General features: G+C 48.6%; 1 protein-coding gene across 16 annotated transcripts in view; it reads left to right on the top strand.

Annotated features, from left to right (window-relative positions):
- The first annotated feature begins 70,627 nt into the window (after positions 1-70,627).
- The window catches only part of numb (NUMB endocytic adaptor protein), a 250,389-nt gene continuing 248,927 nt past the window's right edge, over positions 70,628-72,089 (top strand). For 8 of the 16 annotated variants that reach the window (XM_078233656.1, XM_078233648.1, XM_078233655.1 and 5 more), the window contains exon 1: positions 70,631-70,818. The gene's annotated coding sequence lies outside the window, so the exon portion shown is untranslated. Of the gene's footprint in view, positions 70,819-72,089 lie in introns of all 16 variants that reach the window. The other 8 variants (XM_078233643.1, XM_078233642.1, XM_078233640.1 and 5 more) reach the window with 4 other exon arrangements.

Genomic DNA, 72,089 nt, shown 5'->3' with positions numbered 1-72,089 from the left:
ACCCCCAACATACACACACACACACGCACAGCCCCATTATATACACACACACAGACCCCAACATACACACACACAGCCCCCAATATACACACACACACACAGCCCCCAATATATACACACACACAGCCCCCAATATACACACAGACACAGCCCCCAAGAGACACACAGACACAGCCCCCAATATACTCACACACAGCCCCCAATATACACACACACACGCACAGCCCCAAAATATACACACGCACACAGCCCCCAATATATACACGCACACAGCCCCCAATACACGCACACAGCCCCCAATACACGCACACAGCCCCCAAGACACACACACAAACAGCCCCCAATATACACACACATGCACGCAGCCCCATTACACACACACGCACGCAGCCCCCAATACACACACACGCACGCAGCCCCCAATACACGCACGCAGCCCCCAATACACGCACGCAGCCCCCAATACACGCACGCAGCCCCCAATACACGCACACAGCCCCCATTACACGCACACAGCCCCCATTACACGCACACAGCCCCCAATACACGCACACAGCCCCCAATACACGCACACAGCCCCCAATACACGCACACAGCCCCCAATACACGCACACAGCCCCCAATACACGCACACAGCCCCCAATACACGCACACAGCCCCCAATACACGCACACAGCCCCCAATACACGCACACAGCCCCCAATACACGCACACAGCCCCCAGTACACGCACACAGCCCCCAGTACACGCACACAGCCCCCAGTACACGCACACAGCCCCCAGTACACGCACACAGCCCCCAGTACACGCACACAGCCCCCAGTACACGCACACAGCCCCCAGTACACGCACACAGCCCCCAGTACACGCACACAGCCCCCAGTACACGCACACAGCCCCCAGTACAGGCACACAGCCCCCAGTACAGGCACACAGCCCCCAGTACAGGCACACAGCCCCCAGTACACGCACACAGCCCCCAGTACACGCACACAGCCCCCAGTACACGCACTCAGCCCCCAGTACACGCACACAGCCCCCAGTACACGCACACAGCCCCCAGTACACGCACACAGCCCCCAGTACACGCACACAGCCCCCAGTACACGCACACAGCCCCCAGTACACGCACACAGCCCCCAGTACACGCACACAGCCCCCAGTACACGCACACAGCCCCCAGTACACGCACACAGCCCCCAGTACACGCACACAGCCCCCAGTACACGCACACAGCCCCCAGTACACGCACACAGCCCCCAGTACACGCACACAGCCCCCAGTACACGCACACAGCCCCCAGTACACGCACACAGCCCCCAGTACACGCACACAGCCCCCAGTACACGCACACAGCCCCCAGTACACGCACACAGCCCCCAGTACACGCACACAGCCCCCAGTACACGCACACAGCCCCCAGTACACGCACACAGCCCCCAGTACACGCGCACAGCCCCCAGTACACGCGCACAGCCCCCAGTACACGCGCACAGCCCCCAGTACACGCGCACAGCCCCCAGTACATGCGCACAGCCCCCAGTACACGCGCACAGCCCCCAGTACACGCGCACAGCCCCCAGTACACGCGCACAGCCCCCAATACACGCGCACAGCCCCCAATACACGCGCACAGCCCCCAATACACGCGCACAGCCCCCAATACACGCGCACAGCCGCCAATACACGCGCACAGCCCCCAATACACGCGCACAGCCCCCAATACACGCGCACAGCCCCCAATACACGCGCACAGCCCCCAATACACGCGCACAGCCCCCAATACACGCGCACAGCCCCCAATACACGCGCACAGCCCCCAATACACGCGCACAGCCCCCAATACACGCGCACAGCCCCCAATACACGCGCACAGCCCCCAATACACGCGCACAGACCCCAATACACGCGCACAGACCCCAATACACGCGCACAGCCCCCAATACACGCGCACAGACCCCAATACACGCACACAGACCCCAATATACACACACACATCCCCATATATACACACACACAGCCCCCAATATACACACACACAGCCCCCAATATACACACACACAGCCCCCAATATACACACACACAGCCCCCAATATACACACACACAGCCCCCAATATACACACACACAGCCCCCAATATACACACACACAGCCCCCAATATACACACACACAGCCCCCAATATGCACACACACACTCAGCCCCAATATACACACACACACACACACACAGCGCCCCCAATATACACACACACACACAGCGCCCCCAATATATACACACACACACACACAGCACCCTGGATATACACACACACAGCGCCCCCAATATACACACACACACACACAGCGCCCTCAATACACACACACACGCAGCGGCCCAATATACACACACACAGACAGCCCCCAATATACACACACACAAACACACACACACACAGCCCCCAGCATACACACACAGCCCCCAATATACACACACAGCCCCCAATATACACACACAGCCCCCAATATACACACACAGCCCCCAATATACACACACAGCCCCCAATATACACACACAGCCCCCAATATACACACACAGCCCCCAATATACACACACAGCCCCTAGCATACACACACAGCCCCCAGCATACACACACAGCCCGCAGCATACACACACAGCCCCCAATATACAGACACAGCCCCCAATATACACACACAGCCCCCAGTATACACGCACAGCCCCCAGTATACACGCACAGCCCCCAGTATACACGCACAGCCCCCAGTATACACACACAGCCCCCAGTATACACACACAGCCCCCAGTATACACACACAGCCCCCAGTATACACACACAGCCCCCAGTATACACACACAGCCCCCAGTATACACACACAGCCCCCAGTATACACACACAGCCCCCAGTATACACACACAGCCCCCAGTAAACACACACAGCCCCCAGTAAACACACACAGCCCCCAGTAAACACACACAGCCCCCAATATACACACACAGCCCCCAATATACACACACACACACACAGCCCCCAATATATACACACACACACACAGCCCACAATATAGACACGCACACAGCCCCATTACACACACACGCACACAGCCCCCAATACACACACACGCACACAGCCCCCAATACACACACACGCACACAGCCCCCAATACACACACACGCACACAGCCCCCAATACACACACACGCACACAGCCCCCAATACACACACACGCACACAGCCCCCAATACACACACACGCACACAGCCCCTACACACACACGCACACAGCCATTATACACACACGCACACAGCCCCCAATACACGCACACAGCCCCCAATACACGCACACAGCCCCCAATACACGCACACAGCCCCCAATACACGCACACAGCCCCCAATACACGCACACAGCCCCCAATACACGCACACAGCCCCCAATACACGCACACAGCCCCCAATACACGCACACAGCCCCCAATAAACGCACACAGCCCCCAATACACGCACACAGCCCCCAATTCACGCACACAGCCCCCAATACACGCACACAGCCCCCACTACACGCACACAGCCCCCAATATACACACACACACAGCCCACAATATACACACAGTCACAGCTCCCAATAGACACACACACAGCCCCCAATATACACACACACACACTGCCCCCACTATACACACACAAACACAGCCCCCAATATACACACACACATACAGCCCCCAATATATACACACACCCAGCCCCCAATATCCACACACACAGCCCCGATATACACACACACAGCCCCAATATACACACACTTGCAGCCCCCAATACACACACACACACCCAATATACAGACACACACAGGCCCCAATATTCACACACACACATCCCCCAATATATACACACACACAGCCCCCAATATACGCACACACGCAGCCCCCAATATACACATACACGCAGCCCCCAATACACACACACACACTAAATATACACACACACACAGCCCCCAACATACACACAGCCCCCAATATACACACACGCACAGCCCCCAATATACACACACGCACAGCCCCGAATACATACCCGCACAGCCCCCAATATACACACACACAGCCCCCAATATATACACACACACCGCCCCAATATACACACACACACACAGCCCCCAAAATACACACACACACAGTTCCCAATATATAGACACAGACACACTAAGCCTCCAATATCCACACACACACACACAGCCCCCAATATACACACACACACACACAGCCCCCAATATACACACACACACACAGCCCCCGATGTACACACACACAGCCCCGATATACACACACACACAGCCCCGATATACACACACACACAGCCACCAATACACACACACACACCCAATATCCAGACACACACAGCCCCCAATATACACACACACACACGCACAGCCCCCAATATATACACACACACAGCCCCCAACATACACACACACCGCCCCCAATATACACACACACACACTCAGCCACAATATATACACACACGCAGCCCCCAATACACACACACTCACCCAATATACAGACACACACAGCCCCCAATATACACACACAGCCCCCGATATACACACACAACCCCCAATTTACACACACACACAGCCCCCGATATACACACACACACAGCCCCCGATATACACACACACACAGCCCCCGATATACACACACACACAGCCCCCGATATACACACACAACCCCCGATGTACACACACACACAGCCCCCGATATACACACACACACAGCCCCCGATATACACACACACACAGCCCCCGATATACACACACACAGCCCCCGATATACACACACACAGCCCCCGATATACACACACACAGCCCCCGATATACACACACACAGCCCCCGATATACACACACACAGCCCCCGATATACACACACACAGCCCCCGATATACACACACACAGCCCCCGATATACACACACACAGCCCCCGATATACACACACACAGCCCCCGATATACACACACACAGCCCCCGATATACACACACACAGCCCCCGATATACACACACACAGCCCCAATATACACACACACGCACACCCAATATGCAGACACACACAACCCCCAACATACACACACACACACGCACAGCCCCAATATATACACACACACAGACCCCAACATACACACACACAGCCCCCAATATACACACACACACAGCCCCCAATATACACACACACACAGCCCCCAATACACACACACACAGCCCCCAATATACTCACACACAGCCCCCAATATACACACACACACAGCCCCAATATATACACGCACACAGCCCCCAACATACACACGCACACAGCCCCCAACATACACACGCACACAGCCCCCAATATATACACGCACACAGCCCCCAATACACGCACACAGCCCCCAAGACACACACACAAACAGCCCCCAATATACACACGCACACAGCCCGCAATATACACACGCACACAGCCCCCAATACACGCACACGCACGCAGCCCCCAATACACGCACACGCACGCAGCCCCCAATACACGCACACACACACAGCCCCCAATACACGCACACACACACAGCCCCCAATACACGCACACACACACAGCCCCCAATACACGCACACAGCCCCCAAGACACGCACACAGCCCCCAATACACGCACACAGCCCCCAATACACGCACACAGCCCCCAATACACGCACACAGCCCCCAATACACGCACACAGCCCCCAATACACGCACACAGCCCCCAATACACGCACACAGCCCCCAATACACGCCCACAGCCCCCAATACACGCCCACAGCCCCCAATACACGCACACAGCCCCCAATACACGCACACAGCCCCCACGACACACACACGAACAGCCCCCAATATACACACACACACACAGCCCCCAATATACACACACACACACAGCCCCCAATATACACACACACACACAGCCCCCAATATACACACACACAGCCCCCAATATACACACACACACACAGCCCCCAATACACACACACACACACACACACACACACACACAGCCCGCAATATAGACACGCACACAGCCCCCAATACACACACACGCACACAGCCCCCAATACACACACACGCACACAGCCCCCAATACACACACACGCACACAGCCCCCAATACACACACACGCACACAGCCCCCAATACACACACACGCACACAGCCCCCAATACACACACACGCACACAGCCCCCAATACACACACACGCACACAGCCCCCAATACACACACACGCACACAGCCATTATACACACACGCACACAGCCCCCAATACACGTACACAGCCCCCAATACACGCACACAGCCCCCAATACACGCACACAGCCCCCAATACACGCACACAGCCCCCAATACACGCACACAGCCCCCAATACACGCACACAGCCCCCAATACACGCACACAGCCCCCAATACACGCACACAGCCCCCAATACACGCACACAGCCCCCAATACACGCACACAGCCCCCAATACACGCACACAGCCCCCAATACACGCACACAGCACCCAATACACGCACACAGCACCCAATACACGCACACAGCACCCAATACACGCACACAGCCCCCAATACACGCACACAGCCCCCAATACACGCACACAGCCCCCAATACACGCACACAGCCCCCAATACACGCACACAGCCCCCAATACACGCACACAGCCCCCAATACACGCACACAGCCCCCAATACACGCACACAGCCCCCAATACACGCACACAGCCCCCAATACACGCACACAGCCCCCAATACACGCACACAGCCCCCAATACACGCACACAGCCCCAATACACGCACACAGCCCCCAATACACGCACACAGCCCCCAATACACGCACACAGCCCCCAATATACACACACACACAGCCCACAATATACACACAGTCACAGCTCCCAATAGACACACACACAGCCCCCAATATACACACACACACAGCCCCCAATATACACACACACACACTGCCCCCACTATACACACACAAACACAGCCCCCAATATACACACACACATACAGCCCCCAATATATACACACACCCAGCCCCCAATATACACACACACAGCCCCGATATACACACACAGCCCCGATATACACACACACAGCCCCAATATACACACACTTGCAGCCCCCAATACACACACACACACCCAATATACAGACACACACAGCCCCCAATATTCACACACACACACGCACAGCCCCCAATATATACACACACACAGCCCCCAATATACGCACACACGCAGCCCCCAATATACACATACACGCAGCCCCCAATACACACACACACTAAATATACACACACACACAGCCCCCAACATACACACACGCACAGCCCCCAAGATACACACACGCACAGCCCCCAATATACACACACGCACAGCCCCCAATATATACACACACAGCCCCCAATATACACACACACAGCCCCCAATACACACACACAGCCCCCAATATATACACACACACCGCACCAATATACACACACACACCGCCCCAACATACACACACACACACAGCCCCCAAAATACACACACACACAGTTCCCAATATATAGACACAGACACACTAAGCCTCCAATATCCACACACACACACACACACACAGCCCCCAATATACACACACAGCCCCCAATATACACACACACACACAGCCCCCAATATACACACACACACACAGCCCCCAATATACACACACACAGCCCCCGATGTACACACACACAGCCCCGATATACACACACACACAGCCCCAATATACACACACTCGCAGCCACCAATACACACACACACACCCAATATCCAGACACACACAGCCCCCAATATACACACACACACAGCCCCCAATATATACACACACACAGCCCCCAACATACACACACACCACCCCCAATACACACACACACACTCAGCCACAATATAGACACACACACACAGCGCCCCCAATATATACACACACAGCCACCAATACATATACACACACACAGCCCTTAATATACACACACACGCAGCCCCAATACACACACACTCACCCAATATACAGACACACACAGCCCCCAATATACACACACAGCCCCCGATATACACACACACAACCCCCAATTTACACACACACACAGCCCCCAATATACACACACACACAGCCCCCGATATACACACACACACAGCCCCCGATATACACACACACAGCCCCCGATATACACACACACAGCCCCCGATATACACACACACAGCCCCCAATATACACACACAGCCCCCGATATACACACACACAACCCCCAATTTACACACACACACAGCCCCCAATATACACACACACACAGCCCCCGATATACACACACACACACAGCCCCCGATATACACACACACAGCCCCCGATATACACACACACAGCCCCCGATATACACACACACAGCCCCCGATATACACACACACAGCCCCAATATACACACACACGCACACCCAATATCCAGACACACACAGCCCCCAACATACACACACACATGCACAGCCCCAATATATACACACACAGACCCCAACATACACACACACAGCCCCCAATATACACACACACACAGCCCCCAATATATACACGCACACAGCCCCCAATATACACACGCACACAGCCCCCAATATACACACGCACACAGCCCCCAATATATACACGCACACAGCCCCCAAGACACACACACAAACAGCCCCCAATATACACACACACACGCAGCCCGCAATATACACACACACACAGCCCCCAATATATATACACACACACACAGCCCCCAATATACACACACACACAGCCCCCAATATACTCACACACAGCCCCCAATATACTCACACACACACGCACAGCCCCAATATATACACACACACAGGCCCCAACATACTCACACACAGCCCCCAATAGACACACGCACACAGCCCCCAATATATACACGCACACAGCCCCCAAGACACACACGCACACAGCCCCATTACACACACACGCACGCAGCCCCCAGTACGCACACACGCACGCAGCCCCCAGTACGCACACACGCACGCAGCCCCCAATACATGCACAGCCCCCAATACACGCACACAGCCCCCAATACACGCACACAGCCCCCAATACACGCACACAGCCCCCAATACACGCACAGCCCCCAATACACGCACAGCCCCCAATACACGCACACAGCCCCCAATACACGCACACAGCCCCCAATACACGCACACAGCCCCCAATACACGCACACAGCCCCCAATACACGCACACAGCCCCCAATACACGCACACAGCCCCCAATACACGCACACAGCCCCCAATACACGCACACAGCCCCCAATACACGCACACAGCCCCCAATACACGCACACAGCCCCCAATACACGCACACAGCCCCCAATACACGCACACAGCCCCCAATACACGCACACAGCCCCCAATACACGCACACAGCCCCCAATACACGCACACAGCCCCCAATACACGCACACAGCCCCCAATACACGCACACAGCCCCCAATACACGCGCACAGCCCCCAATACACGCGCACAGCCCCCAATACACGCGCACAGCCCCCAATACACGCGCACAGCCCCCAATACACGCGCACAGCCCCCAATACACGCGCACAGCCCCCAATACACGCGCACAGCCCCCAATACACGCACACAGCCCCCAATACACGCACACAGCCCCCAATACACGCACATAGTCCCCAATACACACACACACACAGCCCCCAATCCACACACACACACAGCCCCAATCCACACACACACACAGCCCCCAAAACACGCACACACAGCCCCCAATACATGCACACAGCCCCCAATACACACAGACACACAGCCCCCAATATACATACACACACAGCCCCCAATATACACACACACACAGCCCCCAATATACACACACACACAGCCTCCAATACAGACACACACCCCTAATGTACAGACACACACAGCCCCCAATATATACACACACACAGCCCCCAATATTTACACACACACACAGACTCCAATATACAAACACACACAGCCCCCAATAGACACACACACACAGCCCCCAATTTACAAACACACACAGCCCCCAATATACACACGCACGCACACAGCCCCCAATATACAAACACACGCACACAGCCCCCAATACACACACACGCACACAGCCCCCAATACACACACACGCACACAGCCCCCAATACACACACACGCACACAGCCCCCAATACACACACACGCACACAGCCCCAATACACACACACGTACACAGCTCCCAATACACACACACGTACACAGCCCCCAATACACACACATGCACGCAGCCATTATACACACACGCACACCGCCATTATACACACACACACACAGCCATTATACACACACGCAAACAGCCCCCAATGCACGCACACAACCCCAATGCACGCACACAGCCCCCAATGCACGCACACAGCCCCCAATGCATGCACACAGCCCCCAATGTACGCACACAGCCTCCAATGCACGCACACAGCCCCCAATACACGCACACAGACCCCAATACACGCACACAGACCCCAATACACGCGCACAGACCCCAATACACGCGCACAGACCCCAATACACACACACAGCCCCCAATATACACACACACAGCCCCCAATATACACACACACAGCCCCCAATATACACACACACAGCCCCCAATATACACACACACAGCCCCCAATATACACACACACAGCCCCCAATATACACACACACACTCAGCCCCAATATATACACACACACACAGCGCCCCCAATATACACACACACACACAGCACTCCGGATATACACACACACAGCGCCCCCAATATACACACACACACACAGCGCCCTCAATATACACACACACGCAGCGGCCCAATATACACACACACAGACAGCCCCCAATATGCACACACACACAAACACACACACACACACACACACACAGCCCCCAGAATACACACACAGCCCCCAATATACACACACAGCCCCCAATATACACACACAACCCCCAATATACACACACAACCCCCAATATACACACACAGCCCCCAATATACACACACAGCCCCCAATATACTCACACAGCCCCCAATATACTCACACAGCCCCCAATATACTCACACAGCCCCCAATATACACACACAGCCCCAGTATACACACACAGCCCCCAGTATACACACACAGCCCCCAGTATACACACACAGCCCCCAATATACACACACACACACAGCCCACAATATACACACAGTCACAGCTCCCAATCGACACACACACAGCCCCCAATATACACACACACACAGCCCCCAATATACACACACGCACAAAGCCCCCAATATACACACACACAGCCCCCAAAATACACACACACACAGCCCCCAAGACACACACACACACACCCCAATATACACACACACACACTGCCCCCACTATACACACAAACACAGCCCCCAGTATACACACACACATACAGCCCCCAATATATACACACACCCAGCCCCCAATATACACACACACAGCCCCGATATACAGACACACAGAGCCCCCAATATTCACACACACACACGCACAGCCCCCAATATATACACACACACAGCCCCCAATATACACACACACATACAGCCCCCAATATATACACACACCCAGCCCCCAATATACACACACACAGCCCCGATATACACACACACACAGCCCCAATATACACACACTTGCAGCCCCCAATACACACACACACCCAATATACAGACACACAGCCCCCAATATTCACACACACGCACACCCAGCCCCCAATATACACACACACACACAGTGCCCCCAATATAAACACGCACACAGCCCCCAATACACGCACACAGCCCCCCAATATACACACACAGCCCCCAATATGCACACACACACAGCCCCCAATATCCACACACAGCCCCCAATATACACTCCCAGCCCCCAACATACACTCACAGCCCCCAATATACAAACACAGCACCCAATACAAACACAGCACCCAATACAAACACAGCCCCCAATACAAACACAGCCCCCAATACAAACACACACACACAGCCCCCAGTATACACCCACGCAGCCCACAGTACACCCACGCAGCCCACAGTACACCCACGCAGCCCACAGTACACCCACGCAGCCCACAGTACACCCACGCAGCCCACAGTACACCCACGCAGCCCACAGTACACCCACGCAGCCCACAGTACACCCACGCAGCCCACAGTACACCCACGCAGCCCACAGTACACCCACGCAGCCCACAGTACACCCACGCAGCCCACAGTACACCCACGCAGCCCACAGTACACCCACGCAGCCCACAGTACACCCACGCAGCCCACAGTACACCCACGCAGCCCACAGTACACACACGCAGCCCACAGTACACACACGCAGCCCACAGTACACACACGCCGCCCACAGTACACACACGCCGCCCACAGTACACACACGCCGCCCACAGTACACACACGCCGCCCACAGTACACACACGCCGCCCACAGTACACACACGCCGCCCACAGTACACACACGCCGCCCACAGTACACACACGCCGCCCACAGTACACACACGCAGCCCACAGTACACACACGCAGCCCACAGTACACACACGCAGCCCACAGTACACACACGCAGCCCACAGTACACACACGCAGCCCACAGTACACACACGCAGCCCACAGTACACACACGCAGCCCACAGTACACACACGCAGCCCACAGTACACACACGCAGCCCACAGTACACACACGCAGCCCACAGTACACACACGCAGCCCACAGTACACACACGCAGCCCACAGTACACACACGCAGCCCACAGTACACACACGCAGCCCACAGTACACACACGCAGCCCACAGTACACACACGCAGCCCACAGTACACACACGCAGCCCACAGTACACACACGCAGCCCACAGTACACACACGCAGCCCACAGTACACACACGCAGCCCACAGTACACACACGCAGCCCACAGTACACACACGCAGCCCACAGTACACACACGCAGCCCACAGTACACACACGCAGCCCACAGTACACACACGCAGCCCACAGTACACACACGCAGCCCACAGTACACACACGCAGCCCACAGTACACACACGCAGCCCACAGTACACACACGCAGCCCACAGTACACACACGCAGCCCACAGTACACACACGCAGCCCACAGTACACACACGCAGCCCACAGTACACACACGCAGCCCACAGTACACACACGCAGCCCACAGTACACACACGCAGCCCACAGTACACACACGCAGCCCACAGTACACACACGCAGCCCACAGTACACACACGCAGCCCACAGTACACACACGCAGCCCACAGTACACACACGCAGCCCACAGTACACACACGCAGCCCACAGTACACACACGCAGCCCACAGTACACACACGCAGCCCACAGTACACACACGCAGCCCACAGTACACACACGCAGCCCACAGTACACACACGCAGCCCACAGTACACACACGCAGCCCACAGTACACACACGCAGCCCACAGTACACACACGCAGCCCACAGTACACACACGCAGCCCACAGTACACACACGCAGCCCACAGTACACACACGCAGCCCACAGTACACACACGCAGCCCACAGTACACACACGCAGCCCACAGTACACACACGCAGCCCACAGTACACACACGCAGCCCACAGTACACACACGCAGCCCACAGTACACACACGCAGCCCACAGTACACACACGCAGCCCACAGTACACACACGCAGCCCACAGTACACACACGCAGCCCACAGTACACACACGCAGCCCACAGTACACACACGCAGCCCACAGTACACACACGCAGCCCACAGTACACACACGCAGCCCACAGTACACACACGCAGCCCACAGTACACACACGCAGCCCACAGTACACACACGCAGCCCACAGTACACACACGCAGCCCACAGTACACACACGCAGCCCACAGTACACACACGCAGCCCACAGTACACACACGCAGCCCACAGTACACACACGCAGCCCACAGTACACACACGCAGCCCACAGTACACACACGCAGCCCACAGTACACACACGCAGCCCACAGTACACACACGCAGCCCACAGTACACACACGCAGCCCACAGTACACACACGCAGCCCACAGTACACACACGCAGCCCACAGTACACACACGCAGCCCACAGTACACACACGCAGCCCACAGTACACACACGCAGCCCACAGTACACACACGCAGCCCACAGTACACACACGCAGCCCACAGTACACACACGCAGCCCACAGTACACACACGCAGCCCACAGTACACACACGCAGCCCACAGTACACACACGCAGCCCACAGTACACACACGCAGCCCACAGTACACACACGCAGCCCACAGTACACACACGCAGCCCACAGTACACACACGCAGCCCACAGTACACACACGCAGCCCACAGTACACACACGCAGCCCACAGTACACACACGCAGCCCACAGTACACACACGCAGCCCACAGTACACACACGCAGCCCACAGTACACACACGCAGCCCACAGTACACACACGCAGCCCACAGTACACACACGCAGCCCACAGTACACACACGCAGCCCACAGTACACACACGCAGCCCACAGTACACACACGCAGCCCACAGTACACACACGCAGCCCACAGTACACACACGCAGCCCACAGTACACACACGCAGCCCACAGTACACACACGCAGCCCACAGTACACACACGCAGCCCACAGTACACACACGCAGCCCACAGTACACACACGCAGCCCACAGTACACACACGCAGCCCACAGTACACACACGCAGCCCACAGTACACACACGCAGCCCACAGTACACACACGCAGCCCACAGTACACACACGCAGCCCACAGTACACACACGCAGCCCGCAGTACACACACGCAGCCCGCAGTACACACACGCAGCCCGCAGTACACACACGCAGCCCACAGTACACACACGCAGCCCGCAGTACACACACGCAGCCCGCAGTACACACACGCAGCCCGCAGTACACTCACGCAGCCCACAGTACACACACGCAGCCCACAGTACACACACGCAGCCCACAGTACACACACGCAGCCCACAGTACACACACGCAGCCCACAATACACACGCAGCCCACAATACACACACGCAGCCCACAATACACACACGCAGCCCACAATACACACACACAAAGCCCCCAATACACACACACGCAGCCCCCAATACACACACGCAGCCCACAATACACACACGCAGCCCACAATACACACACGCAGCCCACAATACACACACGCAGCCCACAATACACACACGCAGCCCACAATACACACACGCAGCCCACAATACACACACGCAGCCCACAATACACACACGCAGCCCACAATACACACACGCAGCCCACAATACACACACGCAGCCCACAATACACACACGCAGCCCACAATACACACACGCAGCCCACAATACACACACGCAGCCCACAATACACACACGCAGCCCACAATACACACACGCAGCCCACAATACACACACGCAGCCCTCAATACACACACGCAGCCCACAATACACACACGCAGCCCACAATACACACACGCAGCCCACAATACACACACGCAGCCCACAATACACACACGCAGCCCACAATACACACACGCAGCCCACAATACACACACGCAGCCCACAATACACACACGCAGCCCACAATACACACACGCAGCCCACAATACACACACGCAGCCCACAATACACACACGCAGCCCACAATACACACACGCAGCCCACAATACACACACGCAGCCCACAATACACACACGCAGCCCACAATACACACACGCAGCCCACAATACACACACGCAGCCCACAATACACACACGCAGCCCACAATACACACACGCAGCCCACAATACACACACGCAGCCCACAATACACACACGCAGCCCACAATACACACACGCTGCCCACAATACACACACGCAGCCCACAATACACACGCAGCCCACAATACACGCACGCAGCCCACAATACACGCACGCAGCCCACAATACACGCACGCAGCCCACAATACACGCACGCAGCCCACAATACACACACGCAGCCCAGGATACACACACGCAGCCCACAATACACACACGCAGCCCACAATACACACACGCAGCCCACAATACACACACGCAGCCCACAATACACACATGCAGCCCACAATACACACACGCGGCCCACAATATACACACACACTCAGCCCCCATTATACACACACACACACAGCCCCGATATACACACACGCACACAGCTCCCAATATACACACACACACTCAGCCCCCAATAAACACACACACACAGCCCCCAATATACACACACACCCCCCAATACACACACACACACACACAACCCCCAATTTCCACACACACACAGCCCCCAATATACAGACGCACACAGCCCCCAGTATACACACACACACCCAATATACAGACACACACAGCCCCCAATATACACAGGCACACAGCCGCCAATATATACACACGCACACAGCCCCCAATATACACACACACACACACAGTGCTCCCAATATACAGACACACACACACACAGCCCCCAATATACACACACATACACACAGCGCCCCCAATATACACACACACACAGCACCCCCATTATACACACACACACAGCCCCGATATACACACACACACAGCCCCCAATATACACACACACACACACAGCCCCCAGTATACACACACACACACAGCCCCCAATAAACACACACACACACAGCCCCCAATATACACACACACACAGCCCCCAATACACACACACACACATCCCCAATTTCCACACACACACAGCCCCCAATATACAGACGCACACAGTCCCCAGTATACACACACTCACCCAATATACAGACACACACAGCCCCCAATATACACAGGCACACAGCCGCCAATATATACACACGCACACAGCCCCCAATATACACACACACACACACACAGCGCCCCCAATATACACACACACACACAGCCCCCAATATACACACACACACAGCGCCCCCAATATACACACACACACACACAGCCCCCAGTATACACACACACACACAGCCCCCAATAAACACACACACACAGCCCCCAATATACACACACACACAGCCCCCAATACACACACACACATAGAACATAGAACATTACAGCGCAGAACAGGCCCTTCGGCCCACGATGTTGCACCGACCAGTTAAAAAAAAAAACTGTGACCCTCCAACCTAAACCAATTTCTTTTCGTCCATGAACCTATCTACGGATCTCTTAAACGCCCCCAAACTAGGCGCATTTACTACTGATGCTGGCAGGGCATTCCAATCCCTCACCACCCTCTGGGTAAAGAACCTACCCCTGACATCGGTTCTATAACTACCCCCCCTCAATTTAAAGCCATGCCCCCTCGTGCTGGATTTCTCCATCAGAGGAAAAAGGCTATCACTATCCACCCTATCTAAACCTCTAATCATCTTATATGTTTCAATAAGATCCCCTCTTAGCCGCCGCCTTTCCAGCGAAAACAATCCCAAATCCCTCAGCCTCTCCTCATAGGATCTCCCCTCCATACCAGGCAACATCCTGGTAAACCTCCTCTGCACCCTCTCCAAAGCCTCCACATCCTTCCTGTAATGTGGGGACCAGAACTGCACACAGTACTCCAAGTGCGGCCGCACCAGAGTTGTGTACAGTTGCAACATAACGCTACGACTCCTAAATTCAATCCCCCTACCAATAAACGCCAAGACACCATATGCCTTCTTAACAACCTTATCTACTTGATTCCCAACTTTCAGGGATCTATGCACACATACACCTAGATCCCTCTGCTCCTCCACACTATTCAAAGTCCTCCCGTTAGCCCTATACTCAACACATCTGTTATTCCTACCAAAGTGAATTACCTCACACTTCTCCGCATTAAACTCCATCCGCCACCTCTCGGCCCAACTTTGCAACCTGTCTAAGTCTTCCTGCAAACTACGACACCCTTCCTCACTGTCTACCACACCACCGACTTTGGTGTCATCAGCAAATTTGCTAATCCACCCAACTATACCCTCATCCAGATCATTAATAAATATTACAAACAGCAGTGGCCCCAAAACAGATCCCTGAGGTACACCACTTGTAACCGCACTCCATGATGAATATTTACTATCAACCACCACCCTCTGTTTCCTATCCGCTAGCCAATTCCTGATCCAATTTCCTAGATCACCCCCAATCCCATACATCTGCATTTTCTGCAGAAGCCTACCATGGTGAACCTTATCAAACGCCTTACTAAAATCCATATATACCACGTCCACTGCCTTGCCCCCATCCACCTCCTTGGTCACTTTCTCAAAAAACTCAATAAGGTTAGTAAGGCACGACCTACCTGCCACAAAACCATGCTGACTATCACCTATCAATTCATTACTCTCCAAATAACTATAAATCCTATCCCTTATAATTTTTTCCAACATCTTGCCGACAACAGAAGTGAGACTCACCGGTCTATAATTCCCGGGGAAGTCTCTGTTCCCCTTCTTAAACAATGGGACAACATTCGCTAACCTCCAATCTTCTGGTACTATACCAGAGGCCAACGACGACCTGAAGATCAGAGCCAGAGGCTCTGCAATCACTTCTCTTGCCTCCCAGAGAACACATCCCCAATTTCCACACACACACAGCCCCCAATATACAGACGCACACAGCCCCCAGTATACACACACTCACCCAATATACAGACACACACAGCCCCCAATATACACAGGCACACAGCCGCCAATATATACACACGCACACAGCCCCCAATATACACACACACACACACAGCGCCCCCAATATACACACACACACACAGCCCCCAATATACACACACACACAGCGCCCCCAATATACACACACACACAGCCCCCAATATACACACACGCACAGCCCCCAATATACACACACACACACAGCCCCCAATATACACACACACAGAGCCCCCAAGACACACACACACACACACACACACACACACACACACACACACACACACACACACACACACACACACACACACACACACACACACACACACACACACACACACACACACAGACACCCCAGTATACACACACACAGCCCTTGAGATACACCCACACACAGCCCCAATACACACACACAGCCCCCAATATACACACACATACACACACAGCCTCCAATATATACGCACACACACACACAGCGCCCCCAATGTACACACACACACAGCCCCCAATATGCACGCACACAGCCCCCAATATACACGCACACAGCCCCCAATATACACGCACACAGCCCCCAATATACACGCACACAGCCCCCAATATACACGCACACAGCCCCCAATATACACGCACACAGCCCCCAATATACACGCACACAGCCCCCAATATACACGCACACAGCCCCCAATATACACGCACACAGCCCCCAATATACACACACGCGCACACAGCCCCCAATACGCGCACACAGCCGCCAATGTGCACACACAGCCCCCAATGTGCACACACAGCCGCCAATGTGCACACACAGCCCCCAATGTGCACACACAGCCCCCAATGTGCACACACAGCCCCCAATGTGCACACACAGCCCCCAATGTGCACACACAGCCCCCAATGTGCACACACAGCCCCCAATGTGCACACACAGCCCCCAATGTGCACACACAGCCCCCAATGTGCACACACAGCCCGCAATGTGCACACACAGCCACCAATACGCACACACAGCCACCAATACGCACACACAGCCACCAATACGCACACACAGCCACCAATACGCACACACAGCCACCAATACGCACACATAGCCACCAATACGCACACACAGCCACCAATACGCACACACAGCCACCAATACGCACACACAGCCACCAATACGCACACACAGCTACCAATACGCCGTTCTGGTCACCTCATTACAGGAAAGATGTTGAAGCCATTGAAAGGGTGCAGAGGAGATTTACAAGGATGTTGCCTGGATTGGGGGGCATGCCTTATGAGGATAGGTTGAGGGAGCTTGGTCTCTTCTCCCTGGAGAGACGAAGGATGAGAGGTGACCTGATAGAGGTTTACAAGATGTTGAGAGGTCTGGATAGGGTAGACTCTCAGAGGCTATTTCCAAGGGCTGAAATGGTTGCTACGAGAGGACACAGGTTTAAGGTGCTGGGGGGTAGGTACAGAGGAGATGTCAGGGGTAAGTTTTTCACTCAGAGGGTGGTGGGTGAGTGGAATCGGCTGGCGTCGGTGGTGGTGGAGGCAAACTCGTTGGGGTCTTTTAAGAGACTTCTGGATGAGTACATGGGATTTAATGGGATTGAGGGCTATAGATAGGCCTAGAGGTAGGGATATGATCAGCGCAACTTGTGGGCCGAAGGGCCTGTTTGTGCTGTGGCTTTCTATGTTCTATGTTCTAATACGCACACACAGCCCCCAATACGCACACACAGCCCCCAATACGCACACACAGCCCCCAATACGCACACACAGCCCCCAATACGCACACACAGCCCCCAATACGCACACACAGCCCCCAATACGCACACACAGCCCCCAATACGCACACAGCCCCCAATACAAACACACACACGCACACACAGCCCCCAATATACACACGCACATAGCCCCCAATATACAAACACACACACACAGCCCCAATACACGCACGCAGCCCCCAACGCACGCACGCAGCCCCCAACGCACGCATGCAGCCCCCAATGCACGCACGCAGCTCCCAACGCACGCACGCAGCCCCAACGCACGCAGCCCCCAACGCACGCACGCAGCCCCCAACACACGCACGCAGCCCCCAATACGCACACACACACAGCCCCCAATACGCACACAGACACAGCTCCCAATACACACACACATACAGCCCCCAATGCACACACACACACACACACACACAGCCCCCAATACACACACACACACACAGCCCCCAATACACACACACAGCCCCCAATACACACACACACACACACATCCCCAATACACACACACACACACAGCCCCCAATACACACACACACAACAGCCCTCAATACACACACACACACAGCCCCCAATACACGCACACAACTCTAATACACACACACACACAACCCCAGCCCCCAATACACACACACACACACACACACACACACACACACACACAGAGTCCCCAACACGCACACAACCACACAGCCCCCATTACACACACACACAGCCCCCAATACACACACACACACACAGCCCCCAATACACACACACACACACAGCCCCCAATACACACACACACACACACACACACACACACAGCCCCCAATACACACACACACACACAGCCCCCAATACGCACACGCACACAGCCCCCAATACGCACACGCACACAGCCCCCAATACGCACACGCACACAGCCCCCAATACGCACACGCACACAGCCCCCAATACGCACACGCACACAGCCCCCAATACGCACACGCACACAGCCCCCAATACGCACACGCACACAGCCCCCAATACGCACACGCACACAGCCCCCAATACGCACACAGCCCCAATACGCACACACACACAGCCCCCAATACACACACACACACAGCTCCCAATACGCACACACACACAGGCCCCAATACGCACACACACAGGCCCCAATACGCACACACACAGCCCCCAATACGCACACACACACAGCCCCCAATACGCACACACACACAGCCCCCAATACGCACACACACACAGCCCCCAATACGCACACACACACAGCCCCCAATACGCACACACACACAGCCCCCAATACGCACACACACACAGCCCCCAATACGCACACACACACAGCCCCCAATACGCACACACACACAGCCCCCAATACGCACACACACACAGCCCCCAATACGCACACACACAGCCCCCAATACGCACACACACAGAGCCCCCAATACGCACACACACCCAGTCCCCAATACGCACACACACACAGCCCCCAATACGCACACAAACACAGCCCCAATACGCACACACACACAGCCCCCAATACGCACACACATACAGCCCCCAATACACACACACAGCCCCCAATACACACACACAGCCCCCAATACACACACACAGCCCCCAATACACACACACAGCCCCCAGTACACACACACAGCCCCCAGTACACACACACAGCCCCCAGTACACACACACACACACACAGCCCCCAATACACACACACACACACAGCCCCCAATACACACACACAACAGCCCCCAATACACACACACACAACAGCCCCCAATACACACACACAGCCCCAATACACACACACACAACCCCAGCCCCCAATACACACACACACACACACACACACACACAGCCCCCAATACACACACACACAGCCCCAATATACACACACACAGCCCCCATTACACACACACACACACACAGCCCCCAATACGCACACACACACACACACAGCCCCCAATACGCACACACACACACACACACCCCCAATACGCACACACACACAGCCCCCAATACGCACACACACACAGCCCCCAATACGCACACACACACACAGCCCCCAATACGCACACACACACAGCCCCCAATACGCACACACACAGCCCCCAATACGCACACACACACAGCCCCCAATACGCACACACACACACAGCCCCCAATACGCACACACACACAGCCCCCAATACGCACACACACACAGCCCCCAATACGCACACACACAGCCCCCAATACGCACACACACACACAGCCCCCAATACGCACACACACACAGCCCCCAATACGCACACACACACAGCCCCCAATACGCACACACACACAGCCCCCAATACGCACACACACACAGCCCCCAATACGCACACACACAGCCCCCAATACGCACACACACACAGCCCCCAATACGCACACACACACAGCCCCCAATACGCACACACACACAGCCCCCAATACGCACACACATACAGCCCCCAATACACACACACACAGAGACACAGAGTCTGGCCCGGCAGCTCAGAAGGTTCGGGAAAGGGAGGATGAGCAAACTAATCACAGCATCAGAGTACAGGGAGCCATTCAAGTCGGGGGAGAAACAAGAAATGTAGTAGAAATTGGGGATAGTACACTTTTGGATGCTGTTGGCGGGGCGGGGTGGGGGTAGAATTAGCAGGGGTAAGCCATAGTGTACAGGTCACTGACTCAGCGTCTGTTCTTGTGGCTCAGAAGGGAAGCGGGGAGAGGAGTAGAGGATTAGTCATTGGGGACTCCATATTGAAGGGACGGATCGGAGATTCTGTGGGAACGAGAGAGACTTGCGGTTGGTGTGTTGCCTCCTAGGAGCCAGAGTCCATGATGTCTCGAATCGTGTTTTCAAAATCCTTAAGGGGGAGGGGGGCCAGCCCCAAGTTGTGGTTCACATAGGCACTCAAGACATAGGTAGGAAAAGGGATGGGAATGTAAGGCAGAAATTCAGGGAGTTAGGGTGGGAGCTTAGGGCTAGAACAAACAAAGTTGTTATCTCTGGTTTGTTACCCGTGCCACGTGATAGTGAGGAGAGGAATAGGGAGAGAGCAGTTGAACACGTGGTTACAGGGATGGTGCAGGAGGGAGGGATTCAGATACCTGGACAATTGGAGCTCTTTCTGGGATAGGTGGGACCTCTACAAACAGGATGGTCTGCACCTGAACCAGAGGGGTACCAATATCTTGGGGGGGAAATTTGCTAATGCTCTTCGGGAGGGTTTAAACTAATTCAGCAGGGGGGTGGGTACCTGAATTGTAGCTCCAGTGTACAGGAGGTTGAGAGTAGTGAGGTCATGGATGAGGTTTCAGGATCGCAGGAGTGTACTGGCAGGCAGGAAGGTGGTTTGAAGTGTGCATACTTCAACGCCAGGAGCATCTGGAATAAGGTGGGTGAATTTGCAGCATGGGTTGGTACCTGGGATTTCGATGTGTGGCCATCTCGGAGATATGGATAGAGCAGGGACAGGAATGGTTGTTGCAGGTTCCAGGGTTTAGATGTTTTAGTAAGTGCAGGGAAGGTGGTAAAAGAGGGGGAGGTGTGGCATTGTTAGTCAAGGACAGTATTACGGTGGCAGAAAGGACGTTTGATGAGGACTCGTCTACTGAGGTTGTATGGGTTGAGGTTAGAAACAGGAAAGGAGAGGTCACCCTGTTGGGAGTTTTTTATAGACCTCCGAAAAGTTCCAGAGATGTAGAGGAAAAGATTGCAAAGATGATCTGGATAGGGGCGAAAGTAACAGGGTAGTTGTTCTGGGGGACTTTAACTTTACAAATATTGACTGGAAAAGCTATAGTTAGAGTACTTTAGAGGGGTCAGTTTTTGTCCAATGAAATCATAGAAATCATAGAACCCCTACAGTGCAGAAGGAGGCCATTCGGCCCATCGAGTCTGCACCGACCACAATCCCACCCAGGCCCTACCCCCACATATTTACCCGCTAATCCCTCGAACCTATGCATCTCAGGGGCAATTTAAACCTGGCCAATCAACCTAACCCGCACATCTTTGGACTGTGGGAGGAAACCGGAGCACCCGGAGGAAACCCACGCAAACACGAGGAGAATGTGCAAACTCCACACAGACAGTGACCCAAGTCGGGAATCGAACTCAGGACCCTGGAGCTGTGAAGCAGCAGTGCTAACCACTGTGCTACCTGACACAGTATGTAGATAGACCAACAAGAGGCGAGGCCACATTGGATTTGGTACTGGGTAATGAACCAGGCCAGGTGTTAGATTTGGAGGTAGGTGAGCACTTTGGTGATAGTGACCCCAATTCGATTACGTTTACTTTAGCAATGGAAAGGGATAGGTATATACCAAAGGGCAAGAGTTATAGCTGGGGGAAAGGAAATTATGATGCGATTAGGCGAGATTTAGGTGGCAAAGGTTGGGGAAGGAAACTGCAGGGGATGGGCACAATTGTAATGTGGAACTTGTTCAAGGAACAGCTACTACGCGTCCTTGATAAATATGTACCTGTCAGGCAGGGAGGAAGCAGACGTGTGAGGGAACCGTGGTTTACTAAGGAGGTTGAATCTCTTGTGAAGAGGAAGAAGGAGACTTATGTTAAGATGAGACGTGAAGGCTCAGTTAGGGCACTTGAGAGTTACAAGTTAGCCAGGAAGGACCTAAAGAAAGAGTTAAGAAGAGCCAGGAGGGGACATGAGAAGTCTTTGGCGGGTAGGATCAAGGAAAACCCTAAAGCTTTCTATAGGTATGTCAAGAGTAAAAGAACGATTAGGGTAAGATTAGGGCCAGTCAAGGACAGGAGTGAGAAGTTGTGCGTGGAGTCTGAAGAGATAGGAGAGGCACTAAATGAATATTTTTTGTCGGTATTCACACTGGAGAGGGACAGTGTTGTTGAGGGGAGTACTGAGATGCAGGCTGTTCGACTGGATGGGATTGATGTTCATAAGGAGGAGGTGTTAGCAATTCTGGAAAGGGTAAAAATAGATAAGTCCCCTGGGCCGGATGGGATTTTTCCTAGGATTCTCTGGGAGGCTAAAGAGGAGATTGCAGAGCCTTTGGCTTTGATCTTTGTGTCGTCATTGTCTACTGGAACAGTGCCAGAGGACAGGAGGATAGCAAATGTTGTCCCCTTGTTCAAGAAGGGGAGTAAGGACAACCCTGGTAATTATAGACCAGTGAGCCTTACTTCTGTTGTGGGCAAAGTTTTGGAAAGGATTATTAGAGATAGGATTTATAATCACCTAGAAAGGAATAATTTGATTAGGGATAGTCAGCACGGTTTTGTGAAGGGTAGGTCGTGCCTCACAAACCTATTGAGTTCTTTGAGAAGGTGACCAAAGAGGTAAATCATAGAATCATAGAAACCCTACAGTGCAGAAGGAGGCCATTCGGCCCATCGAGTCTGCACCGACCACAATCCCACCCAGCCCCTACCTCCACATATTTACCCGCTAATCCCTCTAACCTACGCATCACAGGACTCTAAGGGGCAATTTTTAACCTGGCCAATCAACCTAACCCGCACATCTTTGGACTGTGGGAGGAAACCGGAGCATCCGGAGGAAACCCACGCAGACACGAGGAGAATGTGCAAACTCCACACAGACAGTGACCCGAGCCGGGAATCGAACCCGGGACCCTGGAGCTGTGAAGCAGCAGTGCTAACCACTGTGCTACCGTGCCGCCCGCACGGTAGCACAGTGGATGAGGGTAAAGCGGTTGATGTGGTGTATATGGATTTCAGCAAAGCGTTTGATAAGGTTCCCCATGGTAAGCTTTTGCAGAAAATACGGAGGCATGGTATCGAGGGTGATTTAGTGGTTTGGATCAGGAATTGGCTAGCTGTAAGAAAACAGAGGGTGGTGGTTGATGGGAAATATTCATCCTGGAGTTCAGTTACTAGTGGTGTACCGCAAGGATCTGTTTTGGGGTCACTGCTGTTTGTCATTTTTATTAATGACCTGGATGAGAGCGTAAAGGGATGGGTTAGTAAATTTGCGGATGACACTAAAGTCGGTGGAGTTGTGGGCAGTGCGGAAGGTTGTTGCAGGTTACAGAGGGACATAGATAAGCTGCAGAGCTGGGCTGAGAGGTGGCAAATGGAGTTTAATGTGGAAAAGTGTGAGGTGATTCACTTTGGAAGGAGTAACAGGAATACAGAGTACTGGGCTAATGGTAAGATACTTGGTAGTGTGGATGAACAGAGGGGTCTGGGTGTCCATGTGCATAGATCCCTGAAAGTTGGCACCCAAGTTGATAGGGTTGTTAAGAAGGCGTACGGTGTGTTAGCTTTTATTGGTAGAGGGATTGAGTTTCGGAGCCAGGAGGTCGTGCTGCAACTTTACAAAACTCTGGTGCGGCCGCACATGGAGTATTGCGCACAGTTCTGGTCACCGCATTATAGGAAAGATGTGAAAGCATTGGAAAGGGTGCAGAGGAGATTTACCAGGATGTTGCCTGGTATGGTGGGAAAATCGTATGAGGAAAGGCTGAGGGACTTCAGGTTGTTTTCGTTAGAGAGAAGGTGGTTAAGAGGTGACTTGAGGCATACAAGATGATCAGAGGATTAGATAGGGTGGATAGTGAGAGCCTTTTTCCTCGGATGGTGATGGCTAACACGAGGGGACATAGCTTTAAATTGAGGGGCGAGAGATATATGACAGATGTCAGAGGTAGGTTCTTTACTCAGAGAGTAGTAAGGGCGTGGAATGCCCTGCCTGCAGCAGTAGTGGACTCGTCAACATTAAGAGCATTCAAATGGTTATTGGATAAACATATGGATGATATTGGAATAGTGCAGATGAGTGGGGCTTTAGATTGGTTTCACTGGTCGGCGCAACATCGAGGGCCAAATAGCCTGCGCTGTTATGTTCTATGTTCTAACGCGCGCTCCCTCTGCCCCCCACCAGCGCGCGCTCCCTCTGCCCCCCCACCAGCGCGCGCTCCCTCTGCCCCCCACCAGCGCGCGCTCCCTCTGCCCCCCACCAGCGCGCGCTCCCTCTGCCCCCCACCAGCGCGCGCTCCCTCTGCCCCCCCCACCAGCGCGCGCTCCCTCTGCCCCCCCACCAGCGCGCGCTCCCTCTGCCCCCCCACCAGCGCGCGCTCCCTCTGCCCCCCCCCCCCCCCCCCCGCGCGTGCTCCCTCTGCCCCCCCCCCCCCCCCCCCCCGCGCGTGTGTGTGTGTGTGTGTGGGGGGGGGGGGGGGGCAGTGTGTCTGTAGTGTTTCCTTTCTTTTGCATTTAAAATGATTTAGATAGCATTTCAGATATTCTAAAAATTTCCCTGAGGCCGTTACCACTGTGATTAAAGCTCTCTCTCTGATCTCAAATCCCCATCAACACATCTGCTTTTATAATTATGAAATTCGGCTTCATGAGGATCTGATGGCTAAGTCTCATTAAAATGTAACTTGAATATTCCTAGTACTGAGATGGTTTAAAATAACTAAAGCTGAAATTTCATAATGTTCGATGAACAAATTAAGACAAAGAGCAGTGGAAAAAGAAGCAATTGGTCTCCCAAATATTTCTTATTCTGTTATATTGCAATTCATTCTACTCCCCTCCCCCAGCCCACCTCACCCGACCCCCCCCTCCAACTGTGTTTGTAGTCCAGTGGTATCATATTCATCACTAAATTATGAGACACAGGGTTGGGTCCCACTCCTGAGATGTGAGCACACAATCTAGGCTGACAGCCAGTGCAGTGCTGAAGTGTTACACTGTCACAGGTGCATTCTGTCAAATGAGATGTTAACCCAAGATTTTTTCTACCCCCTGTCAAGTCAACACAAAAGATCCAATGGCACTATAATTGGCCATTATATAACTGGCCAATTTTAATCACTCAACAAACACTAACAAAAGCAGACTATTTGGTCATTTGGTTATGTTGCACCTTTGTTCAAAAAAGGTGGGTACCTTCGAAGGGGGTATTGCAGTTGATGTGGTGTAAATGGACATCAAAAAGCTGTTTAAGTGCCACACAATTGACTTGTTAGCAAACAAGATTTGGCAGAAAAATACCACCCCCTTCAAGCATCTCTGGACAGAGATGCAGTGGTTTTTGTTGAAGATCTGCCTGAAATCCGTTGGGCTTCAAGTGCAAAGAGTTGTCCTTGACTGAGTATTGCAGGCTGACACATGCCAGGATTCAGGGTTACATGCTGGAGGATGCACTAAAACTTGGGGCAGCCACTGCAGAGGTGCAATGGGGAAAGGTAGCTGTCTAAGGTCTTTCAGGCATCATGCACCAATTGGCTGCAAAATATGTAGAACCTTGACTTATCTAGACAGCCATATGAACGGAGTGGGAATGGAGGGATACAAAAGAATGGTCTAGTTTGGACCAGGGAGCGGCGCGGGCTTGGAGGGCCGAAGGGCCGAAGGGCCTGTTCCTGTGCTGTATTGTTCTTTGTTCTTTGTAACCCCACAGGCTTTCCTACCTGGGAGCTGAGCAGAAGCAGTTGATTGGCATTTCAACTGCTGAAGGAATGGAGTGAAAACAGTCACAGGAAAACTAATAAGTTGATTGGTCAATAAATGTTTGGTGTAAGGGACTGTGTGTTCATTGCCAGTTTAGGACACATGCATTAACAACATAAGAACATAAGGTCCCTCAAGCCTGCTCTGCCATTCAATAAGATCATGGACTCAGCTCCACTTACTCGCCCGCTCACCATAACCCTTAATTCCTTTACTGTTCAAAAATGTATCTATCCTTGCCTTAAAAACATTCAATGAGGTAGCCTCAACTGCTTCACTGGGCAGGGGATTCCACAGATTCACAACCCTTTGTGTGAAGAAGTACCTCCTCAACTCAGTCCTAAATCTGATCCCCCTTATTTTGAGGCTATGCCCCCTAGTTCTAGTTTCACCCGCCAGTGGAAACAACATCCCTGCTTCTATCTTATCTATTCCCTTCATAATCTTATATGTTTCTATAAGATCTCCCCTCATTCGTCTGAATTCCAATGAGTATAGCCCTAGTTTACTCAGTCTCTCCTCATAAGCCAACCCTCTCAACTCCAGAATCAACCTAGTGAATCTCCTCTGCACCCCCTCCAGTGCCAGTATATTCTTTTCAAGGAGACCAAAACTGTACACAGTATTCCAGGTATGGCCTCACCAGCACCCTATACAACTGCAACATAACCTTGCTGTTTTTAAATTCCATCCCTTTAGCAATGAAGGACAAAATTCCATTTGCCTTCTTAATTACCTACTGCACCTGCAAACCAACTCCTAGCATAAGGATTCTTGCATAAGGACACCCAGGTCCCTCTGCACAGCAGCATGCTGCAATTTTTTACCATTTAAATAATAATCCATTTTTGCTCTTATTCCTACCAAAGTGGATGACCTCACATTTGCCAGACCCTCGCCCACTCACTTAGACTATCTATATCCCTTTGCAGACTTTCAGCGTCCTCTGCACACTTTGCTCTGCCACTCATCTTAGTGTCATCTGTGAATTGTGACACTACACTTGGTCCCCAACTCCAAATCATCTATGTAAATCATAAACAATGGCGGTCCAAACACTGATCCCTGAGGCACACCACTAGTCACTGATCGCCAACCAGAAAAACATCCATTTTCCCCACTCTTTGCTTTCTGTTAGTTAACAGAAAGTGAAGGCAAGTGTCCAGGTGAGGGCAGCAGAGCGGCGAAGGTGATTGGCATTTGCAAGTCACATTTACGTAAGTGCAGTCACTGTGACCAGAAGGTGGTTTGTAGAGGAGCTGCTGTGAAGGGACGGTTAAACCCCAAACACTACTTTAGTGTTTCCCTCCCTACCTCCTCCTCCAACCAAAAAAAAAGTCGGCAGGAGGACCAAAGTAAGGAACAGGTGAGTTGAGATTCTTTTATCCTTTTACCTGTATAAGGACAATATGGCAGCTAGGGCAGTGGCATGCTCCTCCTGCCAGATGTGGGCAATTAGGGAGCAATCTAGTCTCCCTGACAACTTTGTCTGCAGGAAATGTGTCCAGTTGCAGCTCCTCACAAACCGCATTGTTCAGTTGGAGCAGCAGGTGGATGCACTGCGGAGCATACAGGAGGCACAGAGTGTGATAGACACTAGTTACAGGGAGGTTGTCACACCACAGGTTCAGACAGGTAGATGGGTGACGCCAGGAGAGGCAGGCAGATGGTGCAGGAGTCTCCTGTGTCTATTCCCCTTTCAAACAGATATATCATTTTGGATACTGTTGAGAGGGATAGTCTGTCAGGGGGAGATACCAGCAGCAGCCAGGCCTGTGACACCACAGCTGGTTCTGCTGTGGGACAGGGTCGGGCAAAGAGCAAGCGAGCAGTAGTAATAGGGGACTCGCTAGTTAGAGGCACAGACAGGCGTTTCTGTGGCCGCAATCAAGACTTCAGGATGGTGTGTTGCCTCCCTGGTGCCAGGGTCAAGGACATCTCTGAGCGATTGCAGGACATTCTTAAGGGGGAGGGTGAGCAGCCAGAGGTCGTAGTACATATTGGTACCAACGACATAGGTAGGAAAAGGGATGAGCTCCTGAAGTGTGAATATAGAGAGTTAGGCAGAGGCTAAAGTGTAGGACCTCGAAGGTAGTAATTTCAGGACTACTACCGGTGCCACGTGCGAGTGAGAATATGAATAGGAGGATTAGGCAGATGAATGTGTGGCTTGAGAACTGATGCAGGGGGCAGGGATTTAGATTTTTGGATCATTGGATCATTTCTGGGGAAGGAGTGACCTGTTCAAGAAGGATGGGTTACATCTGAACTGGAGCAGGACTAACATCCTGGCGGGGAGATTTGCTAGAGCCACTCGGGAGAGTTTAAACTAGTTTGGCAGTGGGTTGGGATCTAAAGCAGTAGGGAGACAGAAGAGAAGTTTGAGGACAGCACAGAAGTTAAAGAGAGCACAGTAAGTAGTAAAGACAGCGTCAGTAATCCTAGTACCAGACAGATCAGACAGAAGCAAGACAAAGAGCAAGGGAAGTCCAGATTAAACTGCATTTATTTCAATACAAGAGGCCCGACAGGCAAGACAGATGAACTCAGGCCATGGATGAGTACATGGGACTGGGATATTATAGCAATTACTGAAACATGGCTAAAGGAGGGACAGGACTGGCAACTCAATGTTCCAGGGTACAGATGCTATAGGAAAGATAGAACAGGAGGTAAGAGAGGAGGGGGAGTTGCACTTTTGATTAGGGAAAGCATCACGGCCGTACTGAGAGGGGATATATCCGAGGGTTCAGCCACTGAGTCTATATGGGTAGAACTGAGAAATAAGAAGGGGGAAATCACTTTGATAGGGTTGTACTATAGACCCCCAAATAGTTGGCGGGAAATTGAAGAGCAAATATGGAAGGAGATTACAGATAGCTCCAAGAAAAATAGGGTGGTAATAGTCAGAGATTTTGACTTTCCCAACATTGACTGGGACAGTCATAGTATTAGAGGGTTGGATGGAGAGAAATATGTTGAGTGTATTCAGCAGGAATTTCGCATTCAGTATGTGGATAGCCCGACTAGAGAGGGGGCAAAACTTGACCTCCTCTTGGGAAATAAGGAAGGGCAGGTGACAGCAGTGTTAGTGAGGAATCACTTTGGGACCAGTGACCATAATTCTATTGGTTTTAAGATAGCTATGGAGAACGATAGGTCTGGCCCAAAAGTTAAAATTCTAAATTGGGCAAGGCCAATTTTGATGGTACCAGGCAGGAACATTCAAAAGTTAATTGGGAGAGTCTGTGGGAAGGCAAAGGGACATCTGGTAAGTGGCACGCTTTCAAAAGTGTGTTAACCAGGGTTCAGGGTAAACACATTACTCTGAGTGAAGGGCAAGGCTGGCAGAAGTAGGGAACCCTGGATGACTCGGGATATTGAGGCCCTGGTCAAGAAGAAGAAAGAGGCACATGACATGCATGGGCAGCTTGAATCAAGTGAATCCCTTGAAGAGTATAGGGGGTGTAGGAGTAGAGTTAAGAGAGAAATCAGGAGGGCAAAAAGGGGACACGAGATTGTTTTGGTAGATAAGGCAAAGGAGAATCCAAAGAGCTTCTACAAATACAAATGAGGATCAACAAGGTCATCTACGTGCTGATCCACAAGAGATGGGTGAGATCCTAAATGAATATTTCTCATCAGTATTTACTGTTGAAAAAAGCATGGATGTTAGGGAACTTGGGGAAATAAATAGTGATGTCTTGAGGAGTGTACATATTACAGAGGAGGTGGTGCTGGAAGTCTTAAAGCGCATCAAGGTTGATAAATCCCCGGGACCTGATGAAGTGTATCCCAGGACATTGTGGGAGGCCAGGGAGGGAATTGCGGGTCCCCGAGCCGAAATCTTTGAATCATCGATAGCCACGGGTGAGGTGTCTGAAGATTGGAGAGTGGCAAATGTTGTGCCTTTGTTTAAAAAGGCTGCAGGGAAAAGCCTGGGAACTACAGGCCAGTGAGCCTCACATCTGTGGTGGGTAAATTATTGGAAGGTATTTTGAGAGACAGGATCTACAAGCATTTAGGGACGCAAATACTGATTAGGGACAGTCAGCATGGCTTTGTGAGTGGAAAATCATGTCTCACAAATTTGATTGAGTTTTTTGAAGGGGTAACCAAGATTTTAGATGAGGGCAGTGCAGTTGATGTTGTCTACATGGACTTTAGCAAGGCCTTTGACAAGGTACCGCATGGTAGGTTGTTGCATAAGGTTAAATCTCACGGGATCCAGGGTGAGGTATCTAAATGGATACAAAATTGGCTTCTTGATTCCAGAAGCCAGAGGATGGTTGTAGAGAACTGTTTTTCAAACTGGAGGCCTGTGACCAGCAGTGTGCCTCAGGGATCAGTGCTGGGTCCACTGTTATTTGTCATTTATATTAATGATTTGGATGAGAATATAGGAGGCATGGTTAGTAAGTTTGCAGATGACACCAAGATTGGTGGCATAGTGGACAGCGAAGGTTACCTCCGATTGTAACGGGATCTTGATCAATTGGGCCAGTGGGCTGACGAATGGCAGAGGGAGTTTAATTTAGACAAATGCGAGGTGATGCATTTTGGTAGATTGAACCAGGGCAGGACTTACTCAGTTAATGGTAGGGCATTGGGGAGAGTTACAGAACAAAGAGATCTAGGGGTACATGTTCATAGCTCCTTGAAAGTGGAGTCACAGGTGGACAGTGGTGAAGTAGGCATTCGGCATGTTTGGTTTCATCGGTCAGAACATTGAATACAGGAGTTGGAATATCTTGTTGAAGTTGTACAAGACATTGGTAAGGCATTGGAATACTGTGTGCAATTCTGGTCACCCTATTATAGAAAGGATATTATTAAACTAGAAAGAGTGCAGAAAAGATTTACTAGGATGCTACCGGGACATGATGGATTGAGTTAGAAGGAGAGGCTGGATAGACTGGGACTTTTTTCTCTGGAGCATAGGAGGCTGAGGGGTGATCTTATAGAGTTCTATAAAATAATGAGGGGCACACATCAGCTAAATAGTCAATATCTTTTCCCAGAGGCAGGGGAGTCTAATACTAGAGGGCATAGGTTTAAGGTGAGAGGGGAGAGATACAAAAGTGTCCAGAGGGGCGATTTGTTCACAGAGAGGATGGTGAGTGTCTGGAACAAGCTGCCAGAGGTAGCAGTAGAGGCAGTTACAATTTTGTCTTTTAAAATTCATTTAGATAGTTACATGGATATGATGGGTATAGAGGGATATGGGCCAAATGTGGGCAATTGGGATTAGCTTAGGGGTTTAAAAAAAAAAAGGGCGGCATGGACAAGTTGGGACGAAGGGCCTGACTCTATGACTCTATCCAATCCTCTATCCATGCTAATACATTACGTGTAACACCGTGCACCTTTATCTTATGCGGCAGTCTTTGGTGCGGCACCTTGTCAAATGCCTTCTAAAAATCCAGATACACCACATCCACAGGTTCCTATTGTCCACTGTGCATGTAATGTTCTCAAAGAATTCCACCAAATTAGTCAAACATGACCTGCCCTTCATGAACCCATGCTGCGTCTTACCAATGGGACAATTTATATCCAGATGTCTCGCTATTTCTTCCTTGATGATAGATTCAAGCATTTTCCCCACTACAGAAGTTAAGCTAACCGGCCTACAGTTATTCGCCTTTTGTTTACCTCCTTTTTTAAACAGTGGCGTCATATTTGCTGCTTTCCAATCTGTGGGAACCACCCCAGAGTCCAGCGAATTTTGGTAAATTACCACGAGTGCATTTGCTATTTCCCCGGCCAGCTTTTTCAGAACCCTGGGATGCATTCCATCAGGACCAGGAGACTTGTCTACCTTTAGCCCCAGTAGCTTATAGATAGATCTATAAATAATAAGAACTGAAACTTTAAATTAAAATGAATATAAATTAAAATAAAATTGCTGTAATAAAACACCTAAAACTCATACCTGTATATTTAAGAAACATGTAAAATTTAGTTTTATTTCTGGGGATACTAGCATTTAATAAGAACAGTATATACAGGAAAAGTTCTAAATTAAGAAATTAAATTAAACAATGTAAGTAACAATCGCAGGGCAGGTGTTATGTTGCAGCTGTGAAACGTTGGGGCATTGGGTCACCAAGGCAATCTAGAAGAAACTCATCTGCAGAAAGCGTAAGCAGTGAGAGAGAAATTCCAGTTAAGGATTATTGATCTGAAAGTCAAACTGCAAACATTGCGCAACGTAAAAGGCAGGGAGAAATACCTGTAAACTTGGTTCCAGAAGACACCTCTTAGAAAACAGTCCTCTGTTTTGGCCAGCAGTTGGGGGGACCGGAGAATGTGAGGTACATAAGAACATAAGAAATAGGAGCAGGAGTAGGCCATCTAGCCCCTCGAGCCTGCCCCGCCATTCAAAAAGGTCATGGCTGATCTGACGTGGATCAGTACCACTTACCCGCCTGATCCCCATAACCCTTAATTCCCTTACCGATCAGGAATCCATCCATCTGCGCTTTAAACATATTCAGCGAGGTAGCCTCCACCACCTCAGTGGGCAGAGAATTCCAGAGATTCACCACCCTCTGGGAGAAGAAGTTCCTCCTCAACTCTGTCTTAAACCGACCCCCCTTTATTTTGAGGCTGTGTCCTCTAGTTTTAACTTCCTTACTCAGTGGAAAGAATCTCTCCGCCTCCACCCTATCCAGCCCCCGCATTATCTTATAAGTCTCCATAAGATCCCCCCTCATCCTTCTAAACTCCAACGAGTACAAACCCAATCTCCTCAGCCTCTTCTCATAATCCAAACCCCTCATCTCCGGTACCAACCTGGTGAACCTTCTCTGCACTCCCTCCAATGCCAATATAGCCTTCCTCATATAAAATAGGTAGGTAAAATATAGAACATAACAGCGCAGTACAGGCCCTTCGGCCCTCGCTGTTGCGCCGACCTATGAAACCAATCTAAAGCCCATCTAACCTACACTATTCCAATATCATCCATGTGTTTATCCAATGACCCTTTAAATGCCCTTAATGTTGGCGAGTCCACAACTGTTGCAGGCAGGACATTCCACGTCCTTACTACTCTCTGAGTAAAGAGCCTACCTCTGACATCTGTCCTATATCTATCACCCCTCAATTTAAAGCTATGTCCCCTTGTGCTAGCTATCACCATTCAAGGAAAAAGGCTCTCACTATCCACCCGATCTAATCCTCTGATCATCTTGTATGCCTCTATTAAGTCACCTCTTAACCTTCTTCTCTCTAACGAAAACAACCTCAAGTCCCTTAGCCTTTCCACATAAGACCTTCCCACCATACCAGGCAACATCCTGGTAAATCTCTTCTGCACCCTTTCCAATGCTTTCACATTCTTCCTATAATGCAGCGACCAGAACTGTATGCAATACTCCAAGTGCGGCCGCACCAGAGTTTTGTACAGCTGCAACATGACCTCCTGGCTCCGAAACTCAATCCCTCTACCAATAAAAGCTAACACTCCGTACGCCTTCTTAACAACCCTATCAACCTGGGTGCCAACTTTCAAGGATCTATGCACATGTACACCGAGATCTCTCTGCTCAACCACACTACCAAGTATCTTACCATTAGCCCAGTACTCTGTATTCCTGTTACTCCTTCCAAAGTGAATCACCTCACACTTTCCCGCATTAAACTCCATTTGCCACCTCTCAGCCCAGCTCTGCAGCTTATCTATGTCCCTCTGTAACCTGCAACAACCTTCCGCACTGTCCACAACTCCACCGACTTTAGTGTCATCCGCAAATTTACTAACCCATCCTTCTACGCCCTCATCCAGGTCATTTATGAAAATGACAAACAGCAGTGGCCCCAAAACAGATCCTTGCGGTACACCACTAGTAACTGAACTCCAGGATGAACATTTCCCATCAACCATCACCCTCTGTCTTCTTACAGCTAGCCAATTCCTGATCCAAACCGTTAAATCACCCTCAATCCCATGCCTCTGTATTTTCTGCAATAGCTTACCGTGGGGAACCTTATCAAACGCTTTACTGAAATCCATATACACCACATCAACTGCTTTACCCTCATCCACCTCTTTGGTCACCTTCTCAAAGAACTCAATAAGGTTTGTGAGGCACGACCTACCCTTCACAAAACCGACTATCCCTAATCAAATTATTCCTTTCTAGATGATTATAAATCCCATCTCTTATAATCCTTTCCAAAACTTTGCCCACAACAGAAGTAAGGCTCACTGGTCTATAATTACCAGGGTTGTCTCTACTCCCCTTCTTGAACAAGGGGGCAACATTTGCTATCCTCCAGTCTTCTGGCACTATTCCTGTTGACAATGACGACAAAGATCAAAGCCAAAGACTCTGCAATCTCCTCCTTAGCCTCCCACAGAATCCTAGGATAAATCCCATCCAGCCCAGGGGACTTATCTATTTCACACTTTCCAGAATTGCTAACACCTCCTCCTTATTAACCTCAATCCTGTCTAGTCCAATAGCCTGTATCTCAGTATTCTCCTCGATAATATTGTCTTTTTCCTGCGTGAATACTGACGAAAAATATTCATTTAGCGCCTCTCCTATCTCTTCAGACTCCACGCACAACTTCCCACTACTGTCCTTGACTGGCCCTAAGCTTACCCTAGTCATTCTTTTATTCCTGACATACCTATAGAAAGCTTTAGGGTTTTCCTTGATCCTACCTGCCAAAGACTTCTCATGTCCCCTTAACTCTCTCTTTAGGTCCTTCCTGGCTAACTTGTAACTCTCAAGTGCCCTAACTGAGCCTTCACGTCTCATCTTTACATAAGTCTCCTTCTTCCTCTTCACAAGAGATTCAAATTCTTTAGTAAACCACGGTTCCCTCGCTTGACCACTTCCTCCTGCCTGACAGGTACATACTTATCAAGGACACGCAGTATGCTGTTCCTTGAACAAGCTCCACATTTCAATTGTGCCCATCCCCTGCAGTTTCCTTCCCCAACCTATGCATCCTAAATCTCGCCTAATCGCATCATAATTTCCTTTCCCCCAGCTATAACTCTTGCCCTTTGGTATATACCTATCCCATTCCATCGCTAAAGTAAACATAACCAAATTGTGGTCACTATCACCAAAGTGCTCACGTACCTCCAAATCTAACACCTGGTCTGGTTCATTACCCAGTACCAAATCCAATGTGGCCTCGCCTCTGGTTGGCCTATCTACATACTGTGTCAGGAAACCCTCCTGCACATATTGGACAAAAACTGACCCCTCTAAAGTACTCAAACTATAGCTTTTCCAGTCAATATTTGTAAAGTTAAAGTCCCCCAGAACAACTACCCTGTTACTCCTGCTCCTATCCAGAATCATCTTTGCAATCCTTTCCTCTACATCTCTGGAACTTTTCGGAGACCTATAGAAAACTCCCAACAGGGTGACCTCTCCTTTCCTGTTTCTAACCTCAGCCCATACAACCTCAGTAGACGGGTCCTCATCAAACGTCCTTTCTGCCACCGTTATACTGTCCTTGACTAACAATGCCACACCTCCCCCTCTTTTACCACCTTCCCTGCTCTTACTGAAACATCTAAACCCCGGAACCTGCAACAAACATTCCTGTCCCTGCTCTATCCAGGGACTGAGCAGATAGAAATGGAGGACCCTCAGACTTCGCAATTATCAAACAATGCTCAAAACTTGTGTGGATGAATGTGAAGCCTGAAAGGTGGATGAGCAGGCTACCATGGCACCATTGAAACGGGGAAACAAAAGGAATGTAGTGGTCGTAGCGGACAGTACAGTGAGGGGAATTGACACTATCCACTGCAGCAAACAGTGGGAGTCTTTTGCAGCTGTGTTGCCTGCCTTGTGAGAGGAATCAGGACATCTGCTCAGGAGAGGAACTTGCAATGGGAGGAGGAAGATCCACTTGTCATGGTCCATGTAGGTACCAATGACATAGGCAGGATCAGGAATAAGGTTCTGCAGCGTCTGTATGAGAAGCTGGGCAGCAAATTAAGTAAAACCTTACATCAATTAATGAATCTAGAGACTATTACCTGAAATTAGCACAGGACAAGTAAAATCAGAGATGAATGCATGACTCAATCACTGGTTTGTGAGAAATGGGTTCCAGTTTGCATCAGAACTAGGAAAAGTGAGGGATGTAACGTTTGTGGTGTCTGCATCTGAACCAGATTCGGACCAGTGTCCTAGTGAGCCACATAACTAGTGAAGTAGAGGGGGCTTTAAACTAAACAATTGGGGCAGGGGTGGAGTTTTGGGGGGGTGGGTGCGTGAAGAGACAGGAATCATGCTGGGTAGATGTTACAAATCAGGGGTTAGAGTCAAGGCAGGAGAACAAAATCAGATAGACAGACAATGGCAGCATGAGAAAGACAGAAAAATCCCAAGAATGCACCATCTGTCAAAACTAGATGTTACGAAGATAACAAAACTAAATGCTCATGGAATTTATAACAAAGTAAAAGAATTACTAGTGCACATTGAAGTAGATAAATACAATCTGATAGCCATTACAGACACGTGTCTGCAGGAGGACAAGGATTGAGTCCTGAATATTGAGGGGTATATGACATTTAAGAAGATTAGGAAGCTAGGTAAAGGTGGAGGGGTAGCACTGTTGATCAAAGATGGCATTGGTGCAATAGTTAGAGAGCGGCATGGTGGCACAGTGGTTAGCACTGCTGCCTCACAGTGCCAGGGACTCTGGTTTGATTCCAGCCTTGGGGTGACTGTCTGTGTCTGCAAGGGTTTCCTCTGAGTGCTCTGGTTTCCTCCCACAGTCCAAAGGTGTTCAAGTTAGGTTGACTATGCTAATTGTCCCTAGTGTCCAAAGATGTGCATGTTAGGTGGATTAGCCATGGTAATTGCACAGAGTTAGAGGGATAGGGCTGGGGATGGGCATGGCTAAGATGCTCTCATGGGTAAGATGCTCTTTGGAGAATCAGTGCAGAAAGAGGCCATTCAGCCCATTGGGGAACTGTAGTTCTATGGACCTTGATTCAAGGAATCAGGGTGTAGAATTGGTTTGGGTGGAGCGGAGGAAAGAAGTCACTAGTGGGAGTGGTCTACAGGCCCTCTAACAGTAACCAGAACATAGGCCAAATGTAAGAAGAAATATTGGATATCTGTGATAAAGGGACAGCAACAATCATGGGTGAATTTACTCTATATATAAACTGGAAATATCCAACTGGCAGTAGTAGCCTGGATGAAGAGTACATAGGATGTTTGAGAGATAGTTTCTTAGAACAGCATGTTCTGGAACCAACCAGAGAGCAGACTATATTCGACTTGGTATTCTGTAACATGACAGGATTGATTAATGCACTCAGAATAAAGGTACCCCTAGGTAGCAGCAACCACAATATAATTGAATTTTATATCCAATTTGAAAAGGAGAATAGTGAGTCTCAGACTTGTATTTTAAACTTTAAAAAGGGCAACTACGTGGTCATGAAAGCTGAACTAGCTGAAGTGAACTGGGATACTCGGCTAGAGGATGGATCAATAGAAGAACAGTGGCAGACATTTAAGGGGATATTTCAGAATAAGTATATTCCCACTATAAAGAACAATTCTAAGGAGAGGACTCACCAACTAAAGAAGTTAAGGAAAACATCAAATTTATGCGCAATGACGAGTGCAGGTCAGATGATTGATCAAAGAATGACAGAGAATAATTAGAAGGTTAATCAGGAGAAAGAAATGAGAGTACAAGAGGAGGATAGCTGGACATGGAAAAACAGATAGCAAGATACAGGTATTTAAAAAAGAAAAAAGTAAAGTGAGCGTCGGTCCTCCACAGAGTGACAACGGTGAGATAATAGTTGATAATAAGGTCATGGTGGAGGAGATGAACAGATATTTTGGGGCGGCACGGTAGCACAGTGGTTAGCACTGCTGCTTCACAGCTCCAGGGACCTGGGTTCGATTCCTGGCTTGGGTCACTCATGTGTGGAATTTGCACATTCTCCTCGTGTCTGCGTGGGTTTCCTCCGGGTGTTCCGGTTTCCTCCCACAGTCCAAAGATGTGCAGGTTAGGTTGTTTGGCCAGGTTAAAATTGCCCCTTAGTGTCCTGAGATGTGTAGGTTAGAGGGATTAGTGGGTAAATATGTAGGGATAAGCGGGTAGGGCCAGGGTGGGATTGTGGTCGGTGCAGACTCGATGGGCCAAATGGCCTCTTTCTGCACTATAGGGCTTCCATGATTTTGTTTGTCTTCCTTATTAAGGATGCAAAAACCATTCCAGTAATAGTTATAAAGTACAAGATGAAAAGGAGAAAGAAACTTGGTGAAATTACAATCACTGGGGAATCCTAAATCTCAAAATAGATGGCTAATGAAGTAGATATGTTGCCATTACTTTTCCAAAATTTGCTGGATTCTGGAAAGGTTTCATCAGACTGGAAAGTAGCAAATGTGATCCCTCTATTCAAGAAGGAAGCAAGGCAGAAAATAGGAGACTCCAGCCCAGTTAGTTTGACGTCTGTCATGGGGAAGGTGTTAGAATCAATCATTACCTTGAGTTTTTACAACGTCCTTAAATCGGTAAGAGTCAGCATGGTTTTGTGAAAGGGAAATCATGTTTAACAATTTATTGGAGTCCTTTGTGTACTGTGGATAAACGGGAGCCCGTATATGTACTGTACTCGGATTTCCAAAAGACAGTTAATAAAGTGCCACATCAAAGATTATTGGGGAAAATAAAAGCTCATGGTGTAGGGGGTTGCATGACGGCAGATCGGTCGGTTGACAGAAAAAAAGAGTACGCATTAATAGGTCTTTTTCAGATTAGCAGTATGTAGGAGTGGAGTTCTGCAGGGGCCTCAACCTCACCCAAAGTCCTTCATGGGAGCATTATAAAACAAAATATGGCACCAAGCCACTTATGAAATATTAGATGAGATGATCAAAAACATTGGCTTTAAAGAGGTGTTAAAAGGAAGTAGGGAGGTAGAAATGTTTAGGGAGAGAACTCCAGAACTTGGGTCTGGGCAAGTGAAGGCACAGCCACAATGGTGGAGCAATTACAATTGTGAATGCACAAGTGGCCAGAAGTGGAGGAGAACTGATATCTCAGTTGTGGGGCTAGAAGATATCACACGAGATAGGGAGGGACAAAACTATGAAAGGATTTGAAAAGAGAGCTAAAAATTTGGAAGTCAAGGCATTGCTTGATCAACGTAGGTTAGCAAACAAGGCTGATAAGATCATAGAACATAGAAATCCTACAGTACAGAAAGAGGCCATTCGGCCCATCGAGTCTGCACCGACCACAATCCCACCCTGGCCCTACCCCCATATCCCTACATATTTACCCACTAATCCCTCTAACCTACACATCTCAGGACACTAAGGGGCAATTTTTAGCATGGCCAATCAACCTAACCCGCACATCTTTGGACTGTGGGAGGAAACCGGAGCACCCGGAGGAAATCCACACAGACACGACAAGAATGTGCAAACTCCACACAGACAGTGACCCAAGCCGGGAATCGAACCCAGGTCCCTGGAGCTGTGAAGCAGCAGTGCTAACCACTGTGCTACCGTGCCACCTGTAAGATAAAAGAAGGAGACTTGCTGTGAATTGAGCAACGAGTTTGAATTAAATTGTGGAGGAGTTAGGAGAGGTGGTGGTGAGGTAGAGGTGAGTGTTGGCAGTGCATATGCGAAAACTATGCTCTGCTTTCAGATCACGTTGCCGAGAGGCAAGATTTAGATGAGAAATAGGAGGGGGCCAAGGATAGTCCTTGGGGCACACCAGATGTAATGGTGCAGGAGCAGGAAGAGAAGCCATTGCAAGTGACTCTGGCTATGATCGGATCGATATGAAGGGAACCATATGGGAGTTAGCCAGCTGCACGACAGTGGAGAATGATATGATCAATTATGCCAAAGACTGCATAACAGGTCAAGAAGGATGAGGAGGGAAGGTTTTCTTTTGTCACAGTCACATAGGATATAATTTGCCATTTTGACCATAGCCTTTGATACTGTGGTAGGCACGGAAACCTGATTGGAGAGATCCAAACATGGACAGTTGGAGTATTGTGGCCGACCCCCTCAAGTTCATCCCTTGCGTCCCTCAGCGACTGTCAATGCACCCCATCTGGACCAGTTGACTTTAACTTGATTGACACTGCCAACCTTAGCACTTCCTTCCTATTCCTGTTTCCTCCTTTACTGCTACATTGGCCTCAAGCTTTTCTCTCATGGAGACATATGAACAAAGAACAAAGAACAATACAGCACAGGAACAGGCCCTTCGGCCCTCCAAGCCTGCGCCGCTCATGTGCCCACTAGACCATTCTTTTGTATCCCTCCATTCCCAGTCTGTTCATGTGGCTATCTAGATAAGTCTTAAACGATCCCAGCGTGTCCGCCTCAATCACCTTGCTTGGCAGTGCATTCCAGGCCCCCCCCACCTTCTGTGTAAAATACGTTCCCTGACATGTGTGTTGAACCTTGCCCCCCCCTCACCTTGAACCCGTGACCCCTTGTGTTCGTCACCTCCGACCTGGGAAAAAGCTTCCCACTATTCACCCTATCTATGCCCTTCATAATTTTATACACCTCTATTAGGTCGCCCCTCATCCTCCGTCTTTCCAGGGAGAACCACCCCAGTTTACGCAATCTCTCCTCATAGCTAAGACCCTCCATACCAGGCAACATCCTGGTAAACCTTCTCTGTACTCTCGCCAAAGCCTCCACGTCCTTCTGGTAGTGTGGCAACCAGAACTGGACACAGTATTCCAAATGTGGCCTAACCATCGTTCTATACAGCTGCAACATCATATGCCAACTTTTATATTCTATGCCCCGTCTATGCAAAGTACTTGTGTAGTATTTTTGCCTCCACAAGATGATCTTATTGGTCCTGAATCAGACCCAACCCTCCTTTAGGAGCAAAAGAAATAGGGGAAGGAGTAGAGCCCCTCAAGCTTACATCACCTATGTGCCCTTATTTAAGAAGGGTTGCAAAGAAAAACCTGGGAATTATAGAACAGTCAGCCTAACATCTGTGGTGGGTAAGTTACAAGAGAGGATTCTGAGGGATATGGAAAGATAATCATAGAATCATCATAGAAACCCTACAGTGTGAAAGAGGCCATTCGGCCCATCGAGTCTGCACCGACTACAATCCCATCCAGGCCCTATCCCCATATCCCCACGTATTTACCCGCTAATCCCTCTAACCTACGTATCCCAGGACACTAAGGGGCAATTTAGCATGGCCAATTAACCTAACCCGCACATCTTTGGACTGTGGGAGGAAACTGGAGCACCCGGAAGAAACCCACGCAAACACAGGAAGAATGTGCAAACTCCACACAGACAGTGACCCAAGCCGGGAATCGAACCCAGGTCCCTGGAACTGTGAAGCAGCAGTGTTAACCACTGTGCCACTATGGCGCCCAGTTTTAATAAGTTTTAATAACAGTAGTCAGCACGGCTTTGTGCATGGGAGATCATGCCTAACAAATTTGATAAAGTTCTTTGCTGAAGTGACCAGGAAGGTTGATGAGGGCAGGGCGATAGATGTAGTCTATATGGACTTGAGTAAGACCTTTGATAAAGTTCTATGTGGTAGGCTACTCAGGAAGGTGAGATCAAGTGGAATCCAGGGACAGCTGGCAAACTGGATATACAATTGGCTTGATGGTAGTAAGCAGAGGGTTATGGTGGAAGAATGCTTGTTGGACTGGAGGCCTGTGACTAGTGGTGTGCCTCATTGCTGTTTGTTACCTATATCAACGATTTGGATGAGGATATACAAGGCATGATCAGTAAGTTTGCAGATGACACTAAAATAGTTGGTATTGTAGACAGTATTGTTGGTATTATATTGAATGAGATGGGAATAGAGGTCCCCGGAAGCGTAGGGGGTTTTAGTTAAGTCAGGCAGCATGGTCGGTGCAGGCTTGGAGGGCTGAAGGGCCTGTTCCCGTGCTGTAATTTTCTTTGTTCTTTGTACAGTGAGGAAAGTTATCAAAAATTGCAGCAAGCTCTTGATCAGCTGGGGAAGTGGGCCGAGAAATGGCGAAATTGAGTTCAATACAGATAAGTGTGAGGTGTTGCATTTTGGAAAGTCAAATCAAAATAGAACTTTCACAGTGAATGGTAGGATCTTAGGGAGTATCGTGGAACAGAGGGACCTTGGAATTCAAGTGCACGGTTCTCTAAAGGTGAAGTCATAGGTAGATAGGACAGTGAAGGTGGTTTTTGGCATGCTGGCCTTCAACAGCCAGGGCATTGAGTACAGAAGTTGGGAAGTTATGTTGCAGTTGTACAGGATGTTGGTGAGGCCACACCTGGAGTACTGTGTTCAGTTTTGGTCGCCTATAAGCGAAAATGTTACTAAACTGGAGAGTGCAGAAGAGATTTACAAGGATGTTGCCAGGACTCAAGGGACTGAGTTATAGGGAGAGATTAGACAGACCAAGACTTTTTTCTTTGGAGCATAGGAGGCTGAGGGGTGATCTTTTAGAGGTGTATAGGATCATGAGAGGCATGGAAAGGGTGAATGCACTCAGTCTTTTTCCCCAAGGTTGGGGAATCGAGAACTAGAGGACATACGTTTAAATTAAAAGGGGAAAGAATTCATGGGAACATGAGGAACAACTTTTTTTTATACAGAGGGTGGTATGTATGTGGAATGAGTTGCTGGAGGAAGTAGTTGAGGCAGGGACATTGACAACATTTGAAAGGCATTTGGACAGATACAAGGATAGGAAAAGTTTAGAGGGATATGGGCCAAATGCAAGCAAATGGAGTTAGCTAAGATGGACTTTTTGGTCGGCATGGACCAGTTTGGGCCAAAGGGCCTGTCTCCGTGCCATGGATTCTATGATCATCATTTCAGAAGATCATAGCCGATCTTCTGCCTCAACTCCATTTTCCACCCAATCTTTTATTCACCTTTACTCCGTGCAAATTCCACATTCCAACTACTCTAAGTAATGAAGTTCCTCCTGCATTTCTTTATTGGTGACCATTTTATATTGTTGACCCATAGTTTGTAGGTTTTTTTTAAATAAAAGACTTATGGATTCTCATTCACACTCTGCCCCTCATTCCTTTCCAGGTGTTAGGATTAAAAAATGTGCTGCGCCTATTTTTCTGGCATAAAACAGGGGAATACTAAATTAGCACTGGGGTAGCTGGCACCAAATATGTGTAGGTATTGGTTGAGCTGTAATACATGTGTTAAACTCCTTTTAATATATTAATTTGGGGGTTAATGCCTGTTGAAACAAAGACCTCGAGAGAGACTAGTCAGTGAGTGGGAGGTCAAAACATTCTTTAGCGACTACCAACCAAACATAAATATGGAAGTTCTCTTTAAGAGAACCAGTTATTGTGAACCAAGAAGTGCTGTGCCCCTGGCTCCAGAGGTGTTGATTCCCCACCTCCTGCACCTTGCCCCACACACAAACCCTCTCCAGTTGGCCTTATCCTGGGTGCCTCGCAGAATAAAGCATGTAGCCTGACATTGATCATTCAGGCAAGATGCCTATGAAGACTTGTTTGGTACCAGCAGCTCTCTGCAAACATGTTGGAGGCTTGAGGAACAATTTCCAATTGGTTTCTCTTGGTTCAGGCTCAGTGTAGAGTCATCCCAATAATGGGGGTTTTTACCAGTCCTGTCAGGTTTATTAGGCTGACCCCAATACTGTATGCACGTCTCAACCCCCACAAAATCTAAACCAAAAGTAGGGATAATCAATATAAAATAGTCAACCCAATAAGAAATGGAAAACATTCATTACCCACAGCGTAGTTGGAATATGGAACTTGCATCGAGTAGTTGAGGCGTATCACATAGATGTACTTGGGGGCAAGCTAGGTAAAGACATAAGACAGAAAGGAATAGATTGTTGGCAATTATGCAGTGAATCTAACATGGCAAAACATCACATTAGTTAGGAAATCTGACAGGGAACCGCATGAGACATTAGGACTGGCAACCTAGGATTTAAAGAAGCATCATAAGTGGAAAAATGTAACTACTTTCATGTTTACATCACATTTCTTTGTGTACAAAACAAGTCACTTGTTTTGCAGTTGATATTGTCTCCAAAGCTGCTCGTACTGGTAAGAATCTGTCCTTCAGTCTTACACCCTATTTATTTTTCACTGACTCATATTTCATTTCATAAATATTGGCATAAATGATCATCCCTGTTACCCACCATGACCATTCTTAACATCACTCTCTATTATCACAATAACATTCCGCAAGCATATGATTGTTGCTTCCTCTTGTTATCGGGTGCCATGCAAAAAGTCCTAAACATTTACATGTAAACTTCATGACCATCTGACAGCTACCTTGTTATACAATTCTTCGATGCCACATCACTTAAATGGAAAATAAGATAATTTATTGTGTGCCAAGATGTTTGCTGCAAAGGCACAGTGCAACGGATTCCTTGTTCCATTCATTGTTAAAGAAAGAACTTGCCAATGAAGCACTTTTCAAATCATAAATGGTTACAACACAGAAGGAAACCATTTGGTCTGTCAAATCTGTGCTGGTTCTCTGCAAGATCAACCCAGCTGGTTTCACTCCCTCCACCTTCCTAGCCCTACAATGTTCTTTCCCCATCATGTACTTACCCAATCACATTTTAAAAACCACAATTGAACCTACCTTGACTTCCCTTTCAGGGCAGTGCATTCTAGATTCTAACCACTCGCTGCACAATGTCACCGTTTGTATTTTTGCCAAATACATTAATGTCGTCTGGTTCTTAACCACTCCACCAATGCAAGCAGCTCCTTTCTAGATTCCACATGATTTTGAATGCCTTTGTCTTTTCTAAGGAGAAGTACCTCAGCTTGAGAGGCATAGAGATTTACAGCATTGAAACATCCCCTTTGGTCCAACTTGTCCATGCCACGCAGTTTTACCACCAAGTTAGTCCCAATTGCCTGCATTTGGCCCATATCGCTCTAGACCCATCTTACCCATGCAAAATTGTCCCCGCCTCTACTACTGCCTCTGGCAGCTTGTTCCAGACACTCACCACCCTGAGTGAAATAATTGTCCCTCTGGACCCTTTTGTATCTCTCTCCTCTCACCATGAACCTATGCCCTCTAGTTTTAGACTCCCCTACCTTTGGGAAAGAAGTCCCAGTCTATCCAGCCTCTCCTTATAACTCAAATCCTCAAGTCCCGGTAGCATCCCAGTAAATCTTTTCCGCACTCTTTCTAGTTTAATAATATCCTTTCTATAATAGGGTGACCAGAACTGTACACAGTATTCCAAGTGCGGCCTGACCAATGTCTTGTACAACATCAACAAGACAAGTCCCAACTCCTGTATTCAATATTCTGACCAGTGAAACCAAACATGGCAAATGCCTTCTTCACCACTCTGTCCACCTGTGACTCCACTTTCAAGGAGCTATGATCATGTAGCCCTAGATCTTTGTTCTGTAACTCTCCCCAACGCCCTACCATTAACGAAGTCCTGCCCTGGTTCGATCTACCAAAATGCATCACCTCACATTTATTTAAAATTAAACTCCATCTGCCATTCATCAGCCCACTGGCCCAATTGATCAAGAGCCTGTTGCAATCCTAGATAACCTTCTTCACTGCCAACTTTTAGAACATACAACATAGAAAAAATACAGCACAAACAGGCCCTTCGGCCCACAAGTTGCGCCGGTCATGTCCCTACCTACCTAGGCTTATATATAGGCTTACCTATAACCCTCCATCCTATTAAGTCCCATATACTCATCCAGAAGTCTCTTAAAAGACCCTATCGGGTTTGCCTCCACCACCACTGATGGCAGCCGATTCCACTCACCCACCACCCTCTAAGTGAAAAACTTACCCCTGACACCTCCTCTGTACCTACTCCCCAGCACCTTAAACCTGTGTCCTCTCATAGCAGCCATTTCAGCCCTGGGAAAAAGCCTCCGAGAATCCACCTGATCTATACCTCTCAACATCTTGTACACCTCTATCAGGTCACCTCTCATCCTTCGTCTCTCCAAGGAGAAAAGACTGAGCTCCCTCAGCCTATCCTCATAGGGTATGCCAACCAATCCAGGCAACATCCTTGTAAATCTTCTCTGCACCCTTTCAATCATTTCCACATCCCTCCTGTAATGAGGCGACCAGAACTGAGCACAGTACTCCAAGTGGGGTCTGACGAGGGTCTTATAAAGCTGCATCATTATCTCCCGACTCCTAAACTCAATCCCTCGATTGATGAAGGCCAGCACACCATACGCCTTCTTAACCACTTCCTCTACCTGCAAGGCCAATTTAAGTCCTATGGACCCGGACCCCAAGGTCCTTCTGATACTCTACACTGCTAAGAGACTTACCCTTGATATTATACTCCTTCATCCCATTTGACCTGCCAAAATGGACCACTACACATTTATCCGGGTTGAAGTCCATCTGCCACTTGTCGGCCCAGTCTTGCATCCTATCTATGTCACGCTGCAGCTTCTGACATCCCTCCAACCTATCCACAACACCACCAACCTTCGTGTCATCGGCAAACTTACCAACCCATCCCTCCACTTCCTCATCCAGGTCATTTATGAAAATGACAAACAGCAAGGGTCCCAGAACAGATCCCTGGGGCACTCCACTGGTGACCGACCTCCATTCAGAAAAAGACCCATCTACAACCACTCTGCCTTCTGCAGGCAAGCCCGTTCTGAATCCACAAGGCAACAGCCCCTTGGATCGCATGCCCTCTCACTTTCTCGAGAAGTCTTGCATGGGGGACCTTATCGAACGCCTTGCTGAAGTCCATGTAAACCACATCTACCGCTCTTCCTTCGTCAATGTGTTTAGTCACATTTTCAAAGAACTCCACCAGGCTCGTAAGGCACGATTTGCCTTTGACAAAGCCGTGCTGACTACTTTTGAGCATACTAAACTTCTCTAAATGTTCATAAATCCTGTCCCTCAGGATCTTCTCCATCATCTTACCAACCACTGAGGTTAGACTCACCGGTCGGTAATTTCCTGGGCTATCCCTATTCCCTTTCTTGAATATAGGAACCACATCCGCAATCCTCCGGAACCTCTACCGTCTCCATCAACGACGCAAAGATCATCGCCAGAGGCTCTGCAATCTCTTCCCTTGCCTCCCACAGTAACCTGGGGTACATCCCATCCGGTCCCGGCGACTTATCTATCTTGATGCTATTCAAAATTTCCAACACATCCTCTTTCTTAATGTCCACATACTCAATCTTTTCAGTCCGCCTCAATCCTGTAGTACAACCACCCAAGTCTTTTTCCACCGTGAATACCGAGGTAAAATATTCATTAAACACCTCTGCTATTTCTTCTGGTTCTGTACAGACTTTCTCACCTTCACCTTTTATAGGTCCTATTCCTTCACATCTCATCCATTTACTCTTCACATATTTATAGAACGCCTTAGGATTCTCCTTAATCTTACCTGCCAAGGCCTTCTCGTGACCCCTTCTGGCGCTCCTAATTTCTTTCTTAAGTCCCTTCCTACGAGCCGCATACTCATCTAGATCCCTATCATCGCCTAGCTCTCTGAACCTTTTGTACGCTTTCCTTTTCTTTTTCACTAAGTTCAGCGCAGCTTTCGTGCACCACTGTAACCTACCAACACCTCCCTGTCTCATCGGAATGTTGTCATGCAGAACTCCAGACAAACATTCCTTGAAAATCTGCCACCTTACTTCAGTACTTTTCCTCGAGAATGCCTCCTTCCAATTTACGCCTCTAATCTCCTGCCTGATGGCTTCATATTTCCCCTTACTCCAGATAAACACTTTCCTAGCTTGCCTGATCCTACCTCTTTCCAATGCTAGCGTAAAGGAGATAGAATTATGATCACTATCCCCAAGATGCTCCCCCACTGAGAGATCCGACACCTGTCAAGGCTCATTAGCCAGCACCAGATCGAGTACAGCCTCTCCTCTTGTAGGCTTATTCACATGCTGTGTCAGGAAACCCTCCTGAACACACCTAACAAACCCCTCCCCATCCAAACCCCTTACCCTAGGGATATTCCAATCGATGTTTGGAAATTAAAGTCTCCCATCACGACAACCCTGTTATTACTACATCTCTCCAGGATCTGTTTCCCTATCTGCTCCTCAACATCCCTGTTACTATTGGGCGGCCTGTAGAAAACACCCAGCAAAGTTATCGACCCCTTCCCGCTCCGAACTTCCACCCAGAGACTCCGTAGACAATCCCTCCACGGCTTCCACCTTCTCTACAGCTGTGACACTATCCCTGATCAGCAGAGCCACTCCCCCACCTCTTTTGCCTCCCTCTCTGTCCTTTCTGAAACATCTGAAACCCCGGCACCTGAAGTATCCAGTCCTGTCCCTGTCCCCAAGTCTCCGTAATGGCCACCACATCACACTTCCAAGCATCGATCCACACTCTAAGCTCATCCACTTTATTCACTACACTCCTGGCGTTAAAATAGACACATCTCAAACCTTTGGTCTGAGCTCTCCCCTTCTCCATCACCCGTCTATCCTCCCTCTTACACTGTGTACAATCCTTCTCTATTTGCGGGCTACCCTCCTCGCTCTCAGTCACCTCATCATGATTTCCTCCCCCCCCAACCTTTCTAGTTTAAAGTCTCCCCAGTAGCCTTAGCCAACTTTCCTGCCAGGATATTGGTCCCCCTGGGATTCAAGTGCCACCCGTCTTTTTTGTACAGGTCACACCTTCCCCTAAAGAGATCCCAATGATCCAGGAACCTGAATCCCTGCCCCCCGCTCCAGTCCCTCAGCCACGCATTCATCCTCCACCTCACTCCATTCCTGCTCTCACTTTCCCGTGGCACAGGCAGTAATCCTGAGATTACTACCTTTGCGTTCCTCCTTCCCAACTGTCTACCTAACTCCCTGTATTCTCTTTTCATGACCTCTTCCGTCTTCCTACCTATGTCAGCGGTACCAATATGTACCACAACCTCTGGCTCCTCTCCCTCCCCCCTCAGGATATCTGGGACGCGATCAGAGACATCCCGGATCCTGGCACCAGGGAGGCAGACCACCATCCGAGACTCCCGTCTGCCTCTGCAAAAATGCCTGTCCAACCCCTTACTGTTGAGTCCCCGATTAATACTGCCTTCCTCCTCCTTTCCTTAGCCCTCAGTTACAGGGCCGGACTCTGCTCCAGAGACACGGCCACTGCTGCTTCCCCCGGGTGGGCTGTACCCCCCAGCAGTACTCAGAGAGGAGTACTTATTGTGAAGGGGCACATCCACCAGGGTGCTTTCTATCACCCGAGCTTTCCCTTTCCTGGACGTTACCCACTTGTCTGCCTCCCGTGGCCCTGGTGTGACCACCTGCTGATAGCTCCTGTCTATCACCTCCTCATTTTCCCTAACCAGACGAAGATCCTCGAGCTGCAGTTCCAGTTCTCTAACACGGTCCCTTAGGAACCGCAGCTCGACACACCCATCACAGATATGGACGTCCGGGAGGCCAGGAGCCTCCAGGACCTCCCACATCCTACATTGGGAACAACAGACTGGCCTCACACTCATAATTTCCCTTGTTATTTCAAGGAACACAGAGAGACGTACTTAAGAATTAAACTTACCCCGCCTCGCCCTTTCCGCCTAAGCCCTTAGAGCCAAAGCCCTTCAGCTCTCACTCTGCTCCCTTCTCACTCCGCTGCCCGCTCTCAACGCTGCCCGCTGGATTCTGTGGACCGCTTTTTAAACCTCCCGCGCGCTTAAAAAAAACTAAATGCCTTCCCAGGTCACCCCGTGGGCGGCCTACTTCCGCTCTTCAAATTTAAAACTACTACAACAAGAAACCCCCCGAAAAAGTAAGTAAAAATAATCAATTTCTTACCCCTTTTGCTGAACTCACAAATCGCTCCTCTCTCCTTTGCTCCAGTGGAACAATGAGCTCAGTGTTGATGCTGTTCCTATTCTAACACTGTTGTTCGCCAACTGTTCTCTCTCATGTGTAGTTGGCAGGCACCAATCTTGGTGTCATCTGCAAACTTACTAACCATGCCTCCTAAATTCCCATCAAAATCATTAATATAAATGACATCAGTGGACCCAGCACCGATCTCTGAGGCACATCGCTGGTCACAGGCCTCCAGTTTGAAAAACAATCCTCTACAATCACCTTTTGTCTTCTGTCATCAAGCCAATTTTGTGTCCAATTGGCTACCTCACCCTGGATCCCGTGAGATTTAACTTTATGCAACAACCTACCATCTGGTACCTTGTCAAAGGCCTTGCTAAAGTCCATGCAGACAACATTGACTGCACTGCCCTCATTTTGGTTACCCCTTCAAAAAACTCAATCAAGTTTGTGAGACATGATTTTCCACTCAAAGCTGTGCTGACTTTTCCGAATCAGTCCTTGCCTCTCTAAATTCCTGGAGATGCTGTCTCTCAGAATACCATCTGACAACTTACTATTACGACACGGAGGCTGTTCCCCTTCACGATATTACAACGAATCCCCCAAAGAGAAATACCTCGCCTCGTAATATTAGAAGTGTGTGGAAAGGTGAACTTTAGTAACATTTAGTAGTTAACTAACAGAAATACCTGACACTCACTAAAATGAACATTAACAGTTTGTTTATTTAACTAACAGGGAGCTTTAAACAAGCAACATACCGAATAATAGGGATGTATTTTGCATTTTAAACCTCCAAGTACTGAAACAAAACCAGCTTTTAAAAGGACCACACAATGTTTTGTCCTTCTAGCATTTTGCGAACATTCTTTATGTCTTTATAAACTCAACTTCGCAACATTACCCACTACAGATGTTAGGTTCACTGGCCTGTAGTTTCCAGGCTTTTCTCTGCAGTCCTGAAACAACAGCACATTTGCCACCCTCCAATCTTCAGGCACCTCACCTATGGCTATCGATGATTCAAATATCTCTGCTAGGAGACCTGCAATTTCCTCCCTAGCCTCCCACAATGTTCTGGGATACATTTCATCAGGTCCCGGGGGTGTAGCTAGCTTGATGCGCTTTAAGACTTCCAGCATCTCCTCTATAATATGTACACTCCTCAAGACATTTTAAAAAAAGAACAAAGAACAGTACAGTGCAGGAAACAGGCCCTTCGGCCCTCCAAGCCTGTGCCGCTCCTTGGTCCAACTAGACCAATCGTTTGTATCCCTCCATTCCCAGGCTGCTCATGTGACTATCCAGGTAAGTCTTAAACGATGTCAGCGTGCCTGCCTCCACCACCCTACTTGGCAGCGCATTCCAGGCCCCCACCACCCTCTGTGTAAAAAACATCCCTCTAATATCTGAGTTATACTTCGCCCCTCTCACCTTGAGCCCGTGACCCCTCGTGAACGTCACTTCTGATCTGGGAAAAAGCTTCCCACCGTTCACCCTATCTATCCCCTTCATAATCTTGTATACCTCTATTAGATCTCCCCTCATTCTCCGTCTTTCCAGGGAGAACAACCCCAGTTTACCCAATCTCTCCTCATAGCTAAGACCCTCCATACCAGGCAACATCCTGGTAAACCTTCTCTGCACTCTCTCCAACGCCTCCACGTCCTTCTGGTAGTGCGGCGACCAGAACTGGATGCAGTACTCCAAATGTGGCCTAACCAGCGTTCTATACAGCTGCATCATCAGACTCCAGCTTTTATACTCTATACCCTGTCCTATAAAGGCAAGCATACCATATGCCTTCTTCACCACCTTCTCCACCTGTGTTGCCACCTTCAAGGATTTGTGGACTTGCACACCTAGGTCCCTCTGTGTTTCTATACTCCTGATGACTCTGCCATTTATTGTATAACTCCTCCCTACATTATTTCTTCCAAAATGCATCACTTCGCATTTATCCAGATTAAACTCCATCTGCCACCTCTCCGCCCAATTTTCCAGCCTATCTATATCCTGCTGTATTGCCCGACAATGCTCTTCGCTATCCGCAAGTCCAGCCATCTTCGTGTCATCCGCAAACTTGCTGATTACACCAGTTACACCTTCTTCCAAATCATTTATATATATCACAAATAGCAGAGGTCCCAGTACAGAGCCCTGCGGAACACCACTGGTCACAGACCTCCAGCCGGAAAAAGACCCTTCGACCACTACCCTCTGTCTCCTATGGCCAAGCCAGTTCTCCACCCATCTAGCCACTTCTCCTTGTATCCCATGAGTCTTAACCTTCTTAACCAACCTGCCATGTGGGACTTTGTCAAATGCCTTACTGAAATCCATATAGACGACATCCACGGCCCTTCCTTCATCAACCGTTTTTGCCACTTCCTCAAAAAACTCCACCAAATTTGTAAGCCATGACCTCCCTCTTACAAAACCATGCTGTCTGTCACTAATGAGATTGTTCCGTTCTAAATACATCCTGTCTCTAAGAATCCTCTCCAACAACTTCCCTACCACGGGCGTCAAGCTCACCGTCCTATAATTTCCTGGGTTATCCCTGCTACCCTTCTTAAACAACGGGACCACATTCGCTATCCTCCAATCCTCAGGGACCTCACCCGTGTCCAAAGAAGCGACAAAGATTTCCGTCAGAGGCCCAGCAATTTCATCTCTCGTCTCCCTGAGCAGTCGAAGATAGATGCCATCAGGCCCTGGGGCTTTGTCAGTTTTAATGTTCCCTAAAAAACCTAACACTTCCTCTCTTGTAATGGAGATTTTCTCTAACGGGTCAACACCTCCCTCCGAGACACTCCCGGTTAACACGCCCCTCTCCTTCATGAATACCGATGCAAAGTATTCATTTAGGATCTCCCCTATTCCCTTGGGTTCTAAGCATAATTCCCCTCCTTTGTCCCGGAGAGGTCCGATTTTCTCCCTGACAACTCTTTTGTTCCTACCGTATGAATAGAATGCCTTAGGATTCTCCTTAATCCTGCCTGCCAAGAACATCTCGTGACCTCTTTTTGCCCTTCTAACTCCCCGTTTGAGTTCTTTCCTACTCTCTCTGTATTCCTCCAGAGCTCCATCTGTTTTCAGTTGCCTGGACTTAACGTACGCCTCCCTTTTCATTTTAATCAGATCCTCAATTTCCCTGGTTATCCACGGCTCTCGAATCCTACCTTTCCTATCTTTCCTTTTTACAGGCACATGCCTATCCTGCAGCCTTATCAATAGTTCCTTAAAAGACTCCCACATGCCAGACGCGGACTCACCCTCGAACATCCTCTCCCAATCAACATCCACCAATTCCTGCCTAATCCGGCTATAGTTAGCCTTCCCCCAATTTAGCACCCTGCTCGTAGGACAGCACTCATCCTTGTCCATTACTATCCTAAAGTTAACAGAGTTGTGGTCACTATTTGCCACATGTTCCCCTACCGAAACTTTGATGACCTGACCGGGCTCATTTCCCAGAACTAGGTCCAGTATAGCCCCCTCTCTAGTCGGGCTATCTACATACTGTTCCAAAGAACCTTCCAGTACGCATTTTACAAATTCCTCCCCGTCCGGACCCCCAGCTCTAAGCACTTTCCAGTCTGTGCCAGGGAAATTAAAGTCCCCCACTACAACAACCCTATTTTTTCTGCACCTATCCAGAATCTCCTGACATATCCTTTCCTCCACTTCCCGTGGGCTGTTGGGTGGTCTGTCGTACACCCCCAGCATAGTGACTGCACCCTTCCTGTTTCTGAGTTCCACCCACAGCGACTCAGTACATGACCCCTCTAAGTTGTCTACCCTCTGCACCGCAGTAATATGCTCCTTAACTAATATCGCTACTCCCCCACCTTTTTTAACCCCTCCTCTGTCTTGTCTAAAACACTTATACCCCGGAATATTCAGCTGCCAGTCCTGTCCTTCTTTTAACCAAGTTTCCGTCACCGCAACCACATCCAAATTCCGCATAAGCATGAAGGCCCGAAGTTCGTCTGTTTTACCCGTTACGCTCCTCGCATTGAAGCAGATGCACTCCAGACCTCCAGGCCCACTCAGGTCATCCTCCTCCAGAGTGCTCCTCTTCTTAGCTAGCCTTGCCCTGGCCCCCAGCTCAACCCCAGCCTCAGTATTTACTGACCTACTGTTTTGTTCCCCACCCCCCTGCCACACTAGTTTAAATCCTGCCGAAACACTCTAGCAAAACTCCCAGCCAGGATATTTGCTCCCTTCCAGTTAAGGTGTAACCCATCCTTTCTGTACAGTTGCCATCCTGACTTGAAGATTTCCCAGTTATCTATGAATTTAAAACTCTCCCTCTTGCACCAGTCCTTTAGCCACGCGTTCAACTGTAGAATCTCCCTGTTCCGAGCCTCACTTGCACTCGACACCGGGAGCAGTCCAGAGATTGCTACCCTGGAGGCCTTCCTTTTTAGCCTAGCACCCAACTCCCTGAATTTCTCTCGTATGACCCCCCTGCTCTTCCTCCCTACATCATTTTCAGCAATGTGTATAATCACATCCGTTTGACTACCTTCCTTTTTAAATATGCTTCCTACCCTCTCGGAGACATCCAGTACCCCGGCACCAGGGAGGCAGACTACCATCCTGGATTCTCATTCACTCCCACAGAACCACCTGTCCGTGCCTCTAACCATTGTGTCCCCCACAACTATCGCTCTCCTAAGCCCCTTCTTTCCCTTCCGGACCCCTGAGCCTGTCTCCGTGGAGGCGATCTGGTCCTCGTGGCTTACCCCTGGAGGGTCATCCCCCTCCATAGAATCCAAAACAATATACCTATTTTGGAGGGGGACAACCACAGGGGATCCCTCCACAGACTGCTCACTCCCTTCCCTTCTCCCATCTGTTGCCCATCCCTTTCTTTTATGGGAGACTGCCACTGGGGTACTTTCTGGCACATCACCCTTCTGACTATCACCCCTCCTAACTGTGACCCACGTGTCTTCCTTCCGAGACCCTGGTGTCACTACCTGACTATAACTTTTATCTATTAATCTCTCATTTTCCCTAACTAAACTGAGTTCATCGAGCCTCAGCTCCAGCTCCCTTACATGATCCTTCAGGAGTTGCAGTTCCACGCATCTGGCACAGATATGGACTTTCGGGAGGCAAGTTGTCTCCAGGAACTCCCACATCCCACACCGAATGCAGTATATTGGCCTCCCACTCATACCAGCCATGTCCTTTTTAGTTTTTGGGAGATAAAACAAAAAAGGGGGTGTAACAGAAGAAAAACAAACAACCTTCCTCGCCTTCACCGAAGCCCTATGAGCCAAAGCCCTTACAGCTCACACTCTGCTCCCTGCTCACTCCACTGCCCGCTCCAGACGCTGCCCGCTCAAAAGTGCGGCCTGCTTTTAAACCCTCCAAAAAAACCTCCCCAGGCTGCTCCTGGGCCTACTTCCTGTTTTGAAAAAACCTCCGATTTTAAAGCCAAATTTAACTGAAAAATAAATAAAATGCAGACACAATCTCTCTTACCCTCAGCCTGCTCCTGTGGATTCCTTGTATACCTGCAAGTCTAGTACACACAACTAACCTGACAGCTTTTCTGTTACTTTTTGCAAGTTTCTCAATATGATCTTGCTCCAAATGCCGAAAGAGGGTAAGTCTTCTTGGGATTTGTTTCATTAACCACAAGGCTTCACGAAAGAAACTGCTTCCTCCAGCTAGCTGGAAACTGTGACAATTGCTCTGTGGTCAGTTTATGTTGGCATTTCTAGGCTTTGAAGTGTAGAGATTCTACCAACCCTCTGGACTTCCAGGCCATTGGATATTTAACAGTAATGATAACCAAATAGCTGTCTGCCTATTCAGTAATAGAATCGGATGAGTGCTGCAGGGCACAGAAGAAATGAAGCTACAAAAGCTAGAATGGGTATGACAAGTGTGCCTCCTGCTCGGACACACATGTTCATCAAATCCAAATCCATTTTCCCACTGTCACACCTGAGAGCAGTCCCAGCCAGTTTAGTAAAATCAAACACATACATTAAACATCATGAAAAATGCAGTATGTTACAGGATTCCTCAGTGGAGTCCTGCGGTCAACCTTTCACCATTGAAACACTTGTGCAGCAATCCTGGGGCCATCTAACCCAAGGAAATATCCTGCGAATCCCAGGTTCACTCATCACCAGTTCTACTCCAGCGCTTTTATCGTGGATTGTTTTTAAATATAGATGCTTAAAGAGAAAACAAACTGTGCACAACTGCTGTAGTGCTGCATCTTTAACAGTACAGTGTTTTGTTCTAGAACCTTCTGAATTTAAAATAAACATCACTATTTACTTCCCCAAGTTCCCTAACATCCGTGCCTTTCTCAACAGTAAATACCAATGAAAAATATTCATTTAGGATCTCACCTATCTCTTGTGGATCTGCACATAGATGACCTTGCTGATCCTTAAGAGGTCCTACTCTCTCCCAAGTTACTTTTTTGCCCTTTATGTATTTGTAGATGTTCTTCGGATTCTCCTTTGCCTTATCTGCCAAAGCAATCTCATGTATCCTTTTGGCCTCCTGATTTCTCTCTTAACTCTACTCCGACAACCTCTGTACTCTTCAAGGGATCCACTTGATTCTAGCTGCCTGTGCATGTCATATGCTTCTACCAGCCTTGCCCTTCACTATAAGTGCAATGTGCCTATCCTGAACCATGGTTGACACACTTTTGAAAGCCTCCCACTTACCAGACATCCCTTTGCCTGTCAAAAGACTCCCGTACGAGAGGACACAGGTTTAAGGTGCTGGGGGGTAGGTACAGAGGAGATGTCAGGGGTAAGTTTTTCACTCAGAGGGTGGTGGGTGAGTGGAATCGGCTGACGTCGGTGGTGGTGGAGGCAAACTCGTTGGGGTCTTTTAAGAGACTTCTGGATGAGTACATGGGATTTAATGGGATTGAGGGCTATAGATAGGCCTAGAGGTAGGGATATGATCAGCGCAACTTGTGGGCCGAAGGGCCTGTTTGTGCTGTGGCTTTCTATGTTCTATGTAAGCAACTTTTCAAAGTTCCTGTCTAATCCCATCAAATTGGCCTTGCCCCATTTTAGAATTTTAACTTTTGGGCCAGATCTATCATTGTCCATAGCTATCTTAAGACTAATGGAATTATGATCACTGGTCCCAAAGTGATCCCTCACTAACACTTCTGTCACCTGCCCTTCCTTATTTCCCAAGAGGTCAAGTTTTGCCCCCTCTCTACTCAGGCCATTCACATACTGAATGAGAAATTCCTCCCCAATACATTCAAATTTTTCTTCATCCAAGCCCCTAATGCTTTGGCTCTCCCAGTCAATGTTGGAAAAGTTAAAGTCCCTTACTATTAACACTCTATTTTTCTTGCAGCTATCTTTTATCTCCTTACATATTTGCTCCTCAATTTCCCACGGACTATTTGGGAGCCAGCAGTACAATCCTATCAAAGTGATCTCTCCCTTCTATTTTTCAGTTCTCCCCATTTAGATTCAGTGGGCAAACCCGTGGATATATCCCCTCTCGGTACTGCCATGATATTCTCCCCAAAAATGCAACTCCCTCCTCCTCTCTTACCTCCTGTTCTGTCTTTCCTATAGCAACTGTACCCTGGAGCATTGAGCTGTCAGTCCTGCCTCTCCCTTAGCCATGTTTCAGTAATAGCTATAATATCCCAGTCCCATGTACCTATCCATGCCCTGAGTTCATCTGCCTTGCCTGTCAGGCATCTTGCATTGAAATAAATGCAGTTTAATCTAGACTTCCCTTGCTCCCTGCCCTGCTTTCTCAGGTGTAGTATCCGGTCATGTTTTGTACACTTCGTATTTTATTTATTTTATCTTTACTGGACCCATTCACTCAGTTCTCCACAGTCCCCGTACTCTGTACTGTGGCCCTTTTTGATTTTGGTTTCTCTGCCTTTCACTTTTCTCCTTACTGCCTTTTGTTTCTGTCCACACTTGACTTCCCTCTGTCTTCCTGCATCGGTTCCCATTCCCTTGCCACATTAGTTTAAATGCTCCCCAACAGCACTAGCAAACACTCCCCCTCGGACATTGGTTTGAGACCTGCCCAGGTGTAGACCATCCGATTTGTACTGGGCCCACCTCCTCCAGACCGGTTCCAATGTCCCAAGAATTTGAATCCCTCCCTCTTGCACCATCTCTCAAGCCACGTATTCATCTCAGCTATCTTGGCATCCCTACTCTGGCTAACACATGGCACAGGTAGCAATCCTGAGATTATTACCTTTGAGGTCCTACTTTTTAGTTTAACTCCTAACTCCCTAAGTTCAGCTTGTAGGACCTCATCCTGCTTTTTAACCATATGATTGGTGCCTCCGCACCACGACAGCTGGCTGTTCACCCTCCCCCTCAAGAATGATGTCCTGCAGCCACTCCGAGACATTTTTGACCCTTGCACCAGGGGGGCAACATACCATGTGCCATATTTTGTTTTATAATGCTCTTGAAGGACCTTGGGACATTTCATGATGTTTTTGGCACTAAAGTTGATGAGCGGTCCAGAGGATTGGAGCATTACAAATATTACTCACCTGTTTAAAAAGAGGAAAGGGATAATAAACATGGCAACAACAGGCCATCAGCTTGATGTAAGTGATGAACGAATTTTTAAAGAGGGCGGCACAGTGATTAGCACTGCTGCCTCACAGCACCAGGGACCCAGGTTCGATTCCAGTCTTAGGTTACTGTCTGTGTGGAGTTCGCACATTCTCCCCACAGCTACATTGGTTTCCTCCGGGTGCTCCGGTTTCCTTCCGCAGTTCAGAGATGTGCATGGTAGGTACATCGGTCATACTAAAGTATCCCTTAATGTACCAAGATGTATAGCTTAGGGATAAGGGATTCACGGGGTAAAGATGTGGGGTTGCAGGATCGGACCTGGGTAAGATGCTCTGTCAAAGAGTTGGTGCAGACTTGATGGGGCGAATGGCCTCCTTTGCACCGTAGGGATTCTAAGATAAAATGAATATTCACTTAGAAGATTCTGGGTTAATAAATACTGGCCCATTAAACCCCTCCATTGCACTTTGAAAGGACAAACCAAAGTAGAACGTACAGGGTAAATGGTAGGACTCTGAAGAGTGCAGTTGAACAGAGGGATCTGGGAATACAGGTACAGAATTCCCTAAAAGTGACGTCACAGGTGGATAGGGTCGTAAAGAGTGCCTTTGGTACATTGGCCTTTATAAATCGGAGCATCGAGTATAAAAGTTGGAGTGTTATGGTAAGGTTGTATAAGGCATTGGTGAGGCCGAATTTGGAGTATTGTGTACAGTTTTGGTCACCTAGTTACAGGAAGGATGTAAATAAGGTTGAAAGAGTGCAGAGAAGGTTCACAAGGATGTTGCCAGGACTTGAGAAGCTGAGTTACAGAGAGAGATTGAATAGGTTGGGACTTTATTCCCTGGAGCGTAGAAGATTGAGGGGAGATTTGATAGAGGTGTATAAGATTTTGATGGGTATAGATAGAGTGAATGCAAGCAGGCTTTTTCCGCTGAGGCTAGGGGAGAAAAAAACCAGAGGGCATGGGTTAAGGGTGAAAGGAGAAAAGTTTAAAGGGAATATTAGGGGGGGCTTCTTCACGCAGAGAGTGGTGGGAGTGTGGAATGAGCTGCCGGATAAAGTGGTAAATGCAGGGTCACTTTTAACATTTAAGAAAAACTTGGACAGGTTCATGGATGAGAGGGGTGTGGAGGGATATGGTCCAAGTGCAGGTCAGTGGGACTAGGCAAAAAATGGTTCGGCACAGACAAGAAGGGCCAAAAGTTCTGTTTCTGAGCTGTAATTTTCTATGGTTCTATATCCCACTGCACAAGTGCCCATTCAGGGAATGTGAGCAATGAAGTTCAAACTTCCATTGGGCAATAGCCCTCGACTGGGAACCATCCAATGCTGCATCTTACAGTAACCCAGAAAAAGTTTGAAAAATTAGAAACACATCTAATTTCTGGCTAACTGCAGTACTGACGCCTCACCCCCAAGAACTCACCAAACTCTCGACCCTCTTGATTTCCCCTCTCGGCATCCCCCTCCTGACTACACCAACCCCCAACCACCCCAATGACCACCAAACCACCCCCCCCCCCCTTACCTTCTTCCTGGTTTCTGCACGTGACTGGACCTTTAAACTTACTTGCTTTACAGCAGCTAGTGCTGTAAAAAGGATTTGTGGTTTCCTTATCTCCGATTAAGCTGCACTCAACTCAAGGCCTCAAGAACATTCTGCACTGCACCTTTCTCACCCAGCCAGAGAGTCGGAAGGTCAAGCAAGAAAGGTGCGGTTTCATTTTAGGGCAAGTAACTGGGAGTGACAGTCCAACTCCGACTGCCACTCTGCGGAAGTTAAGGACCATTGTGTTTGATGACCTTGATGGAGTTTTTTGAAGTCACAGAGAGTTGATGAGGGTAATTAGTTATGTTCCACATGTGTACTTTCAAAAGGCATTCAATGGAGTACCACAAGAACCTTGCTACACCAACAAATTTTATTCATATAGCACCTTTGATGTAATAAAAAGGTGCTTCACAGGAGTGGTGGATACAAGTTAGATCATGACAGTAAATTCCGGCTGACCTCAAAGTTATGGCAGATAGAATGTGGGAGACCAGCCACGAGCACACAGGAATCATTGAGGTAACAAAGGCATTAATGAGGGTTTAAGCAGCAGAGCTGAGATATGGACCAAGTCAAGCAACATTATGGAGGTAGAAATATGCCACCTTAGTTGTGGTGGGTATATGTGGTTAGAAGCAATTCTCAGTTAAATTGGACGACCAGCTGGTGAACAGTCTAGTTTGGTTTTAGACATTTGCCAAGGTTGGTAACTGATAGCTAGAGAATGGAAACACTAGCTTCAGTCTTCCCAATATTTAAATCGGAGAAAATTTTTGCTTATTCCGATAATGGATGTTGGATAAGCAGTCTGATGGTTTAGCAGCAGTTGTTTGCAAAATTAAAGCTCCTGGGATGCATGACTGCGTGGCAGCTCCTTATCAATTTATGAGATGGTTATTTAAATATCAAAGTGATAGAAAGCAACCATTTTGAAGCTATTGATTACCCTGAGGTTTTCAGTAATCTTTAGAGTTTGATCTGAAATCTGTTGTCTGACAAGAACTTGAGAATCAGCTTAAAAGGAGAATCAGCTAAGCAGTCATGCATGTAGCTGGTGAGATTGTTAAACAAAGAGTAGATACATAAAATATTATATAAGTTCAATATGGAGGTTGCAAACCAATTATTTTCCTTATCCAAAAAGTTATAATAATCTGACATGCACTGTAATTAAAATGTTACTTATCTGCTTGGTAACAGTTCAGTCGTTTCAATTGGCAATTGAAACCTAGAACAAGACACAGTTGTCTATTCTGCCATTTTTCAACAATGTGAGGAAGATGTGCTATGGACAGGATAGTACCAGTAGCTAAAGAAACATAACTGAAGATTTATAGTCCCGCCACAACGTTAACAACTTGCATTTATATTGCATCTTTAACATTGTACAAGATGGTTCATAAAACAAAATTTACTGAACTTCAAAGAGAAAAAGACTGGTGACCAAAAGCTTGATCCAAGAAGTGGGTTCTATGGAGTTCTATTAATTTGAGAAGTAATAATTTGCATTGATTCTTATGCCTTGTATGATAGTGAGGTACGATCGTGAGGAATATTAATTCCTCAAAGGCTTCATGTTTCTGTGGTCAAGTGATAATATTGCCTGAAAGGATGATAGTTCATTCACCTCTGCCTCCAGCTGAATGGCTTGACTGACAGTTTCAGTCAAGCAGAAGCCATGATAAAAGTCGAGTTCAAAAGTAAAAGATACAAATTCAAAGACTTAGGCCGGAATTTTAACCGCCCCACTCGCCACAGGAATCGTAACGGGCGAGGGGTGGACAATGGAAAGGTCTGTTGACCTCGGTTGGGATTTTGCGGTTTTGGGACGGGCAAGGCTGTAAAATCCCACCCATAATGCTGCAGAATATGCAAATTCTCACTTCAGGATTGGGATAAAGAGTGGGTGTTAGCATAAATATTCAATTATTGTCAATAATAGTTATCACTGAATGTTTAATTCCTATGAATGTTAACAAAAATGTGTTGAACCCTATTATTTTGAAGTATAATCTATTAAGTTAAAAGAATATCCATCCTCTCACAGCAGATATATTTTTGCTTGCATTTTGGATCATTCCTTACACCTTGAGGCATTTATACTCATCAGGAAAGATATCTGCAATTTTAATGCAACCCCAAGGTTGAATGGTGGAAAACATGGTCTGTCCAAGACTGTAAGAAGTTTAACAACACCAGGTTAAAGTCCAACAGGTTCTGTCCATGACTTCCATCAGTATTGTTTCCTGTTCAGCCTCCAGAAAGAATTACATTTATGTAACACTTTTTGCAACCCTAGATGTCTCAAAGAACTTTACAGTCAATGAAGTACTTCTGCAGTGTAATCACTTATTATGTTGGAAATAGGCTGCCAATGTTTTGCACATCAAGACTCCACTAGCAGCGACGTGGACCAGATAAATCTGTTTTAGTGATGTTGGTTGAGGGATAACTGTTGGTCAAGACAGAATGCAGAACCCCTCTGCTCTTCTTCAAATACTGCGGTGAGATCTCCCATGTCCACCTGAGAGGGTAGATAGGACCCAGGTTTACACCATATCTGAAAATCAGTACCAACACCAAGGCAGCACTGGGAGTGCCAGCCTGGATTATGTGCTGTACTTTCTGGAGTAAACGTGAACCCACAAGCAGAGGCAAGAGTGCATCCAAAGTCATAGTTGGCACCCAGGAATTAAACTTGGAACAAGGTGAACACAACATAATTGTTTTATATTGGTTGAATTAAAGCAGCCACCTTCACTGCTCCACAGCACCCACTGACACCTATGATCAGTATCCAATGAACTCGACTGGCATCCAGCTTTGAAATCTGATTTGAAGCCCAACTTTATTGCTCTAGTTATTTCCAATTTGTCCACCTGTGGATGTAAAGGAGTAAGCAAATGTAAACAGAACTTATTAGCAAGAAATCTCCATCTGGTGGCTCAAAGAAAGCACTTCCAGTCTTCCAGAATGAGAAGTGTGAAAAATATACAAGTATACCATTTGTGAATGTCATGTATGAACCTTTTAAAAACTGACAGATTAACTTGACAGTTTTTATCTGACAAGGTATTCAGTTCAACAGTTTGACTTTATGACAGTTACAGTTGGGGAAATTTGAGTGGGGGGGGAGGCGGAGTGGTGGGAGAAACAGAACCATGGTTAATTTTTTCCCCTAATATTGCACATTGGAAGGACAAACCAAAGTAGAACGTACAGGGTAAATGGTAGGACTCTGAAGAGTGCAGTTGAACAGAGGGATCTGGGAATACAGTTACAGAATTCCCTAAAAGTGACGTCACAGGTGGATAGGGTCGTAAAGAGTGCCTTTGGTACATTGGCCTTTATAAATCGGAGTATCGAGTATAAAAGTTGGAGTGTTATGGTAAGGTTATATAAGGCATTGGTGAGGCCGAATTTGGAGTATTGTGTACAGTTTTGGTCACCTAGTTACAGGAAGGATGTAAATAAGGTTGAAAGAGTGCAGAGAAGGTTCACAAGGATGTTGCCGGGACTTGAGAAGCTGAGTTACAGAGAGAGATTGAATAGGTTGGGACTTTATTCCCTGGAGCGTAGAAGATTGAGGGGAGATTTGATAGAGGTGTATAAGATTTTGATGGGTATAGAGTGAATGCAAGCAGGCTTTTTCCGCTGAGGCTAGGGGAGAAAAAAACCAGAGGGCATGGGTTAAGGGTGAAAGGAGAAAAGTTTAAAGGGAATATTAGGGGGGGCTTCTTCACGCAGAGAGTGGTGGGAGTGTGGAATGAGCTGCCGGATAAAGTGGTAAATGCGGGGTCACTTTTAACATTTAAGAAAAACTTGGATAGGTTCATGGATGAGAGGGGTGTGGAGGGATATGGTCCAAGTGCAGGTCAGTGGGACTAGGCAAAAAATGGTTCGGCACAGACAAGAAGGGCCAAAAGGCCTGTTTCTGAGCTGTAATTTTCTATGGTTCTACCAACATTGTTGAAGTCAGGTGCAGCATAGCAACTGCTAGCTGGGCCAAGACCAGCTCACTCTACAAATACGAGATTGAATTTATGTAATCTTGTAATCTGTACAGTTTGGTGTACACCAAATCATAAGAATTGCCTGACAATTTTCTTAAATCTTATGGTAAAGTTGAACATTATACTGCTCCACTTGTGACTGGATTTTCAGAGAAACTTAAAATGGACAGGTGTAAAAATTGCAAGATTGCCATTGAAAACATGTTTAAGTTTTACACAAAAATTAAAAATGCTGGGAAATCTCAACAGGTACGACAACATCTGTGGAGAGAGAATAGAGTTAACATTTCATCATAGAATCCTTACAGTACAGAAGAGGCTATTTGGTGCATCAGGTCTGCACTGAGTCTCTGAAAAAACACCCAACCTTGGTCGAATTCCCCCACCCTAACTCCATAACCCAGTGCATTGATCACTGCCAATCCACCTAACCTGCACATTTTGGCCACTGAGGGGCAATTTACCATGATCAATCCACCTAATTTGTACACCTTTGGACTGTAGGAGGAAACCAGAGCACCCGGAGGAAACCAATGCAGACTCGAGGAGAATGTCACCCAAGGCTGGAATCGAACCCAGGTCCCTGATGCCGTGAGGCAGCAGTGCTAACCACTGTGCCACTATGCCGTCAGAGCTCACCAAGCGTCATCCAGACTTGAAACATTAACTTTATTCTCTCTACACAGGTCTCTCGTCAGACCTTTTGAGATTTTCCATTATTTTCTGTTTCAGATTCCAGCATCCGCAGTATTTTGCCTTCATCTTAATGTTAAAATTTTAAATGTCTCTACATTAATCAGTATTATATACTGAACACTAAGAGAGCTGGAAAATATGAGCTCACAAAAAACAAACCAACCTACATTTACACAGCACCTGTAACAGTGTTCCAAGGCACAAGACACTTCACAGGAGTGTTAATACATGTTCCAGATTCCCCAACCAGGAAAGCATTTTCTCAACATCTGCACTGTCAAGCTCTTCAGGAATTGTATTTGATTCAATTCAATCATCTTTCATTCTTCTAAACTCCAGGAAATAGAGACCTGGTTTTAAGGGATATGGGTGGATAAAACAGGAGAGGGTGTGATGTAGTAGGTATGGAGCATAAACACTGACATTGACCAGTTGGGCTTGTTTCTATGCTGAAAAATCATAGAATTTTCTATTCTATGAATAGAATAGAATTTTATTTGGCTCATTGTGTCCATGGGATTCTCTGCCTAATTCCATTCCCCCACCTAGTCCCTATTGCCCTGTAATCATTCTTTTAAAAATTATCCAATTCTCTTTTAAAGACCTCGATTGAATCTGGTTCTACCATGCACTCAGACAGTGCATATCAGATCTCAACCAGTCCAAGTAAAAAGTTTTTTTTAAAAAAATGAAACTTTAATTTTACACTACTTTGAGCATAAGTAGCCTAAAGCATGCAGCTTCAGTTAGTTCATGTCACCATTGCTTCTTTTGCTCATCACTTTAAATTGGTACCCTCTAGTTCACCCTATAAATCTTAAATTAGTACCCTCTGGTTCACAATCCTTCCATCAATGAAAATAATTTGTCTCTATCTACTCTGTCCAGATCCCTCATGATTTTGAATACCTCTATTAAAGTTCCTCTTAATCTTCGCCAAGGAAGACAACCCACCTTCTCAAATCTATTCACATTGCTGGCATTCCTCATCCCTAGAACAACTCTTGAACTGTTGAACAGTTTCAATCCTTGAAAGTGACGTCACAGGTGGAGAAGGTGGTGAAGAAGGCATATGGCATGCTTGCCTTTATAGGACGGGGCATAGAGTATAAAAGTTGGGGTCTGATGTTGCAGATGTATAGAACGTTGGTTCGGCCGCATCTGGAATACTGCGTCCAGTTCTGGTCGCCACACTACCAGAAGGACGTGGAGGCTTTGGAGAGAGTACAGAGGAGGTTTACCAGGATGTTACCTGGTATGGAGGGGCTTAGTTATGAGGAGAGATTGGGTAAACTGGGGTTGTTCTCCCTGGAAAGACGGAGGATGAGGGGAGACTTAATAGAGGTGTATAAAATTATGAAAGGCATAGATAGGGTGAACGGTGGGAAGCTTTTCCCCAGGTCGGTGGTGACGTTCACGAGGGGTCATAGGTTCAAGGTGAAGGGGGGTGGGGGGGGGAGGTTTAACACAGATATCAGACGGACATATTTTACACAGAGGGTGGTGGGGGCCTGGAATGCGCTGCCAGGCAAGGTGGTGGAGGCGGACACACTGGGAACGTTTAAGGCTTATCTAGACAGCCATATGAACAGAGTGGGAATGGAGGGATACAAAAGAATGGTCTAGCTTGGACCAGGGAGCGGCACGGGCTTGGAGGGCCGAAGGGCCTGTTCGTGTGCTGTATTGTTCTTTGTTCTGGTATATTTTTCCATACCTCTCTAAAGCCCTCACATTTTGCATAATATGTGGCATCCAGAACTGGACATAATACTTCATTGAGGCAGAACCAATGTTTTGTACAGGTTTACCATAATTACCTTATTTTTGTACTCTGTCCCTATTTAAAAAACCCAATTTGTTTTATCACTTTTTCAACTTGCTGCACCACTTTCAATGTTTTGCCTACATAGATTCCTGGATACTTCTGCCCCTTTAGAATTGTATCCTTTAATATACATTGCCCTTCATCATTCTTTCTACTAAAATGAATCACTATGTATTTCCCTTTATTGTATTTCATCTACCACTTGTCTGTCCACTTCACCAGTCTATGTCCTTTTGAAGTTTATTACCATCATCCAAACAGTTCACAATACTTCCAAGTTTTGTGTCATGCACAAATTTCAAACTTGACCCTAGTCTAGGTCATTAATGTATTTAAAGAGCAGTAGTGGTCCCAGCGCTAATCTCTGATGAACTCCACTAAACATATTCCTCAAGTCTGAAGAATAACCACTCACTATGTAAACTGCTTTTTGAAAGTTCATATGCACTACTTCACCTGCATTACTCTCTTCTATCCTTTCCATTACCGCATCAAAAAACCCAAGTTGGTTAAATCCAATTTGCCCTTAACAACTGAGATGGCTTTCCTCAATTGATCCACATTTGTCTAATTGATTGTCAATTTTGTCTAAGACTATCATGCCTAAAAGCTCTCCCTCAATATTAGATGCATAACTACCTATCCATACCTCTCCTCGATACTTCAAATTCCACCTCTGGAAAAGCCAAGGAATCAATCCTTAACCAATCAGATGCCCCAAACAATCGAAAGCAAATGGTTGGTTGATGCAATAATACAAGTGTTGAATGACGACCTCAGTCTTTGCTCGAGCTGCACTGAGACTTCCAACCACCAACTGTCGCCGCCCTTTCTCACCTGGTCTCAGAAGACTTTGCGCATGCGCCAGTCTAGCAGCCTGCACGTACATCCGCCCTGAACTCGACCAAACGCACTGGGCACGAGAGTGCGCCGTGCAGTTGACAGGCACCGCTGCTAACCAATCAGCAGGAGGCATGCTGCCGAGGTCTAGATTTGTCTAACCAATCGCAGCACAGTTGGGGGGGGAGGCTGACGCCCACCCCTCCCCCGCCGGAAAACTCGCACTGGGTTGCGCAGTAGCAGGTGAAGCTGCCGGCGTCACCGAATGTGAGGAAGGGTCCCGTCACTGAATCTCATTTATTTTAATTGTTTTATTTTCAATTATTTAAATATTGTTGGCAGTGTTTTTTTTGGGGGGAAAAAAAGAAAGGAATTGTAGTTTGCCTGAAGGTTGCTGGAGGTTTGGTGATCGAGGTAAGGTGTTTACTCGGGCCCCGCAAGTGGGGTGCTTCAAAAACAGGGTCAAGGAAACTCGGACTGGGCAAAGGCTAGTGCTGATGCGGGGGCATCTTAACTTACAGCAGTCACCCCCGCCCAAACACTGACTTTCTGCAGTTACTCTTAATGGGATCTCCATTCAAAGTTGGTGTGTGTGTTTTTTGTACTCGTATGGCTAAATCGGTTTCAGATCCTAGATTGGGCACCCTGACCCTCGCACTCTGATTTCTAGGTTAAGCATCTTGTTCCTGGGCACTGCAATGTTCTGGCCACCAGCCTGGGTGGTTGCACCCTCTGGCCTCCAGCCTGGGTGGTTGCACCCTCTGGCCTCCAGCCTGGGTGGTTGGACCTTTTGGTCTCCAGGGTGGGCGGTTGGACCCTCTGGCCTCCAGCCTAGGTCACCAACAACAGTTAAAGCCATTACGTAGCATAATCAGTTATTTTAGGAGGGGCACTCTGATATCTAGGTTAAGCTCCCTGAATCGTAACCCCCAGCCTCTGGCCCGTGGGCCCCCCCGGGCCTCCTGACTCTGACATCCTGAACCTAGCCTAGTACCCTGATCAGGTCCCTGACTGGTTAGAAAACCATAGAACCCTACAGGGCAGAAGGAGGCCATTCGGCCCATCAAGTCTGCACAGAAACAATCCCACCTAGACCTTATCCCCATAATCCCACATATTTACCCCGCTGACCCCTCTAGCTGACGTATCCCGGGATACTAAGTGGCAATTTAGCATAGCCAATGCACCGTACCTGCACATTTTTGGACTGTGGGAGGAAACTGGAGCACCCGGAGGAAACCCACGCAGACACGGAGAACGTGCAACCTCCACACAGACAGTGACCCAAGCCAGGAATCGAACCCAGGCCCCTTGAGCTGTTAGGCAGCAGTGCTAACCACTGTGCCACCGTGCTGCCCAAAAATCTGTTCCATACATATTTGTAAAGCACACATTGTCAGTGCAGAGCTGGCTGTGGTGGCAATTGCCAGTTTTCTCCTTCCTATCCTTTCCTGAAATTCTTGATTATGCTAAGTGATGGCTTTAACTGTTGTGGGTGCCCTAGGTCCTTTACCAAAATATTACTATTGATCATTAGGGTGGATGTTCACAACTGCATCTGATCCTCTCAACCAATGTCCATATTAATACATTTGCAGTAGTGGTCACTAGACAATCATTCGCACAGTATCAGACTGATTTTATTCTACCCAAGGGTACTGATATTGCAGTAATTCTACAGCCTC

Source organism: Mustelus asterias, chromosome 18, assembly GCF_964213995.1.
Source record: "Mustelus asterias chromosome 18, sMusAst1.hap1.1, whole genome shotgun sequence".
NCBI lineage: Eukaryota > Metazoa > Chordata > Chondrichthyes > Carcharhiniformes > Triakidae > Mustelus > Mustelus asterias.
This window is presented reverse-complemented; position numbering and strand designations above follow the sequence as displayed.